Source organism: Camelus bactrianus, chromosome 11, assembly GCF_048773025.1.
Source record: "Camelus bactrianus isolate YW-2024 breed Bactrian camel chromosome 11, ASM4877302v1, whole genome shotgun sequence".
Lineage (NCBI taxonomy): Eukaryota > Metazoa > Chordata > Mammalia > Artiodactyla > Camelidae > Camelus > Camelus bactrianus.
This window is the reverse complement of record NC_133549.1, coordinates 1,860,527-1,932,615: the sequence shown is the minus strand read 5'-3', so window position 1 is coordinate 1,932,615 and position 72,089 is coordinate 1,860,527.

Below are 72,089 nucleotides of genomic sequence, written 5' to 3'. Positions count from 1 at the left end.
TCCTAGTGCCGTTTTGAAGTTCCTGCAATTTTCACTGTAAAACAGTGTTGGAGATCATACCTCCCCATATATATGTATGGAGTGTAGTGTGCAACCTAAAAGGAACTTTGTGTTCCCAAAAATCTAGTTGAAGGACTGCTTTCACACAAACTTACCTCTCAGAACTGAGCATTTGGAGAGACGTTCATTAATCTAACACAAAGGAAACGGGTGCAGGAGAAACTTTTACTCTGTTTTCTCAGTCTGTTTCCTAGGATCGGTTTGAAGTTCCTGCAGATTTCACAGTAAAACCGAGTGAGGAGCTAGTATTTCCCCATATATATGTATGGAGTGTATTTTGCAAATGGAAAGGAACTATGTGTTCCCAACAAGCTAGGTGAAGGACGGCTTTCACACACACTTATCTCTCAGAACTCAGCATGTGGAGAGACGTTCGTTCATCTAGCACAAATGGAACGGTTTGCAGGAGAAATTTTTACTCGGGTTTCTCAGTCTGTTTCCTAGCGCCGGTTTGAAGTTCCTGCAGTTTTCACAGTAAAAACGAGTGTGGAGCCCGTACCTACCCATATATATATATGGATTGTAGTTTGCAATTGAAAAGGAACTTTGGGTTCCCAGCAAGCTAGGTGAAGTACGGCTTTCACACACACTTATCTCTCAGAACTGAGCATGTGGAGAGACTTTCGTTCATCTAGCACAAATGGAACGGGTTGCAGGAGAATCTTTTACTGTGGTTTCTCAGTCTGTTTCCTAGTGCTGGTATGAAGTTCTTGGAGTTTTCACTGTAAAACAGAGCTGGATCTAGTACCTCCCCATATATATGTATGCAGTGTAGTTTGCCCCTGAAAAGGAATTATGTGTTCCCAACAAGCTAGGTGAAGGACGGCTTTCACACACACTTATCTCTCTGAACTGAGCGTGTGGAAAAACGTTCATTCAACTAGCACAAATGAAGGGGTTGCAGGGGAAACTTTTACTCTGGTTTCTCAGTCTGTTTCCTAGTGCGTGTTTGAATTTCCTGCAGTTTTCACTGTAAAATCGAGTTGGAGCTAGTACCTCCCCATATATATGTATGGAGTGTTGTTTGCAAATGAAATGGTACATTTTTCCCATCAAGCTAGGTGAAGGACGGCTTTCACACACACTTTTCTCTCAGAAATGAGCATGTGGAGAGACTTTCTTTCATCTAGCACAAATGGAACGGGTTGCCGGGGAAGCTTTTACTCTGGTTCTCAGTCTGTTTCCTAGTCCCGGTTTGAAGTTCTTGCAGTTTTCAGTGTAAAACCGAGTTGGAGCTAGTACCTCCCCATATATATGTATGGAGTGTAATTTGCAACTGAAAAGGAACTTTGTTTTCAAAATATGCTAGGTGAAGTTCTGCTTTCACACACACTTATCTCTCTGAACTGAGCGTCTAGGGAAATGTTCGTTCAACTAGCACCAAGGGTACCGGTGGGAGGACAATCTTTTACTCTGGTTTCTCAGTCTGTTTCTTAGTGCCTGTTTGAAGTTCCTGCAGTTTTCACTGTAAAATCGAGTTGGAGCTAGTACCTCCCCCTATATATGTATGGAGTGTAGTGTGCATCTGTAAAGGAAGTATGTGTTCCCAACAAGCTAGGTTAAGGACGGATTCACACACAATTATCTCTCAGAAATTAGCATGTGGATAGACGTTCTTTCATCCAACACAAAGGGAAAGGGTTGCAGGAGAAACTTTTACTCTGGTTTCTCATTCTGTTACCTAGTGCCGGTGTGAAGTTCCTGCAGTTTTCACTGTATATAATATTTGGAACTTGTACCTCCCCATATATATATATGGAGTGTTGTTTGCAAATGAAAAAGAACATTTTTCCCATCAAGCTAGGTGAAGGACGACTTTCACACACACTTTTCTCTCAGAAATGAGCATGTGGAGGGACTTTCTTTCATCTAGCACAAATGGAACTGGTTGCAGGAGAATATTTTACTCTGGTTTCTCAGTATGTTTCCTAGTGCCGGTTTTAAGTTCCTGCAGTTTTCACTTTAAAACAGAGTTGGAGCTAGTACCTCCCCATATACATGTATGGAGTGGAGTTTGCAACTGAAATGGAACTTTGTGTTCCCAACAAGCTAGGTGAAGGACGGTTTCACACACACTTATCTCTCAGAAATGAGCATGTGGAGAGACGTTCTTTCATCCAGCAAAAAGGGAACGGTTTGCAGGAGAAACTTTTACTCTGGTTTCTCACTTTTTTCCTTGTGCAGGTTTGAATTTCCTGCAGTTTTCACTGTAAAACCGAGTTGGTACTAGTACCTACTGATATATATGTATGGAGTGTAGTTTGCAACTGAAAAGGAATTTTGTGTTCCCAACAAGCTAGGTTAAGGACGGCTTTCATACACACTTATCTCTCAGAACTGAGCATGTGGAGAGACGTTCGTTCATCTAGCACAAATGTAACGGTTTTCAGGATAAACTATTACTGTGTTTTCTCAGTCTGTTTCCTAGTTCCGGTATGAATTTCCTGCTGTTTTCACTGTAAAACCGAGTTGGAACTAGTACCTCCTCATATATATGAATGGAGTGTAGTTTGCAACTGAAAAGGAACTTTGTGTTCCCAACAAGCTAGGTGAAGGTCGGCTTTCACACACAATTATGTCTCTGAACTGAGCGTGTGGAGAGACGTTCATTCAACTAGCACAAATGAAGGGGTTGCAGGGGAAACTTTTACTCTGGTTTCTCAGTCTGTTTCCTAGTGCCGTTGAGATGTTCCTGCAGTTTTCACTGTAAAACCGATTTGGAGCTAGTACCTACCCATATATATGTATGGAGTGTAGTTTGCAACTGAAAGGAAATTTGTGTTCCCAACAAGCTAGTTGAACGACGTTTTACACATACACATATCTCTCAGAACTGAGCATGTGGAAAGACTTTCGTTCATCTAGCACAAAGGGAAAGGGTTGCAGAAGAAAGTTTTACTGTGGTTTCTAAGTCTGTTTCTTATGCAGGTATGAATATCCTGCACTTTTAATTTTAAAACCGAGTTGGAGCTAGTACCAACCATTTATATGTATGGAGTGTAGTTAGCAACTGAAAAGGAACTTTGTGTTCCCAACAATCTAGGTGAAGGACGGCTTTCACACACACTTATCTCTCAGAACTGAGCATGTGGTGAGACTTTCGTTCATCTAGCAAAAATGGAACGGGTTGCAGGAGAAACTTTTACTCAGGTTTCTCAGTCTGTTTCCTAGGTGCTGTTTGATGTTCCTGCAGTTTTCACTGTAAAACCGAGTTGGAGCTTGTATCTCTCCATATATATTTATGGAGTGTAGTTTGCAACTGAAAAGGATAATTGTGTTCCCAAAAGCTAGGTGAAGGACGGTTTCTCACACAATTATCTCTCTGATCTGAGCGTGTGGAGAGACATTCGTTCATCTAGCACAAAGGGAACGGGTTGCAGGATAAACTATTACTCTGGTTTCTCAGTCTGTTTCCTAGGTACTGTTTGAAGTTCCTGCAGTTTTCACTGTAAAACCGAGTTGGAGCTAGTACCTCCCCATATATATTTATGGAGTGTAATTTGCACCTGAAAAGGAATTATGTGTTCCCAACAAGCTAGGTGAATGACGGCTTTCACACACACTTATCTCTCAGAAATGAGCATGAGGAGAGACGTTTGTTCATTTGGAAAAACGGAACGGGTTGCAGGAGAAATTTTACTGTGGTTTCTCAGTCTGTATCCTATTGCCATTTAGATGTTCCTGCAGTTTCACTGTAAAACCGATTTGGAGCTTGAACCTGCCCATATATATGTATGGAGTGTAGTTTGCAACTGAAAGGAACTTTGTGTTCCCAACAAGCTAGTTGAACGACGTCTTAAACATACACATATCTCTCAGAACTGAGCATGTGGAAAGACTTTCGTTCATCTAGCTCAAATGGAAAGGGTTGCAGAAGAAACTTTTAATGTGGTTTCTAAGTCCTTTTCTTGTGACGGTATGAAGTTCCTGCAGTTTTCACTCTAAAACCGATTTGGAGCTACTACCTACCCATATATATATAATTAGAGTAGTTTGCAACTGAAAAAGAACTTGGTGTTCGCAACAAGATAGTTGAATGACGGCTTTCACACACACTTATCTCTCAGAACTGAGCATGTGGAGAGACGTTCTTTCATCTAGAACAATGGGAACGGGTTGCAGGGGAATCTTTTACTCTGGTTTCCCAGTCTGTTTCCTAGTGCCTGTTTGAAGTTCGTGCAGTTTTCACTGTAAAACCGAGTTGGAGTTGTACTTCCCCATATATATGTAAGTAGTGTAGATGGCAACTGAAAAGGAACTTTGTGTTCCCAACAAGCTAGGTGAAGGACGGTTTCTCACACATTTATCTCTCTGATCTGAGCGTGTGGAGAGACATTCGTTCATCTAGCACAATGGGAACGGGTTGCAGTATAAACTATTACTCTGGTTTCTCAGTCTGTTTCCTAGGTGCTGTTAGAAGTTCTTGAAGTTTTCACTGTAAACCCGAGTTGGAGTTAGTACCACCCCATATATATTTATTTAGTGTAGTTGGCACCTGAAAAGGAATTATGTGTTCCAAACAAGCTAGGTGAAGGACGGCTTTCACATACACTTATCTCTCAGAACTGAGAATGAAGAGAGACGTTCGTTCATTTGGAAAAACGGAACGGGTTTCAGGAGAAACTTTTACTCTGGTTTCTCAGTCTGTTTCCATTTGAATTTAGATGTTCCTGCAGTTTTCACTGTAAAACCGAGTTGGAGCTAGTACCTCCCCATATATATGTATGGAGTGTAGTTTGCAACTGAAAAGGAATTTTGTGTTCCCAACAAGAGAGGTGAAGGACGGCTTTCACACACACTTATCTCTCAGAACTGAGCATTTGGAGAGACTTTCGTTCATCTAGCACAAAGTGAACGGGTTGCAGGAGAAACTTTTACTCGGGTTTCTCAGTCTTTTTCCTAGTGCCGGTTAGAAGTTCCTGCAGTTTTCACTGTAAAACCGATTTGGAGCTACTACCTACCCATATATATATAAGGAAAGTAGTTTGCAACTGAAAAGGAACTTTGTGTTCCCAACAAGCTAGTTGAACTACGGCTTTCACACACACTTATCTCTCAGAACTGAGCATTTGGAGAGACTTTCGTTCATCTAGCACAAAGTGAACGGGTTGCAGGAGAAACTTTTACTCGGGTTTCTCAGTCTTTTTCCTAGTGCCGGTTAGAAGTTCCTGCAGTTTTCACTGTAAAACCGATTTGGAGCTACTACCTACCCATATATATATAAGGAAAGTAGTTTGCAACTGAAAAGGAACTTTGTGTTCCCAACAAGCTAGTTGAACTACGGCTTTCACACACACTTATCTCTCAGAACTGAGCATGAGGAGAGACGTTCGTTCATCTAGCACAAAGGGAACGGGTTGCAGGAGAAACTTTTACTCCGGTTTCTCAGTCTGTTTCCTAGCCCAGTTTTAAGTTCCTGCAATTTTCACTGTAAAACCGATTTGGAGCTAGTACTTACCCATATATATGTATGGTGTGTAGTTAGCAATTGAAGAGGAACTTTGTGTTCCCAACAAGCTAGGTGAAGGACGGCTTTCACAAACACATATCTCTCAAAACTGAGCATGTGGAGAGAAGTTCGTTCATCTAGCACAAATGGATTGGTTTGCATGAGGAACTTTTACTCTGGTTTCTTAGTCTCTTTCCTAGTGCCGTTTTGAAGTTCCTGCAATTTTCACTGTAAAACAGTGTTGGAGATCATACCTCCCCATATATATGTATGGAGTGTAGTGTGCAACCTAAAAGGAACTTTGTGTTCCCAAAAATCTAGTTGAAGGACTGCTTTCACACAAACTTACCTCTCAGAACTGAGCATTTGGAGAGACGTTCATTAATCTAACACAAAGGAAACGGGTGCAGGAGAAACTTTTACTCTGTTTTCTCAGTCTGTTTCCTAGGATCGGTTTGAAGTTCCTGCAGATTTCACAGTAAAACCGAGTGAGGAGCTAGTATTTCCCCATATATATGTATGGAGTGTATTTTGCAAATGGAAAGGAACTATGTGTTCCCAACAAGCTAGGTGAAGGACGGCTTTCACACACACTTATCTCTCAGAACTCAGCATGTGGAGAGACGTTCGTTCATCTAGCACAAATGGAACGGTTTGCAGGAGAAATTTTTACTCGGGTTTCTCAGTCTGTTTCCTAGCGCCGGTTTGAAGTTCCTGCAGTTTTCACAGTAAAAACGAGTGTGGAGCCCGTACCTACCCATATATATATATGGAGTGTAGTTTGCAATTGAAAAGGAACTTTGGGTTCCCAGCAAGCTAGGTGAAGTACGGCTTTCACACACACTTATCTCTCAGAACTGAGCATGTGGAGAGACTTTCGTTCATCTAGCACAAATGGAACGGGTTGCAGGAGAATCTATTACTGTGGTTTCTCAGTCTGTTTCCTAGTGCTGGTATGAAGTTCTTGGAGTTTTCACTGTAAAACAGAGCTGGATCTAGTACCTCCCCATATATATGTATGCAGTGTAGTTTGCCCCTGAAAAGGAATTATGTGTTCCCAACAAGCTAGGTGAAGGACGGCTTTCACACACACTTATCTCTCTGAACTGAGCATGAGGAGAGACGTTCGTTCATTTGGAAAAAGTAACGGGTTGCAAGTGAAACATTTACTGTGGTTTCTCAGTCTGTTTCCTATTGCCGTTTAGATGTTCCTGCAGTTTTCACTTTAAAACCGATTTGGAGCTTGTACATACCCATATATATGTATGGAGTGTAGTTTGCAACTGAAAGGAACTTTGTGTTCCCAACAAGCTAGTTGAACGACGTCTTTCACATACACATCTCTCTCAGAACTGAGCATGTGGAAAGACTTTCGTTCATATACCACAAAGGGAAAGGGTTGCAGAAGAAACTTTTACTCTGGTTTCTCAGTCTGTTTCTTAGTGCCGGTTTGAAGTTCTGCAATTTTCACTTTAAAAACGAGTTCGAACTAGTACCTCCCCATATAGAGGTATGGAGTGTAGTTTGCAACTAAAAAGGAACTTAGTTTTCCCAACAACCTAGGTGAAATACTGCTTTCACACACACATAACTCTCAGAAATGAGAATGTGGAGAGACATTCTTTCATCTAGCACAAAGGGAATGGGTAGCAGGAGAAATTTTTACTCTCGTTTCTCAGTCTATTTCCTAGTGCCGGTATTGAGTTCCTGCTGTTTTCACTGTTAAAGCGAGTTGGAGCTCGTACATGTCCATATATATGTATGGAGTGTAGTTTGCAAATGAAAAGGAACTTTGTGTTCCCAACAAGATAGGTGAAGGACGGCTTTCACACACACTTATCTCTCAGACCAGAGCATGTGGAGAGACGTTCGTTCATTTAGCACAAATGGATCGGGTTGCAGGGGAAACTTATACTCTGGGTTCTCAGTCTGTTTCCTAGTGCATGTTTGAAGTTCCTGCAATTTTCACTGTAAAACAGAGTTGGAGCTAGTACCTACCCATATAAATGTATGGAGTGTACTTTGCAACTGATAAGGAATTTTGTGTTCCCAACAACCTAGGTGAAGGACGGCATTCACACACACTTATCTCTCAGAACTGAGCATGTGGAGAGAACTTCGTTCATCTAGCACAAAAGGAACGGTTTGCAGGACAATCTTTTACTCTGGTTTCTCAGTCTGTTTCCTAGTGCGTGTTTGAATTTCCTGCAGTTTTCACTGTAAAATCGAGTTGGAGCTAGTACCTCCCCATATATATGTATGGAGTGTTGTTTGCAAATGAAATGGTACATTTTTCCCATCAAGCTAGGTGAAGGACGGCTTTCACACACACTTTTCTCTCAGAAATGAGCATGTGGAGAGACTTTCTTTCATCTAGCACAAATGGAACGGGTTGCCGGAGAAGCTTTTACTCTGGTTCTCAGTCTGTTTCCTAGTCCCGGTTTGAAGTTCTTGCAGTTTTCACTGTAAAACCGAGTTGGAGCTAGTACATCCCCATATATATGTATGGAGTGTAATTTGCAACTGAAAAGGAACTTTGTTTTCAAAATATGCTAGGTGAAGTTCTGCTTTCACACACACTTATCTCTCTGAACTGAGCGTCTAGAGAAACGTTCGTTCAACTAGCACCAAGGGTACCGGTGGGAGGACAATCTTTTACTCTGGTTTCTCAGTCTGTTTCTTAGTGCCTGTTTGAAGTTCCTGCAGTTTTCACTGTAAAATCGAGTTGGAGCTAGTACCTCCCCCTATATATGTATGGAGTGTAGTGTGCATCTGTAAAGGAAGTATGTGTTCCCAACAAGCTAGGTTAAGGACGGATTCACACACAATTATCTCTCAGAAATTAGCATGTGGATAGACGTTCTTTCATCCAACACAAAGGGAAAGGGTTGCAGGAGAAACTTTTACTCTGGTTTCTCATTCTGTTACCTAGTGCCGGTGTGAAGTTCCTGCAGTTTTCACTGTATATAATATTTGGAACTTGTACCTCCCCATATATATATATGGAGTGTTGTTTGCAAATGAAAAACAACATTTTTCCCATCAAGCTAGGTGAAGGACGACTTTCACACACACTTTTCTCTCAGAAATGAGCATGTGGAGGGACTTTCTTTCATCTAGCACAAATGGAACTGGTTGCAGGAGAATCTTTTACTCTGGTTTCTCAGTATGTTTCCTAGTGCCGGTTTGAAGTTCCTGCAGTTTTCACTTTAAAACAGAGTTGGAGCTAGTACCTCCCCATATACATGTATGGAGTGGAGTTTCCAACTGAAATGGAACTTTGTGTTCCCAACAAGCTAGGTGAAGGACGGTTTCACACACAATTTTCTCTCAGAAATGAGCATGTGGAGAGACGGTCTTTCATCCAGCAAAAAGGGAATGGTTTGCAGGAGAAACTTTTACTCTGGTTTCTCACTTTTTTCCTTGTGCCGGTTTGAATTTCCTGCAGTTTTCACTGTAAAACCGAGTTGGTACTAGTACCTACTGATATATATGTATGGAGTGTAGTTTGCAACTGAAAAGGAATTTTGTGTTCCCAACAAGCTAGGTTAAGTACGGCTTTCATACACACTTATCTCTCAGAACTGAGCATGTGGAGAGACGTTCGTTCATCTAGCACAAATGTAACGGTTTTCAGGATAAACTATTACTGTGTTTTCTCAGTCTGTTTCCTAGTTCCGGTATGAATTTCCTGCTGTTTTCACTGTAAAACCGAGTTGGAACTAGTACCTCCTCATATATATGAATGGAGTGTAGTTTGCAACTGAAAAGGAACTTTGTGTTCCCAACAAGCTAGGTGAAGGTCGGCTTTCACACACAATTATGTCTCTGAACTGAGCGTGTGGAGAGACGTTCATTCAACTAGCACAAATGAAGGGGTTGCAGGGGAAACTTTTACTCTGGTTTCTCAGTCTGTTTCCTAGTGCCGTTGAGATGTTCCTGCAGTTTTCACTGTAAAACCGATTTGGAGCTAGTACCTACCCATATATATGTATGGAGTGTAGTCTGCAACTGAAAGGAAATTTGTGTTCCCAACAAGCTAGTTGAACGACGTTTTACACATACACATATCTCTCAGAACTGAGCATGTGGAAAGACTTTCGTTCATCTAGCACAAAGGGAAAGGGTTGCAGAAGAAAGTTTTACTGTGGTTTCTAAGTCTGTTTCTTGTGCAGGTATGAATATCCTGCACTTTTAATTTTAAAACCGAGTTGGAGCTAGTACCAACCATTTATATGTATGGAGTGTAGTTAGCAACTGAAAAGGAACTTTGTGTTCCCAACAATCTAGGTGAAGGACGGCTTTCACACACACATATCTCTCAGAACTGAGCATGTGGTGAGACTTTCGTTCATCTAGCAAAAATGGAACGGGTTGCAGGAGAAACTTTTACTCAGGTTTCTCAGTCTGTTTCCTAGGTGCTGTTTGATGTTCCTGCAGTTTTCACTGTAAAACCGAGTTGGAGCTTGTATCTCTCCATATATATTTATGGAGTGTAGTTTGCAACTGAAAAGGATAATTGTGTTCCCAAAAGCTAGGTGAAGGACGGTTTCTCACACAATTATCTCTCTGATCTGAGCGTGTGGAGAGACATTCGTTCATCTAGCACAAAGGGAACGGGTTGCAGGATAAACTATTACTCTGGTTTCTCAGTCTGTTTCCTAGGTACTGTTTGAAGTTCCTGCAGTTTTCACTGTAAAACCGAGTTGGAGCTAGTACCTCCCCATATATATTTATGGAGTGTAATTTGCACCTGAAAAGGAATTATGTGTTCCCAACAAGCTAGGTGAATGACGGCTTTCACACACACTTATCTCTCAGAACTGAGCATGAGGAGAGACGTTCGTTCATTTGGAAAAAGGGAACGGGTGCAGGAGAAACTTTTACTCTGGTTTCTCAGTCTTTTTCCTATTGCATTTAGATGATCCTGCAGTTTTCACTGTAAAACTGATTTGGAGCTAGTACCTACCCATATATATGTATGGAGTGTAGTTTGCAACTGAAAGGAACTTTCTGTTCCCAACAAGCTAGTTGAACGACGTTTTTCACATACACATATCTCTCAGAACTGAGCATGTGAAAAGACTTTCGTTCATCTAGCACAAAGGGAAAGGGTTGCAGAAGACACTTTTACTGTGGTTTCTAAGTCTGTTTCTTGTGCCGGTATGAAGTTCCTGCAGTTTTATTTTAAAACCGATTTGGAGCTAGTACCAACCATATATATTTATGGAGTGTAGTTCGCAACTGAAAAGGAACTTTATGTTCCCAGCAAGCTAGGTGGAGGACGGCTTTCACACATAATTATCTCTCTGAACTGAGCGTGTGGAGAGACTTTCGTTCATCTTGCACAAAGGGAACAGGCTGTAGGAGAAACTTTTACTCAAGTTTCACAGTCTGTTTCCTAGTGCCGGTTATAAGTTCCTGCAATTTTCACTGTAAAACCGATTTGGAGCTACTACCTACCCATATATATATAAGGAGAGTAGTTTGCAACTGAAAAGGAACTTTGTGTTCCAACAAGCTAGTTGAACGATGGCTTTCACACACACTTATCTCTCAGAACTGAGCATGTGGAGAGACGTTCGTTCATCTAGTACAAAGGGAACGGGTTGCAGGAGAAAATTTACTCTGGTTTCTCAGTCTGTTTCCTAGTGCCGTTTTGAAGTTCTTGCAATTTTCAATGTAAAACCGAGTTGGAGCCCTGTACTTACCCATATATATGTATGGAGTATAGTTTGCAACTGAAGAGGAACTTTCTGTTCCAAACAAGCAAGTTGAACTGCGGCTTTCACACACACATATCTCTCAGAACTGAGCATGTGGAGAGACGTTGGTTCATCTAGCACAAAGGGAAAGTGTTGCAAAAAAATCTTTTACTGTGGTTTCTCAGTCTGTTTCCTAGTGCCGGTTTTAATTTCTGCAGGTTTCACTTTAAAACCGATTTGGATATAGTACCTCCCCATATAAATATATGGAGTGTAGTTTGCAAGTGAAAAGGAAATTAGTGTTCCCAATAAGCTAGTTGAAAGACAGATTTCACACACACTTATCTCTCAGAAATCAGCATGTGGAGAGAAGTTCTTTCATCCAGCACAAAGGGAACGGGTTGCAGGGGCAACTTTTAGTCAGGTTTCTCAGTTTGTTTCCTGGTGCCGGTTTGGATTTCCTGCTGTTTTCACTGTAAAACCGAGTTGGAGCTAGTACCTCTCCATATATATGTATGGAGTGTAGTTTGCCACTGAAAAGGAACTTTGTGTTCCCAAAAGCTAGGTGAAGGACGGCTTTAACACACACATATCTCTCAGAACTGAGCATGTGGTGAGACGTTTGTTTATCTATCACAAAGTGAACGGGTTGCAGGAGAAACTTTTTCTCTGGTTTCTCAGTCTGCTTCCTAGTGCCGGTTTGAAGTTCCTGCATTTTTCACTGTAAAACCGAGTTGGAGCTTGTACCTCCCCATATATATGTATGGAGTGTAGTTTGCAACTGAAAAGGAACTTTGTGTTCCCAACAAGCTAGGTGAAGGACGGTTTCTCACACACTTATCTCTCTGATCTGAGCTTGTGGAGAGACATTCGTTCATCTAGCACAAAGGGAACTGGTTGCAGGATAAACTATTACTCTGGTTTCTCAGTCTGTTTCCTAGTGCCTGTTTGAAGATCCTGCAGTTTTCACTGTAAATCCGATTTGGAGCTACTACATCCCCATATATATTTATGGAGTGTAGTTTACAACTGAAAAGTAATTTTGTGTTCCCAACAAGCTAGGTGAAGGATGGCTTTCACACACACTTATCTCTCAGAACTGAGAATGTGGAGAGACGTTCGTTTATATAGCACAAAGGGAACGGTTTGCAGGAGAAATTTTAATCTGGTCTCTAATTTTGATTCCTAGCGTCGGTTTGAAGTTCCTGCAGTTTTCACAGTAAAACCGAGTGTGAAGCTCATACCTCCCCATATATATATATGGAGTGTAGTTTGAAACTGAAAAGGAACTTTGTGTTCCCAGCAAGTTATGTGAAGGACGGCTTTCACAAAAACTTATCTCTCAGAACTGAGCATGTGGAGAGACGTTCGTTCATCTAGCACAAATGGAAACTTTTGCAAGAGAATCTTTTACTGTGGATTCTCAGTCTGTTTCCTAGTGCCGGTATGAAGTTCCTGGAGTTTTCATTGTAAAACCGAGCTGGAGCTAGTACCTCACCATATATATGTATGCAGTGTATTTTGCAACTGAAAAGGAACTTTCTGTTCCCAACAACCTAGATGAAGGACGGCTTTCACACACACTTATCTCTCAGAACTGAGCATGTGGAGAGACTTTCATTCATCAAGCACAAAGGGATAGATATGCAGGAGAAACTTTTACTCTGGATTCTCAGTCTTTTTACTAGTGCCAGTTTCAAGTTCCTGCTGTTTCCACTGTAAAACCGAGTTGGAGCTAGTACCTACCCATATATATGTATGGAGTGTAGTTGGCAACTTGAAAGTAACTTTGTGTTCCCAACAACCTATGAGAAGGACGTCTTTCACACACAATTATCTCTTAGAAATGGGCATGTGGAGAGACGTTCGTTCATCTAGCACAAAGGAAAATGGTTGCAGTAGAAACTTTTACTCTGGTATTTCAGTCTGTTTCCAGGTGCCGGTTTGAAGTTCCTGCAGTTTTCACTGTAAAACCGATTTGGTCCTAGTGCCTCCCCATATATATGTATGGATTGTATTTGGCAACTTAAAAGGAACTTTTTGTTCCCAACAAGCTAGGTGAAGAACGGCTTTCACACACACTTTTCTCTCAGAAATGAGCACGTGGAGAGACTTTCGTTCATCTAGCAGAAAGGGAACGCGTTGCAGGAGAATCTTTTTCTCTGTTTTCTCAGTCTGTTTCCTAGTGCCGGGTTGATGTTCTTGCAGTTTTCACTGTAAACAGAGTTGGATCTAGGAACTCCCCATATATATTTATGGAGTGTAGTTAACAACTGAAAAGGAACTTTGTTTTCCCAACATGGTAGGATGTAGGGCTTCTTTCACACACACTTATATCTCAGAACTAAACATGTGGAAAGACGTTCTTTCATCTAGCACAAAGGGAACGGTTTGTAGGAGAAACTTTTACTCTGGTTTCTCAGTCTGTTTCCTAGTGTCGGTAGGCAGTTCCTCGAGTTTTCACTGTAAAAACGAGTTGGAGCTAGTACCGCCCCATATATAAGTATGCAGTGTAGTTTGCATCTGAAAAGGAACTTTGTGTTCCCAACAAGCTAGGTGAAGGACGGCTTTCACACACACATATCTCTCAGATCTGAGCATGTGGAGAGATGTTCGTTCATCTAGCACAAATGGAACGGGTTGCAGGAGAAACTTTTACTCTGGATTCTCAGTCTTTTTACTAGTGCTTGTTGGAATTTCCTGCCGTTTTCTCTGTAAAATCGCGTTGGAGCTTGTACCTACCCATATATATGTATGCAGTGTAGATAGCAACTGAAAAGGAACTTTGTGTTCCCAACAAGATATGTGAAGTACGGTTTCACACACACATATCTCTAAAAACTCAACATGTGGAGAAACTTTCGTTCATCTAGCACAAAGGGAACGGGTTGCAGGGGAAACTTTTACTCTGGTATCTCTTTCTGTATGCTTGTGCCGGTGTGAAGTTCCTGCAGTTTTCAAAGAAAAACCGAGTGTGGAGCTAGTACATCCCCATATATATGAATGGAGTGTAGTTTGCAACAGGAAAGGATCTTTGTGTTAACAACAAGCTAGGTTAAGGGCGGCTTTCACACACACTTATCTCTCAGAAATGAGCATGTGTGGAGACGTTAGTTCATCTAGCACAAAGGGAACAGGCTGCAGGAGAAACTTTTACTCTGGTTTCTCAGTCTGTTTCCTAGTGCCGGTTTGAAGTTCCTGCATTTTTCACTGTAAAACCGAGTTGGAGCTTGTACCTCCCCATATATATGTATGGAGTGTAGTTTGCAACTGAAAAGGAACTTTGTGTTCCCAACAAGCTAGGTGAAGTGCGGCTTTCACACACACTTATCTCTGAGAACTGAGCATGTGGAGAGACATTCGTTCATCTAGTACAAAGGGAACGGTTTGCAGGAGAAACTTTTACTCTGGTTTCTCAGTCTGTTTCCTAGTGCCTGTTTGAAGTTCCTGCAGTTTTCACTGTAAAACGAATTTGGGGCTAGTACCACCCCATATATATGTATGGAATGTAGTTTGCAACTGAAAAGGAACTTTGTGTTCCCAACAAGCTAGGTGAAGGACGGCTTTCACACACATTTATCTCTTAGAACTGAGCATGTGGAAACACTCTCGTTCATATAGCACAAAGGAAAGGGTTGCAGGAGAAACTTTTACTCTGGTATTTCACTGTGTTTCCTGGTGCCGGTTTGAAGTTCCTGCAGTTTTCAATGTAAAATCGAGTTGGAGCTAGAACCTCCCCTTATATATGTATGGAGTGTATTTGGCAACTTAAAAGGAACTTTGTATTCCCAACAAAGTAGGTGAATGGCTTCTTTCACACACACTTATATCTCAGAACTTAGCATGTGGAAAGACGTTCGTTCATCTAGCACAATGGGAACTGTTTGTACGAGAAACTTTTACTGTGGTTTCTCAGTCTGTTTCCTAGTGTCGGTATGAAGTTCCACGAGATTTCACTGTAAAAGCGAGATGGAGCTAGTACCGCCCCATATATATGTATGCAGTGTAGTTGCAAACTGTAAAGGAACTTTATGTTCCCAACAAGCTAGTTGAAGGACTGCTTTAACAAACACATATCTCTCAAAACGGAGCATGTGGAGAGAAGTTCGTTCATCTAGCACAAATGGAAAGGTTTGCATGAGAAATCATTACTCTGGTTTCTCAGTCTCATTCCTAAGGCCGTTTTGAAGTTCCTGCAATTTTCACTGTAAAACAGCGTTGAAGATCGTACCTCCCCATATATATGTATGGATTGTAGTTTGCAACCTAAATGGAACTTTGTGTTCCCAAAAAGCTAGTTGAAGGAAGGCTTTCACACACAATTATCTCTCAGAACTGAGCATTTGGAGAGACGTTCATTCATCTAACACAAAGGAAACGGGTGCAGGAGAAACTTTTACTCTGGTTTCTCAGTCTGTTTCCTAGGGCCGGTTTGAAGTTCCTGCAGTTTTCACAGTAAAACCGTGTGGAGCCCGTACCTCACCATAAATATATATGGAGCGTAGTTTGCAATTGAAAAGGAACTTTGTGTTCCCAGCAAGCTAGGTTAAGGACGGCTTTCACACACACTTATCTCTCAGAACTGAGCATGTGGAGAGACATTCGTTCATCTAGCACAAATGGAACGGGTTGCAGGAGAATCTTTACTGTGGTTTCTCAGTCTGTTTCCTAGTGCCAGTTCGAAGTTCCTGCAGTTTTCACAGTAAAACAGAGTTGGAGTTAGTACCTCCCCAAATATATGTATGCAGTGTATTTTGCAACTGAAAAGGAACTTTGTGTTCCCAAGAAGCTAGATGAAGAACGGCTTTCACACACACTTATCTCTTAGAACTTAGCATGTGGAGAGAAATTCGTTCATCTAGTACAAAGGGAACGGTTTGCAGGGGAACTTTTACTCTGGTATATCAGTCTGTTTCCTGGTGCCGGTTTGAAGTTCCTGCAGTTTTCACTGTAAAACCGAGTTGGAGCTAGTACCTCCCCATATATATGTATTGAGTGTATTTGGAACTTAAAAGGAATTTTGTGTTCCCAACAAGTTAGGTGAAGAACGGCTTTCACACACAATTTTCTCTCAGAAATGAGCACATTGAGAGACTTTAGTTCATCTAGCAGAAAGGGAACGCGTTGCAGGAGAAAATATTCTTCTGTTTTCTCAGACTGTTTCCTAGTGCCAGGTTGATGTACTTGCAGTTTTCACTGTAAATCAGAGTTGGATCTAGGACCTCCCCATATATATTTATGGAATGTAGTTTACAACTGAAAAGGAACTTTGCGTTCCCAACAAGGTAGGTGAATGGCTTCGTTCACACACACTTATATCTCAGAACTAAGCATGTGGAAAGACGTTCGTTCATCTAGCACAATGGGAAAGGTTTGTAGGAGAAACTATTACTCTGGTTTCTCAGTCTGATTCCTAGTGTCGGTATGAAGTTCCTCGAGATTTCACTGTAAAACCGAGATGGAGTTGGTACCGCCCCATATATATGTATGCAGTGTAGTTGCAAACTGAAAAGGAACTATGTGTTCCCAACAAGCTAGTTGAAGGACGGCTTTCACAAACACATATCTCTCAAAACTGAGCATGTGGAGAGAAGTTCGTTCATCTAGCACAAATGGATTGGTTTGCATGAGGAACTTTTACTCTGGTTTCTTAGTCTCTTTCCTAGTGCCGTTTTGAAGTTCCTGCAATTTTCACTGTAAAACAGTGTTGGAGATCATACCTCCCCATATATATGTATGGAGTGTAGTGTGCATCTGTAAAGGAAGTATGTGTTCCCAACAAGCTAGGTTAAGGACGGATTCACACACAATTATCTCTCAGAAATGAGCATGTGGATAGACGTTCTTTCATCCAACACAAAGGGAAAGGGTTGCAGGAGAAACTTTTACTCTGGTTTCTCATTCTGTTACCTAGTGCCGGTGTGAAGTTCCTGCAGTTTTCACTGTATATAATATTTGGAACTTGTACCTCCCCATATATATATATGGAGTGTTGTTTGCAAATGAAAAAGAACATTTTTCCCATCAAGCTAGGTGAAGGACGACTTTCACACACACTTTTCTCTCAGAAATGAGCATGTGGAGGGACATTCTTTCATCTAGCACAAATGGAACTGGTTGCAGGAGAATATTTTACTCTGGTTTCTCAGTATGTTTCCTAGTGCCGGTTTTAAGTTCCTGCAGTTTTCACTTTAAAACAGAGTTGGAGCTAGTACCTCCCCATATACATGTATGGAGTGGAGTTTGCAACTGAAATGGAACTTTGTGTTCCCAACAAGCTAGGTGAAGGACGGTTTCACACACAATTATCTCTCAGAAATGAGCATGTGGAGAGACGTTCTTTCATCCAGCAAAAAGGGAAAGGTTTGCAGGAGAAACTTTTACTCTGGTTTCTCACTTTTTTCCTTGTGCCGGTTTGAATTTCCTGCAGTTTTCACTGTAAAACCGAGTTGGTTCTAGTACGAACTGATATATATGTATGGAGTGTAGTTTGCAACTGAAAAGGAATTTTGTGTTCCCAACAAGCTAGGTTAAGGACGGCTTTCATACACACTTATCTCTCAGAACTGAGCATGTGGAGAGACGTTCGTTCATCTAGCACAAATGTAACGGTTTTCAGGATAAACTATTACGGTGTTTTCTCAGTCTGTTTCCTAGTTCCGGTATGAATTTCCTGCTGTTTTCACTGTAAAACCGAGTTGGAACTAGTACCTCCTCATATATATGAATGGAGTGTAGTTTGCAACTGAAAAGGAACTTTGTGTTCCCAACAAGCTAGGTGAAGTTCGGCTTTCACACACAATTATGTCTCTGAACTGAGCGTGTGGAGAGACGTTCATTCAACTAGCACAAATGAAGGGGTTGCAGGGGAAACTTTTACTCTGGTTTCTCAGTCTGTTTCCTAGTGCCGTTGAGATGTTCCTGCAGTTTTCACTGTAAAACCGATTTGGAGCTAGTACCTACCCATATATATGTATGGAGTGTAGTTTGCAACTGAAAGGAAATTTGTGTTCCCAACAAGCTAGTTGAACGACGTTTTACACATACACATATCTCTCAGAACTGAGCATGTGGAAAGACTTTCGTTCATCTAGCACAAAGGGAAAGGGTTGCAGAAGAAAGTTTTACTGTGGTTTCTAAGTCTGTTTCTTGTGCAGGTATGAATATCCTGCACTTTTAATTTTAAAACCGAGTTGGAGCTAGTACCAACCATTTATATGTATGGAGTGTAGTTAGCAACTGAAAAGGAACTTTGTGTTCCCAACAATCTAGGTGAAGGACGGCTTTCACACACACTTATCTCTCAGAACTGAGCATGTGGTGAGACTTTCGTTCATCTAGCAAAAATGGAACGGGTTGCAGGAGAAACTTTTACTCAGGTTTCTCAGTCTGTTTCCTAGGTGCTGTTTGATGTTCCTGCAGTTTTCACTGTAAAACCGAGTTGGAGCTTGTATCTCTCCATATATATGTATGGAGTGTAGTTTGCAACTGAAAAGGATAATTGTGTTCCCAAAAGCTAGGTGAAGGACGGTTTCTCACACAATTATCTCTCTGATCTGAGCGTGTGGAGAGACATTCGTTCATCTAGCACAAAGGGAACGGGTTGCAGGATAAACTATTACTCTGGTTTCTCAGTCTGTTTCCTAGGTACTGTTTGAAGTTCCTGCAGTTTTCACTGTAAAACCGAGTTGGAGCTAGTACCTCCCCATATATATTTATGGAGTGTAATTTGCACCTGAAAAGGAATTATGTGTTCCCAACAAGCTAGGTGAATGACGGCTTTCACACACACTTATCTCTCAGAAATGAGCATTTGGAGAGACTTTCGTTCATCTAGCACAAAGTGAACGGGTTGCAGGAGAAACTTTTACTCGGGTTTCTCAGTCTTTTTCCTAGTGCCGGTTAGAACTTCCTGCAGTTTTCACTGTAAAACCGATTTGGAGCTACTACCTACCCAAATATATATAAGGAAAGTAGTTTGCAACTGAAAAGGAACTTTGTGTTCCCAACAAGCTAGTTGAACTACGGCTTTCACACACACTTATCTCTCAGAACTGAGCATGAGGAGAGACGTTCGTTCATCTAGCACAAAGGGAACGGGTTGCAGGAGAAACTTTTACTCCGGTTTCTCAGTCTGTTTCCTAGCCCAGTTTTAAGTTCCTGCAATTTTCACTGTAAAACCGATTTGGAGCTAGTACTTACCCATATATATGTATGGTGTGTAGTTAGCAATTGAAGAGGAACTTTGTGTTCCCAACAAGCTAGGTGAAGGACGGCTTTCACAAACACATATCTCTCAAAACTGAGCATGTGGAGAGAAGTTCGTTCATCTAGCACAAATGGATTGGTTTGCATGAGGAACTTTTACTCTGGTTTCTTAGTCTCTTTCCTAGTGCCGTTTTGAAGTTCCTGCAATTTTCACTGTAAAACAGTGTTGGAGATCATACCTCCCCATATATATGTATGGAGTGTAGTGTGCAACCTAAAAGGAACTTTGTGTTCCCAAAAATCTAGTTGAAGGACTGCTTTCACACAAACTTACCTCTCAGAACTGAGCATTTGGAGAGACGTTCATTAATCTAACACAAAGGAAACGGGTGCAGGAGAAACTTTTACTCTGTTTTCTCAGTCTGTTTCCTAGGATCGGTTTGAAGTTCCTGCAGATTTCACAGTAAAACCGAGTGAGGAGCTAGTATTTCCCCATATATATGTATGGAGTGTATTTTGCAAATGGAAAGGAACTATGTGTTCCCAACAAGCTAGGTGAAGGACGGCTTTCACACACACTTATCTCTCAGAACTCAGCATGTGGAGAGACGTTCGTTCATCTAGCACAAATGGAACGGTTTGCAGGAGAAATTTTTACTCGGGTTTCTCAGTCTGTTTCCTAGCGCCGGTTTGAAGTTCCTGCAGTTTTCACAGTAAAAACGAGTGTGGAGCCCGTACCTACCCATATATATATATGGAGTGTAGTTTGCAATTGAAAAGGAACTTTGGGTTCCCAGCAAGCTAGGTGAAGTACGGCTTTCACACACACTTATCTCTCAGAACTGAGCATGTGGAGAGACTTTCGTTCATCTAGCACAAATGGAACGGGTTGCAGGAGAATCTATTACTGTGGTTTCTCAGTCTGTTTCCTAGTGCTGGTATGAAGTTCTTGGAGTTTTCACTGTAAAACAGAGCTGGATCTAGTACCTCCCCATATATATGTATGCAGTGTAGTTTGCCCCTGAAAAGGAATTATGTGTTCCCAACAAGCTAGGTGAAGGACGGCTTTCACACACACTTATCTCTCTGAACTGAGCATGAGGAGAGACGTTCGTTCATTTGGAAAAAGTAACGGGTTGCAGGTGAAACATTTACTGTGGTTTCTCAGTCTGTTTCCTATTGCCGTTTAGATGTTCCTGCAGTTTTCACTTTAAAACCGATTTGGAGCTTGTACATACCCATATATATGTATGGAGTGTAGTTTGCAACTGAAAGGAACTTTGTGTTCCCAACAAGCTAGTTGAACGACGTCTTTCACATACACATCTCTCTCAGAACTGAGCATGTGGAAAGACTTTCGTTCATATACCACAAAGGGAAAGGGTTGCAGAAGAAACTTTTACTCTGGTTTCTCAGTCTGTTTCCTAGTGCCGGTTTGAAGTTCTGCAATTTTCACTTTAAAAACGAGTTGGAGCTAGTACCTCCCCATATAGAGGTATGGAGTGTAGTTTGCAACTAAAAAGGAACTTAGTTTTCCCAACAACCTAGGTGAAATACTGCTTTCACACACACATAACTCTCAGAAATGAGAATGTGGAGAGACATTCTTTCATCTAGCACAAAGGGAATGGGTAGCAGGAGAAATTTTTACTCTCGTTTCTCAGTCTATTTCCTAGTGCCGGTATTGAGTTCCTGCTGTTTTCACTGTTAAAGCAAGTTGGAGCTCGTACATGTCCATATATATGTATGGAGTGTAGTTTGCAACTGAAAAGGAACTTTGTGTTCCCAACAAGATAGGTGAAGGACGGCTTTCACACACACTTATCTCTCAGACCAGAGCATGTGGAGAGACGTTCGTTCATTTAGCACAAATGGATCGGGTTGCAGGGGAAACTTATACTCTGGGTTCTCAGTCTGTTTCCTAGTGCATGTTTGAAGTTCCTGCAATTTTCACTGTAAAACAGAGTTAGAGCTAGTACCTACCCATATAAATGTATGGAGTGTACTTTGCAACTGATAAGGAATTTTGTGTTCCCAACAACCTAGGTGAAGGACGGCATTCACACACACTTATCTCTCAGAACTGAGCATGTGGAGAGAACTTCGTTCATCTAGCACAAAAGGAACGGTTTGCAGGACAATCTTTTACTCTGGTTTCTCAGTCTGTTTCCTAGTGCGTGTTTGAATTTCCTGCAGTTTTCACTGTAAAATCGAGTTGGAGCTAGTACCTCCCCATATATATGTATGGAGTGTTGTTTGCAAATGAAATGGTACATTTTTCCCATCAAGCTAGGTGAAGGACGGCTTTCACACACACTTTTCTCTCAGAAATGAGCATGTGGAGAGACTTTCTTTCATCTAGCACAAATGGAACGGGTTGCCGGAGAAGCTTTTACTCTGGTTCTCAGTCTGTTTCCTAGTCCCGGTTTGAAGTTCTTGCAGTTTTCACTGTAAAACCGAGTTGGAGCTAGTACATCCCCATATATATGTATGGAGTGTAATTTGCAACTGAAAAGGAACTTTGTTTTCAAAATATGCTAGGTGAAGTTCTGCTTTCACACACACTTATCTCTCTGAACTGAGCGTCTAGAGAAACGTTCGTTCAACTAGCACCAAGGGTACCGGTGGGAGGACAATCTTTTACTCTGGTTTCTCAGTCTGTTTCTTAGTGCCTGTTTGAAGTTCCTGCAGTTTTCACTGTAAAATCGAGTTGGAGCTAGTACCTCCCCCTATATATGTATGGAGTGTAGTGTGCATCTGTAAAGGAAGTATGTGTTCCCAACAAGCTAGGTTAAGGACGGATTCACACACAATTATCTCTCAGAAATTAGCATGTGGATAGACGTTCTTTCATCCAACACAAAGGGAAAGGGTTGCAGGAGAAACTTTTACTCTGGTTTCTCATTCTGTTACCTAGTGCCGGTGTGAAGTTCCTGCAGTTTTCACTGTATATAATATTTGGAACTTGTACCTCCCCATATATATATATGGAGTGTTGTTTGCAAATGAAAAACAACATTTTTCCCATCAAGCTAGGTGAAGGACGACTTTCACACACACTTTCCTCTCAGAAATGAGCATGTGGAGGGACTTTCTTTCATCTAGCACAAATGGAACTGGTTGCAGGAGAATCTTTTACTCTGGTTTCTCAGTATGTTTCCTAGTGCCGGTTTGAAGTTCCTGCAGTTTTCACTTTAAAACAGAGTTGGAGCTAGTACCTCCCCATATACATGTATGGAGTGGAGTTTCCAACTGAAATGGAACTTTGTGTTCCCAACAAGCTAGGTGAAGGACGGTTTCACACACAATTTTCTCTCAGAAATGAGCATGTGGAGAGACGGTCTTTCATCCAGCAAAAAGGGAATGGTTTGCAGGAGAAACTTTTACTCTGGTTTCTCACTTTTTTCCTTGGGCCGGTTTGAATTTCCTGCAGTTTTCACTGTAAAACCGAGTTGGTACTAGTACCTACTGATATATATGTATGGAGTGTAGTTTGCAACTGAAAAGGAATTTTGTGTTCCCAACAAGCTAGGTTAAGTACGGCTTTCATACACACTTATCTCTCAGAACTGAGCATGTGGAGAGACGTTCGTTCATCTAGCACAAATGTAACGGTTTTCAGGATAAACTATTACTGTGTTTTCTCAGTCTGTTTCCTAGTTCCGGTATGAATTTCCTGCTGTTTTCACTGTAAAACCGAGTTGGAACTAGTACCTCCTCATATATATGAATGGAGTGTAGTTTGCAACTGAAAAGGAACTTTGTGTTCCCAACAAGCTAGGTGAAGGTCGGCTTTCACACACAATTATCTCTCTGAACTGAGCGTGTGGAGAGACGTTCATTCAACTAGCACAAATGAAGGGGTTGCAGGGGAAACTTTTACTCTGGTTTCTCAGTCTGTTTCCTAGTGCCGTTGAGATGTTCCTGCAGTTTTCACTGTAAAACCGATTTGGAGCTAGTACCTACCCATATATATGTATGGAGTGTAGTTTGCAACTGAAAGGTAATTTGTGTTCCCAACAAGCTAGTTGAACGACGTTTTACACATACACATATCTCTCAGAACTGAGCATGTGGAAAGACTTTCGTTCATCTAGCACAAAGGGAAAGGGTTGCAGAAGAAAGTTTTACTGTGGTTTCTAAGTCTGTTTCTTGTGCAGGTATGAATATCCTGCACTTTTAATTTTAAAACCGAGTTGGATCTAGTACCAACCATTTATATGTATGGAGTGTAGTTAGCAACTGAAAAGGAACTTTGTGTTCCCAACAATCTAGGTGAAGGACGGCTTTCACACACACATATCTCTCAGAACTGAGCATGTGGTGAGACTTTCGTTCATCTAGCAAAAATGGAACGGGTTGCAGGAGAAACTTTTACTCAGGTTTCTCAGTCTGTTTCCTAGGTGCTGTTTGATGTTCCTGCAGTTTTCACTGTAAAACCGAGTTGGAGCTTGTATCTCTCCATATATATTTATGGAGTGTAGTTTGCAACTGAAAAGGATAATTGTGTTCCCAAAAGCTAGGTGAAGGACGGTTTCTCACACAATTATCTCTCTGATCTGAGCGTGTGGAGAGACATTCGTTCATCTAGCACAAAGGGAACGGGTTGCAGGATAAACTATTACTCTGGTTTCTCAGTCTGTTTCCTAGGTACTGTTTGAAGTTCCTGCAGTTTTCACTGTAAAACCGAGTTGGAGCTAGTACCTCCCCATATATATTTATGGAGTGTAATTTGCACCTGAAAAGGAATTATGTGTTCCCAACAAGCTAGGTGAATGACGGCTTTCACACACACTTATCTCTCAGAAATGAGCATGAGGAGAGACGTTTGTTCATTTGGAAAAACGGAACGGGTTGCAGGAGAAATTTTACTGTGGTTTCTCAGTCTGTATCCTATTGCCATTTAGATGTTCCTGCAGTTTCACTGTAAAACCGATTTAGAGCTTGAACCTGCCCATATATATGTATGGAGTGTAGTTTGCAACTGAAAGGAACTTTGTGTTCCCAACAAGCTAGTTGAACGACGTCTTAAACATACACATATCTCTCAGAGCTGAGCATGTGGAAAGACTTTCGTTCATCTAGCACAAAAGGAAAGGGTTGCAGAAGAAACTTTTAATGTGGTTTCTAAGTCCTTTTCTTGTGACTGTATGAAGTTCCTGCAGTTTTCACTGTAAAACCGATTTGGAGCTACTACCTACCCATATATATATAATTAGAGTAGTTTGCAACTGAAAAAGAACTTGGTGTTCGCAACAAGCTAGTTGAATGACGGCTTTCACACACACTTATCTCTCAGAACTGAGCATGTGGAGAGACGTTCTTTCATCTAGAACAATGGGAACGGGTTGCAGGGGAATCTTTTACTCTGGTTTCCCAGTCTGTTTCCTAGTGCCTGTTTGAAGTTCGTGCAGTTTTCACTGTAAAACCGAGTTGGAGTTGTACTTCCCCATATATATGTAAGTAGTGTAGATGGCAACTGAAAAGGAACTTTGTGTTCCCAACAAGCTAGGTGAAGGACGGTTTCTCACACATGTATCTCTCTGATCTGAGCGTGTGGAGAGACATTCGTTCATCTAGCACAATGGGAACGGGTTGCAGTATAAACTATTACTCTGGTTTCTCAGTCTGTTTCCTAGGTGCTGTTAGAAGTTCTTGAAGTTTTCACTGTAAACCCGAGTTGGAGCTAGTACCATCCCATATATATTTATTTAGTGTAGTTGGCACCTGAAAAGGAATTATGTGTTCCAAACAAGCTAGGTGAAGGACGGCTTTCACATACACTTATCTCTCAGAACTGAGAATGAAGAGAGACGTTCGTTCATTTGGAAAAACGGAACGGGTTTCAGGAGAAACTTTTACTCTGGTTTCTCAGTCTGTTTCCATTTGAATTTAGATATTCCTGCAGTTTTCACTGTAAAACCGAGTTGGAGCTAGTACCTCCCCATATATATGTATGGAGTGTAGTTTGCAACTGAAAAGGAATTTTGTGTTCCCAACAAGATAGGTGAAGGACGGCTTTCACACACACTTATCTCTCAGAACTGAGCATTTGGAGAGACTTTCGTTCATCTAGCACAAAGTGAACGGGTTGCAGGAGAAACTTTTACTCGGGTTTCTCAGTCTTTTTCCTAGTGCCGGTTAGAAGTTCCTGCAGTTTTCACTGTAAAACCGATTTGGAGCTACTACCTACCCATATATATATAAGGAAAGTAGTTTGCAACTGAAAAGGAACTTTGTGTTCCCAACAAGCTAGTTGAACTACGGCTTTCACACACACTTATCTCTCAGAACTGAGCATGAGGAGAGACGTTCGTTCATCTAGCACAAAGGGAACGGGTTGCAGGAGAAACTTTTACTCCGGTTTCTCAGTCTGTTTCCTAGCCCAGTTTTAAGTTCCTGCAATTTTCACTGTAAAACCGATTTGGAGCTAGTACTTACCCATATATATGTATGGTGTGTAGTTAGCAATTGAAGAGGAACTTTGTGTTCCCAACAAGCTAGGTGAAGGACGGCTTTCACAAACACATATCTCTCAAAACTGAGCATGTGGAGAGAAGTTCGTTCATCTAGCACAAATGGATTGGTTTGCATGAGGAACTTTTACTCTGGTTTCTTAGTCTCTTTCCTAGTGCCGTTTTGAAGTTCCTGCAATTTTCACTGTAAAACAGTGTTGGAGATCATACCTCCCCATATATATGTATGGAGTGTAGTGTGCAACCTAAAAGGAACTTTGTGTTCCCAAAAATCTAGTTGAAGGACTGCTTTCACACAAACTTACCTCTCAGAACTGAGCATTTGGAGAGACGTTCATTAATCTAACACAAAGGAAACGGGTGCAGGAGAAACTTTTACTCTGTTTTCTCAGTCTGTTTCCTAGGATCGGTTTGAAGTTCCTGCAGATTTCACAGTAAAACCGAGTGAGGAGCTAGTATTTCCCCATATATATGTATGGAGTGTATTTTGCAAATGGAAAGGAACTATGTGTTCCCAACAAGCTAGGTGAAGGACGGCTTTCACACACACTTATCTCTCAGAACTCAGCATGTGGAGAGACGTTCGTTCATCTAGCACAAATGGAACGGTTTGCAGGAGAAATTTTTACTCGGGTTTCTCAGTCTGTTTCCTAGCGCCGGTTTGAAGTTCCTGCAGTTTTCACAGTAAAAACGAGTGTGGAGCCCGTACCTACCCATATATATATATGGATTGTAGTTTGCAATTGAAAAGGAACTTTGGGTTCCCAGCAAGCTAGGTGAAGTACGGCTTTCACACACACTTATCTCTCAGAACTGAGCATGTGGAGAGACTTTCGTTCATCTAGCACAAATGGAACGGGTTGCAGGAGAATCTTTTACTGTGGTTTCTCAGTCTGTTTCCTAGTGCTGGTATGAAGTTCTTGGAGTTTTCACTGTAAAACAGAGCTGGATCTAGTACCTCCCCATATATATGTATGCAGTGTAGTTTGCCCCTGAAAAGGAATTATGTGTTCCCAACAAGCTAGGTGAAGGACGGCTTTCACACACACTTATCTCTCTGAACTGAGCGTGTGGAAAAACGTTCATTCAACTAGCACAAATGAAGGGGTTGCAGGGGAAACTTTTACTCTGGTTTCTCAGTCTGTTTCCTAGTGCGTGTTTGAATTTCCTGCAGTTTTCACTGTAAAATCGAGTTGGAGCTAGTACCTCCCCATATATATGTATGGAGTGTTGTTTGCAAATGAAATGGTACATTTTTCCCATCAAGCTAGGTGAAGGACGGCTTTCACACACACTTTTCTCTCAGAAATGAGCATGTGGAGAGACTTTCTTTCATCTAGCACAAATGGAACGGGTTGCCGGGGAAGCTTTTACTCTGGTTCTCAGTCTGTTTCCTAGTCCCGGTTTGAAGTTCTTGCAGTTTTCAGTGTAAAACCGAGTTGGAGCTAGTACCTCCCCATATATATGTATGGAGTGTAATTTGCAACTGAAAAGGAACTTTGTTTTCAAAATATGCTAGGTGAAGTTCTGCTTTCACACACACTTATCTCTCTGAACTGAGCGTCTAGGGAAATGTTCGTTCAACTAGCACCAAGGGTACCGGTGGGAGGACAATCTTTTACTCTGGTTTCTCAGTCTGTTTCTTAGTGCCTGTTTGAAGTTCCTGCAGTTTTCACTGTAAAATCGAGTTGGAGCTAGTACCTCCCCCTATATATGTATGGAGTGTAGTGTGCATCTGTAAAGGAAGTATGTGTTCCCAACAAGCTAGGTTAAGGACGGATTCACACACAATTATCTCTCAGAAATTAGCATGTGGATAGACGTTCTTTCATCCAACACAAAGGGAAAGGGTTGCAGGAGAAACTTTTACTCTGGTTTCTCATTCTGTTACCTAGTGCCGGTGTGAAGTTCCTGCAGTTTTCACTGTATATAATATTTGGAACTTGTACCTCCCCATATATATATATGGAGTGTTGTTTGCAAATGAAAAAGAACATTTTTCCCATCAAGCTAGGTGAAGGACGACTTTCACACACACTTTTCTCTCAGAAATGAGCATGTGGAGGGACTTTCTTTCATCTAGCACAAATGGAACTGGTTGCAGGAGAATATTTTACTCTGGTTTCTCAGTATGTTTCCTAGTGCCGGTTTTAAGTTCCTGCAGTTTTCACTTTAAAACAGAGTTGGAGCTAGTACCTCCCCATATACATGTATGGAGTGGAGTTTGCAACTGAAATGGAACTTTGTGTTCCCAACAAGCTAGGTGAAGGACGGTTTCACACACACTTATCTCTCAGAAATGAGCATGTGGAGAGACGTTCTTTCATCCAGCAAAAAGGGAACGGTTTGCAGGAGAAACTTTTACTCTGGTTTCTCACTTTTTTCCTTGTGCAGGTTTGAATTTCCTGCAGTTTTCACTGTAAAACCGAGTTGGTACTAGTACCTACTGATATATATGTATGGAGTGTAGTTTGCAACTGAAAAGGAATTTTGTGTTCCCAACAAGCTAGGTTAAGGACGGCTTTCATACACACTTATCTCTCAGAACTGAGCATGTGGAGAGACGTTCGTTCATCTAGCACAAATGTAACGGTTTTCAGGATAAACTATTACTGTGTTTTCTCAGTCTGTTTCCTAGTTCCGGTATGAATTTCCTGCTGTTTTCACTGTAAAACCGAGTTGGAACTAGTACCTCCTCATATATATGAATGGAGTGTAGTTTGCAACTGAAAAGGAACTTTGTGTTCCCAACAAGCTAGGTGAAGGTCGGCTTTCACACACAATTATGTCTCTGAACTGAGCGTGTGGAGAGACGTTCATTCAACTAGCACAAATGAAGGGGTTGCAGGGGAAACTTTTACTCTGGTTTCTCAGTCTGTTTCCTAGTGCCGTTGAGATGTTCCTGCAGTTTTCACTGTAAAACCGATTTGGAGCTAGTACCTACCCATATATATGTATGGAGTGTAGTTTGCAACTGAAAGGAAATTTGTGTTCCCAACAAGCTAGTTGAACGACGTTTTACACATACACATATCTCTCAGAACTGAGCATGTGGAAAGACTTTCGTTCATCTAGCACAAAGGGAAAGGGTTGCAGAAGAAAGTTTTACTGTGGTTTCTAAGTCTGTTTCTTATGCAGGTATGAATATCCTGCACTTTTAATTTTAAAACCGAGTTGGAGCTAGTACCAACCATTTATATGTATGGAGTGTAGTTAGCAACTGAAAAGGAACTTTGTGTTCCCAACAATCTAGGTGAAGGACGGCTTTCACACACACTTATCTCTCAGAACTGAGCATGTGGTGAGACTTTCGTTCATCTAGCAAAAATGGAACGGGTTGCAGGAGAAACTTTTACTCAGGTTTCTCAGTCTGTTTCCTAGGTGCTGTTTGATGTTCCTGCAGTTTTCACTGTAAAACCGAGTTGGAGCTTGTATCTCTCCATATATATTTATGGAGTGTAGTTTGCAACTGAAAAGGATAATTGTGTTCCCAAAAGCTAGGTGAAGGACGGTTTCTCACACAATTATCTCTCTGATCTGAGCGTGTGGAGAGACATTCGTTCATCTAGCACAAAGGGAACGGGTTGCAGGATAAACTATTACTCTGGTTTCTCAGTCTGTTTCCTAGGTACTGTTTGAAGTTCCTGCAGTTTTCACTGTAAAACCGAGTTGGAGCTAGTACCTCCCCATATATATTTATGGAGTGTAATTTGCACCTGAAAAGGAATTATGTGTTCCCAACAAGCTAGGTGAATGACGGCTTTCACACACACTTATCTCTCAGAAATGAGCATGAGGAGAGACGTTTGTTCATTTGGAAAAACGGAACGGGTTGCAGGAGAAATTTTACTGTGGTTTCTCAGTCTGTATCCTATTGCCATTTAGATGTTCCTGCAGTTTCACTGTAAAACCGATTTGGAGCTTGAACCTGCCCATATATATGTATGGAGTGTAGTTTGCAACTGAAAGGAACTTTGTGTTCCCAACAAGCTAGTTGAACGACGTCTTAAACATACACATATCTCTCAGAACTGAGCATGTGGAAAGACTTTCGTTCATCTAGCTCAAATGGAAAGGGTTGCAGAAGAAACTTTTAATGTGGTTTCTAAGTCCTTTTCTTGTGACGGTATGAAGTTCCTGCAGTTTTCACTCTAAAACCGATTTGGAGCTACTACCTACCCATATATATATAATTAGAGTAGTTTGCAACTGAAAAAGAACTTGGTGTTCGCAACAAGATAGTTGAATGACGGCTTTCACACACACTTATCTCTCAGAACTGAGCATGTGGAGAGACGTTCTTTCATCTAGAACAATGGGAACGGGTTGCAGGGGAATCTTTTACTCTGGTTTCCCAGTCTGTTTCCTAGTGCCTGTTTGAAGTTCGTGCAGTTTTCACTGTAAAACCGAGTTGGAGTTGTACTTCCCCATATATATGTAAGTAGTGTAGATGGCAACTGAAAAGGAACTTTGTGTTCCCAACAAGCTAGGTGAAGGACGGTTTCTCACACATTTATCTCTCTGATCTGAGCGTGTGGAGAGACATTCGTTCATCTAGCACAATGGGAACGGGTTGCAGTATAAACTATTACTCTGGTTTCTCAGTCTGTTTCCTAGGTGCTGTTAGAAGTTCTTGAAGTTTTCACTGTAAACCCGAGTTGGAGTTAGTACCACCCCATATATATTTATTTAGTGTAGTTGGCACCTGAAAAGGAATTATGTGTTCCAAACAAGCTAGGTGAAGGACGGCTTTCACATACACTTATCTCTCAGAACTGAGAATGAAGAGAGACGTTCGTTCATTTGGAAAAACGGAACGGGTTTCAGGAGAAACTTTTACTCTGGTTTCTCAGTCTGTTTCCATTTGAATTTAGATGTTCCTGCAGTTTTCACTGTAAAACCGAGTTGGAGCTAGTACCTCCCCATATATATGTATGGAGTGTAGTTTGCAACTGAAAAGGAATTTTGTGTTCCCAACAAGAGAGGTGAAGGACGGCTTTCACACACACTTATCTCTCAGAACTGAGCATTTGGAGAGACTTTCGTTCATCTAGCACAAAGTGAACGGGTTGCAGGAGAAACTTTTACTCGGGTTTCTCAGTCTTTTTCCTAGTGCCGGTTAGAAGTTCCTGCAGTTTTCACTGTAAAACCGATTTGGAGCTACTACCTACCCATATATATATAAGGAAAGTAGTTTGCAACTGAAAAGGAACTTTGTGTTCCCAACAAGCTAGTTGAACTACGGCTTTCACACACACTTATCTCTCAGAACTGAGCATTTGGAGAGACTTTCGTTCATCTAGCACAAAGTGAACGGGTTGCAGGAGAAACTTTTACTCGGGTTTCTCAGTCTTTTTCCTAGTGCCGGTTAGAAGTTCCTGCAGTTTTCACTGTAAAACCGATTTGGAGCTACTACCTACCCATATATATATAAGGAAAGTAGTTTGCAACTGAAAAGGAACTTTGTGTTCCCAACAAGCTAGTTGAACTACGGCTTTCACACACACTTATCTCTCAGAACTGAGCATGAGGAGAGACGTTCGTTCATCTAGCACAAAGGGAACGGGTTGCAGGAGAAACTTTTACTCCGGTTTCTCAGTCTGTTTCCTAGCCCAGTTTTAAGTTCCTGCAATTTTCACTGTAAAACCGATTTGGAGCTAGTACTTACCCATATATATGTATGGTGTGTAGTTAGCAATTGAAGAGGAACTTTGTGTTCCCAACAAGCTAGGTGAAGGACGGCTTTCACAAACACATATCTCTCAAAACTGAGCATGTGGAGAGAAGTTCGTTCATCTAGCACAAATGGATTGGTTTGCATGAGGAACTTTTACTCTGGTTTCTTAGTCTCTTTCCTAGTGCCGTTTTGAAGTTCCTGCAATTTTCACTGTAAAACAGTGTTGGAGATCATACCTCCCCATATATATGTATGGAGTGTATTGTGCAACCTAAAAGGAACTTTGTGTTCCCAAAAATCTAGTTGAAGGACTGCTTTCACACAAACTTACCTCTCAGAACTGAGCATTTGGAGAGACGTTCATTAATCTAACACAAAGGAAACGGGTGCAGGAGAAACTTTTACTCTGTTTTCTCAGTCTGTTTCCTAGGATCGGTTTGAAGTTCCTGCAGATTTCACAGTAAAACCGAGTGAGGAGCTAGTATTTCCCCATATATATGTATGGAGTGTATTTTGCAAATGGAAAGGAACTATGTGTTCCCAACAAGCTAGGTGAAGGACGGCTTTCACACACACTTATCTCTCAGAACTCAGCATGTGGAGAGACGTTCGTTCATCTAGCACAAATGGAACGGTTTGCAGGAGAAATTTTTACTCGGGTTTCTCAGTCTGTTTCCTAGCGCCGGTTTGAAGTTCCTGCAGTTTTCACAGTAAAAACGAGTGTGGAGCCCGTACCTACCCATATATATATATGGAGTGTAGTTTGCAATTGAAAAGGAACTTTGGGTTCCCAGCAAGCTAGGTGAAGTACGGCTTTCACACACACTTATCTCTCAGAACTGAGCATGTGGAGAGACTTTCGTTCATCTAGCACAAATGGAACGGGTTGCAGGAGAATCTATTACTGTGGTTTCTCAGTCTGTTTCCTAGTGCTGGTATGAAGTTCTTGGAGTTTTCACTGTAAAACAGAGCTGGATCTAGTACCTCCCCATATATATGTATGCAGTGTAGTTTGCCCCTGAAAAGGAATTATGTGTTCCCAACAAGCTAGGTGAAGGACGGCTTTCACACACACTTATCTCTCTGAACTGAGCATGAGGAGAGACGTTCGTTCATTTGGAAAAAGTAACGGGTTGCAAGTGAAACATTTACTGTGGTTTCTCAGTCTGTTTCCTATTGCCGTTTAGATGTTCCTGCAGTTTTCACTTTAAAACCGATTTGGAGCTTGTACATACCCATATATATGTATGGAGTGTAGTTTGCAACTGAAAGGAACTTTGTGTTCCCAACAAGCTAGTTGAACGACGTCTTTCACATACACATCTCTCTCAGAACTGAGCATGTGGAAAGACTTTCGTTCATATACCACAAAGGGAAAGGGTTGCAGAAGAAACTTTTACTCTGGTTTCTCAGTCTGTTTCTTAGTGCCGGTTTGAAGTTCTGCAATTTTCACTTTAAAAACGAGTTCGAACTAGTACCTCCCCATATAGAGGTATGGAGTGTAGTTTGCAACTAAAAAGGAACTTAGTTTTCCCAACAACCTAGGTGAAATACTGCTTTCACACACACATAACTCTCAGAAATGAGAATGTGGAGAGACATTCTTTCATCTAGCACAAAGGGAATGGGTAGCAGGAGAAATTTTTACTCTCGTTTCTCAGTCTATTTCCTAGTGCCGGTATTGAGTTCCTGCTGTTTTCACTGTTAAAGCGAGTTGGAGCTCGTACATGTCCATATATATGTATGGAGTGTAGTTTGCAAATGAAAAGGAACTTTGTGTTCCCAACAAGATAGGTGAAGGACGGCTTTCACACACACTTATCTCTCAGACCAGAGCATGTGGAGAGACGTTCGTTCATTTAGCACAAATGGATCGGGTTGCAGGGGAAACTTATACTCTGGGTTCTCAGTCTGTTTCCTAGTGCATGTTTGAAGTTCCTGCAATTTTCACTGTAAAACAGAGTTGGAGCTAGTACCTACCCATATAAATGTATGGAGTGTACTTTGCAACTGATAAGGAATTTTGTGTTCCCAACAACCTAGGTGAAGGACGGCATTCACACACACTTATCTCTCAGAACTGAGCATGTGGAGAGAACTTCGTTCATCTAGCACAAAAGGAACGGTTTGCAGGACAATCTTTTACTCTGGTTTCTCAGTCTGTTTCCTAGTGCGTGTTTGAATTTCCTGCAGTTTTCACTGTAAAATCGAGTTGGAGCTAGTACCTCCCCATATATATGTATGGAGTGTTGTTTGCAAATGAAATGGTACATTTTTCCCATCAAGCTAGGTGAAGGACGGCTTTCACACACACTTTTCTCTCAGAAATGAGCATGTGGAGAGACTTTCTTTCATCTAGCACAAATGGAACGGGTTGCCGGAGAAGCTTTTACTCTGGTTCTCAGTCTGTTTCCTAGTCCCGGTTTGAAGTTCTTGCAGTTTTCACTGTAAAACCGAGTTGGAGCTAGTACATCCCCATATATATGTATGGAGTGTAATTTGCAACTGAAAAGGAACTTTGTTTTCAAAATATGCTAGGTGAAGTTCTGCTTTCACACACACTTATCTCTCTGAACTGAGCGTCTAGAGAAACGTTCGTTCAACTAGCACCAAGGGTACCGGTGGGAGGACAATCTTTTACTCTGGTTTCTCAGTCTGTTTCTTAGTGCCTGTTTGAAGTTCCTGCAGTTTTCACTGTAAAATCGAGTTGGAGCTAGTACCTCCCCCTATATATGTATGGAGTGTAGTGTGCATCTGTAAAGGAAGTATGTGTTCCCAACAAGCTAGGTTAAGGACGGATTCACACACAATTATCTCTCAGAAATTAGCATGTGGATAGACGTTCTTTCATCCAACACAAAGGGAAAGGGTTGCAGGAGAAACTTTTACTCTGGTTTCTCATTCTGTTACCTAGTGCCGGTGTGAAGTTCCTGCAGTTTTCACTGTATATAATATTTGGAACTTGTACCTCCCCATATATATATATGGAGTGTTGTTTGCAAATGAAAAACAACATTTTTCCCATCAAGCTAGGTGAAGGACGACTTTCACACACACTTTTCTCTCAGAAATGAGCATGTGGAGGGACTTTCTTTCATCTAGCACAAATGGAACTGGTTGCAGGAGAATCTTTTACTCTGGTTTCTCAGTATGTTTCCTAGTGCCGGTTTGAAGTTCCTGCAGTTTTCACTTTAAAACAGAGTTGGAGCTAGTACCTCCCCATATACATGTATGGAGTGGAGTTTCCAACTGAAATGGAACTTTGTGTTCCCAACAAGCTAGGTGAAGGACGGTTTCACACACAATTTTCTCTCAGAAATGAGCATGTGGAGAGACGGTCTTTCATCCAGCAAAAAGGGAATGGTTTGCAGGAGAAACTTTTACTCTGGTTTCTCACTTTTTTCCTTGTGCCGGTTTGAATTTCCTGCAGTTTTCACTGTAAAACCGAGTTGGTACTAGTACCTACTGATATATATGTATGGAGTGTAGTTTGCAACTGAAAAGGAATTTTGTGTTCCCAACAAGCTAGGTTAAGTACGGCTTTCATACACACTTATCTCTCAGAACTGAGCATGTGGAGAGACGTTCGTTCATCTAGCACAAATGTAACGGTTTTCAGGATAAACTATTACTGTGTTTTCTCAGTCTGTTTCCTAGTTCCGGTATGAATTTCCTGCTGTTTTCACTGTAAAACCGAGTTGGAACTAGTACCTCCTCATATATATGAATGGAGTGTAGTTTGCAACTGAAAAGGAACTTTGTGTTCCCAACAAGCTAGGTGAAGGTCGGCTTTCACACACAATTATGTCTCTGAACTGAGCGTGTGGAGAGACGTTCATTCAACTAGCACAAATGAAGGGGTTGCAGGGGAAACTTTTACTCTGGTTTCTCAGTCTGTTTCCTAGTGCCGTTGAGATGTTCCTGCAGTTTTCACTGTAAAACCGATTTGGAGCTAGTACCTACCCATATATATGTATGGAGTGTAGTCTGCAACTGAAAGGAAATTTGTGTTCCCAACAAGCTAGTTGAACGACGTTTTACACATACACATATCTCTCAGAACTGAGCATGTGGAAAGACTTTCGTTCATCTAGCACAAAGGGAAAGGGTTGCAGAAGAAAGTTTTACTGTGGTTTCTAAGTCTGTTTCTTGTGCAGGTATGAATATCCTGCACTTTTAATTTTAAAACCGAGTTGGAGCTAGTACCAACCATTTATATGTATGGAGTGTAGTTAGCAACTGAAAAGGAACTTTGTGTTCCCAACAATCTAGGTGAAGGACGGCTTTCACACACACATATCTCTCAGAACTGAGCATGTGGTGAGACTTTCGTTCATCTAGCAAAAATGGAACGGGTTGCAGGAGAAACTTTTACTCAGGTTTCTCAGTCTGTTTCCTAGGTGCTGTTTGATGTTCCTGCAGTTTTCACTGTAAAACCGAGTTGGAGCTTGTATCTCTCCATATATATTTATGGAGTGTAGTTTGCAACTGAAAAGGATAATTGTGTTCCCAAAAGCTAGGTGAAGGACGGTTTCTCACACAATTATCTCTCTGATCTGAGCGTGTGGAGAGACATTCGTTCATCTAGCACAAAGGGAACGGGTTGCAGGATAAACTATTACTCTGGTTTCTCAGTCTGTTTCCTAGGTACTGTTTGAAGTTCCTGCAGTTTTCACTGTAAAACCGAGTTGGAGCTAGTACCTCCCCATATATATTTATGGAGTGTAATTTGCACCTGAAAAGGAATTATGTGTTCCCAACAAGCTAGGTGAATGACGGCTTTCACACACACTTATCTCTCAGAAATGAGCATGAGGAGAGACTTTCGTTCATTTGGAAAAACGGAACGGGTTGCAGGAGAAATTTTACTGTGGTTTCTCTGTCTGTACCCTATTGCCATTTAGATGTTCCTGCAGTTTCACTGTAAAACCGATTTGGAGCTTGAACCTGCCCATATATATGTATGGAGTGTAGTTTGCAACTGAAAGGAACTTTGTTTTCCCAACAAGCTAGTTGAACGACGTCTTAAACATACACATATCTCTCAGAACTGAGCATGTGGAAAGACTTTCGTTCATCTAGCACAAAAGGAAAGGGTTGCAGAAGAAACTTTTCATGTGGTTTCTAAGTCCTTTTCTTGTGCCGGTATGAAGTTCCTGCAGTTTTCACTGTAAAACCGATTTGGAACTACTACCTACCCATATATATATAAGGAGAGTAGTTTGCAACTGAAAAAGAACTTGGTGTTCCCAACAAGATAGTTGAAGGACGGCTTTCACACACACTTATCTCTCAGAACTGAGCATGTGGAGAGACGTTCTTTCATCTAGAACAAAGGGAACGGGTTGCAGGGGAATCTTTTACTCTGGTTTCCCAGTCTGTTTCCTAGTGCCGGTTTGAAGTTCCTGCACTTTTCACTTTAAAACCGAGTTGGAGTTGTACTTCCCCATATATATGTAAGTAGTGTAGATGGCAACTGAAAAGGAACTTTGTGTTCCCAACAAGCTAGGTGAAGGACGGTTTCTCACACACTTATCTCTCTGATCTGAGTGTGTGGAGAGACATTCGTTCATCTAGCACAAAGGGAACGGGTTGCAGTATAAACTAATACTCTGGTTTCTCAGTCTGTTTCCTAGGTGCTGTTAGAAGTTCCTGAAGTTTTCACTGTAAACCCGAGTTGGAGCTAGTACCACCCCATATATATTTATTTAGTGTAGTTGGCACCTGAAAAGGAATTATGTGTTCCAAACAAGCTAGGTGAAGGACGGCTTTCACATACACTTATCTCTCAGAACTGAGAATGAAGAGAGACGTTCGTTCATTTGGAAAAACGGAACGGGTTTCAGGAGAAACTTTTACTCTGGTTTCTCAGTCTGTTACCTTTTGAATTTAGATGTTCCTGCAGTTTTCACTGTAAAACCGAGTTGGAGCTAGTACCTCCCCATATATATGTATGGAGTGTAGTTTGCAACTGAAAAGGAACTTTGTGTTCCCAACAATCTAGTTGAAGGACGGCTTTCACACACACTTATCTCTCAGAACTGAGCATGTGGAGAGACGTTCCTTCATCTAGCACAAAGGGAACGGGTTGCAGGAGAAACTTTTACTCTAGTTTTTCAGTGTGTTTCCTAGTGCCGGTTTGATGTTCCTGCAGTTTTCACTGTAAAACAGAGTTGGATCTAGGACCTCCCCATATATATTTATGGAATGTAGTTTACAACTGGAAAGGAACTTTGCGTTCCCAATAATGTAGGTGAATGGCTTCTTTCACACACACTTATATCTCAGAACTAAGCATGTGGAAAGACGTTCGTTCATCTAGCACAATGGGAAAGGTTTGTAGGAGAAACTATTACTCTGGTTTCTCAGTCTGATTCCTAGTGTCGGTATGAAGTTCCTCGAGATTTCACTGTAAAACCGAGATTAAGTTGGTACCGCCCCATATATATGTATGCAGTGTAGTTGCAAACTGAAAAGGAACTTTGTGTTCCCAACAAGCTAGTTGAAGGACGGCTTTCACAAACACATATATCTCAAAACTGAGCATGTGGAGAGAAGTTCGTTCATCTAGCACAGATGGATTGGTTTGCATGAGGAACTTTTACTCTGGTTTCTTAGTCTCTTTCCTAGTGCCGTTTTGAAGTTCCTGCAATTTTCACTGTAAAAGAGTGTTGGAGATCATACCTCCCCATATATATGTATGGAGTGTAGTTTGCAACCTAAAAGGAACTTTGTGTTCCCAAAAATCTAGTTGAAGGACGGCTTTCACACAAACTTACCTCTCAGAACTGAGCATTTGGAGAGACGTTCATTAATCTAACACAAAGGAAACGGGTGCAGGAGAAACTTTTACTCTGGTTTCTCAGTCTGTTTCCTAGGACCGGTTTGAAGTTCCTGCAGATTTCACAGTAAAACCGAGTGAGGAGCTAGTACTTCCCCATATATATATATGGAGTGTATTTTGCTAATGGAAAGGAACTTTGTGTTCCCAACAAGCTAGGTGAAGGACGGCTTTCACACACACTTATCTCCCAGAACTCAGCATGTGGAGAAACTTTCTTTTATCTAGCACAAATGGAACGGTTTGCAGGAGAAATTTTTACTCTGGTTTCTCAGTCTGTTTCCTAGCGCCGGTTAGAAGTTCCTGCAGTTTTCACAGTAAAAACGAGTGTGGAGCCCGTACCTACCCATATATATATATGGAATGTAGTTTGCAATTGAAAAGGAACTTTGTGTTCCAAGCAAGCTAGGTGAAGTACGGCTTTCACACACACTTATCTCTCAGAACTGAGCATGTGGAGAGACTTTCGTTCATCTAGCACAAATGGAACGGTTTGCAGGACAATCTTTTACTCTGGTTTCTCAGTCTGTTTCCTAGTGCGTGTTTGAATTTCCTGCAGTTTTCACTGTAAAATCGAGTTGGAGCTAGTACCTCCCCATATATATGTATGGAGTGTTGTTTGCAAATGAAATGGTACATTTTTCCCATCAAGCTAGGTGAAGGACGGCTTTCACACACACTTTTCTCTCAGAAATGAGCATGTGGAGAGACTTTCTTTCATCTAGCACAAATGGAACGGGTTGCCGGAGAAGCTTTTACTCTGGTTCTCAGTCTGTTTCCTAGTCCCGGTTTGAAGTTCTTGCAGTTTTCACTGTAAAACCGAGTTGGAGCTAGTACATCCCCATATATATGTATGGAGTGTAATTTGCAACTGAAAAGGAACTTTGTTTTCAAAATATGCTAGGTGAAGTTCTGCTTTCACACACACTTATCTCTCTGAACTGAGCGTCTAGAGAAACGTTCGTTCAACTAGCACCAAGGGTACCGGTGGGAGGACAATCTTTTACTCTGGTTTCTCAGTCTGTTTCTTAGTGCCTGTTTGAAGTTCCTGCAGTTTTCACTGTAAAATCGAGTTGGAGCTAGTACCTCCCCCTATATATGTATGGAGTGTAGTGTGCATCTGTAAAGGAAGTATGTGTTCCCAACAAGCTAGGTTAAGGACGGATTCACACACAATTATCTCTCAGAAATTAGCATGTGGATAGACGTTCTTTCATCCAACACAAAGGGAAAGGGTTGCAGGAGAAACTTTTACTCTGGTTTCTCATTCTGTTACCTAGTGCCGGTGTGAAGTTCCTGCAGTTTTCACTGTATATAATATTTGGAACTTGTACCTCCCCATATATATATATGGAGTGTTGTTTGCAAATGAAAAACAACATTTTTCCCATCAAGCTAGGTGAAGGACGACTTTCACACACACTTTTCTCTCAGAAATGAGCATGTGGAGGGACTTTCTTTCATCTAGCACAAATGGAACTGGTTGCAGGAGAATCTTTTACTCTGGTTTCTCAGTATGTTTCCTAGTGCCGGTTTGAAGTTCCTGCAGTTTTCACTTTAAAACAGAGTTGGAGCTAGTACCTCCCCATATACATGTATGGAGTGGAGTTTCCAACTGAAATGGAACTTTGTGTTCCCAACAAGCTAGGTGAAGGACGGTTTCACACACAATTTTCTCTCAGAAATGAGCATGTGGAGAGACGGTCTTTCATCCAGCAAAAAGGGAATGGTTTGCAGGAGAAACTTTTACTCTGGTTTCTCACTTTTTTCCTTGTGCCGGTTTGAATTTCCTGCAGTTTTCACTGTAAAACCGAGTTGGTACTAGTACCTACTGATATATATGTATGGAGTGTAGTTTGCAACTGAAAAGGAATTTTGTGTTCCCAACAAGCTAGGTTAAGTACGGCTTTCATACACACTTATCTCTCAGAACTGAGCATGTGGAGAGACGTTCGTTCATCTAGCACAAATGTAACGGTTTTCAGGATAAACTATTACTGTGTTTTCTCAGTCTGTTTCCTAGTTCCGGTATGAATTTCCTGCTGTTTTCACTGTAAAACCGAGTTGGAACTAGTACCTCCTCATATATATGAATGGAGTGTAGTTTGCAACTGAAAAGGAACTTTGTGTTCCCAACAAGCTAGGTGAAGGTCGGCTTTCACACACAATTATGTCTCTGAACTGAGCGTGTGGAGAGACGTTCATTCAACTAGCACAAATGAAGGGGTTGCAGGGGAAACTTTTACTCTGGTTTCTCAGTCTGTTTCCTAGTGCCGTTGAGATGTTCCTGCAGTTTTCACTGTAAAACCGATTTGGAGCTAGTACCTACCCATATATATGTATGGAGTGTAGTCTGCAACTGAAAGGAAATTTGTGTTCCCAACAAGCTAGTTGAACGACGTTTTACACATACACATATCTCTCAGAACTGAGCATGTGGAAAGACTTTCGTTCATCTAGCACAAAGGGAAAGGGTTGCAGAAGAAAGTTTTACTGTGGTTTCTAAGTCTGTTTCTTGTGCAGGTATGAATATCCTGCACTTTTAATTTTAAAACCGAGTTGGAGCTAGTACCAACCATTTATATGTATGGAGTGTAGTTAGCAACTGAAAAGGAACTTTGTGTTCCCAACAATCTAGGTGAAGGACGGCTTTCACACACACATATCTCTCAGAACTGAGCATGTGGTGAGACTTTCGTTCATCTAGCAAAAATGGAACGGGTTGCAGGAGAAACTTTTACTCAGGTTTCTCAGTCTGTTTCCTAGGTGCTGTTTGATGTTCCTGCAGTTTTCACTGTAAAACCGAGTTGGAGCTTGTATCTCTCCATATATATTTATGGAGTGTAGTTTGCAACTGAAAAGGATAATTGTGTTCCCAAAAGCTAGGTGAAGGACGGTTTCTCACACAATTATCTCTCTGATCTGAGCGTGTGGAGAGACATTCGTTCATCTAGCACAAAGGGAACGGGTTGCAGGATAAACTATTACTCTGGTTTCTCAGTCTGTTTCCTAGGTACTGTTTGAAGTTCCTGCAGTTTTCACTGTAAAACCGAGTTGGAGCTAGTACCTCCCCATATATATTTATGGAGTGTAATTTGCACCTGAAAAGGAATTATGTGTTCCCAACAAGCTAGGTGAATGACGGCTTTCACACACACTTATCTCTCAGAAATGAGCATGAGGAGAGACTTTCGTTCATTTGGAAAAACGGAACGGGTTGCAGGAGAAATTTTACTGTGGTTTCTCTGTCTGTACCCTATTGCCATTTAGATGTTCCTGCAGTTTCACTGTAAAACCGATTTGGAGCTTGAACCTGCCCATATATATGTATGGAGTGTAGTTTGCAACTGAAAGGAACTTTGTTTTCCCAACAAGCTAGTTGAACGACGTCTTAAACATACACATATCTCTCAGAACTGAGCATGTGGAAAGACTTTCGTTCATCTAGCACAAAAGGAAAGGGTTGCAGAAGAAACTTTTCATGTGGTTTCTAAGTCCTTTTCTTGTGCCGGTATGAAGTTCCTGCAGTTTTCACTGTAAAACCGATTTGGAACTACTACCTACCCATATATATATAAGGAGAGTAGTTTGCAACTGAAAAAGAACTTGGTGTTCCCAACAAGATAGTTGAAGGACGGCTTTCACACACACTTATCTCTCAGAACTGAGCATGTGGAGAGACGTTCTTTCATCTAGAACAAAGGGAACGGGTTGCAGGGGAATCTTTTACTCTGGTTTCCCAGTCTGTTTCCTAGTGCCGGTTTGAAGTTCCTGCACTTTTCACTTTAAAACCGAGTTGGAGTTGTACTTCCCCATATATATGTAAGTAGTGTAGATGGCAACTGAAAAGGAACTTTGTGTTCCCAACAAGCTAGGTGAAGGACGGTTTCTCACACACTTATCTCTCTGATCTGAGTGTGTGGAGAGACATTCGTTCATCTAGCACAAAGGGAACGGGTTGCAGTATAAACTAATACTCTGGTTTCTCAGTCTGTTTCCTAGGTGCTGTTAGAAGTTCCTGAAGTTTTCACTGTAAACCCGAGTTGGAGCTAGTACCACCCCATATATATTTATTTAGTGTAGTTGGCACCTGAAAAGGAATTATGTGTTCCAAACAAGCTAGGTGAAGGACGGCTTTCACATACACTTATCTCTCAGAACTGAGAATGAAGAGAGACGTTCGTTCATTTGGAAAAACGGAACGGGTTTCAGGAGAAACTTTTACTCTGGTTTCTCAGTCTGTTACCTTTTGAATTTAGATGTTCCTGCAGTTTTCACTGTAAAACCGAGTTGGAGCTAGTACCTCCCCATATATATGTATGGAGTGTAGTTTGCAACTGAAAAGGAACTTTGTGTTCCCAACAATCTAGTTGAAGGACGGCTTTCACACACACTTATCTCTCAGAACTGAGCATGTGGAGAGACGTTCCTTCATCTAGCACAAAGGGAACGGGTTGCAGGAGAAACTTTTACTCTAGTTTTTCAGTGTGTTTCCTAGTGCCGGTTTGATGTTCCTGCAGTTTTCACTGTAAAACAGAGTTGGATCTAGGACCTCCCCATATATATTTATGGAATGTAGTTTACAACTGGAAAGGAACTTTGCGTTCCCAATAATGTAGGTGAATGGCTTCTTTCACACACACTTATATCTCAGAACTAAGCATGTGGAAAGACGTTCGTTCATCTAGCACAATGGGAAAGGTTTGTAGGAGAAACTATTACTCTGGTTTCTCAGTCTGATTCCTAGTGTCGGTATGAAGTTCCTCGAGATTTCACTGTAAAACCGAGATTAAGTTGGTACCGCCCCATATATATGTATGCAGTGTAGTTGCAAACTGAAAAGGAACTTTGTGTTCCCAACAAGCTAGTTGAAGGACGGCTTTCACAAACACATATATCTCAAAACTGAGCATGTGGAGAGAAGTTCGTTCATCTAGCACAGATGGATTGGTTTGCATGAGGAACTTTTACTCTGGTTTCTTAGTCTCTTTCCTAGTGCCGTTTTGAAGTTCCTGCAATTTTCACTGTAAAAGAGTGTTGGAGATCATACCTCCCCATATATATGTATGGAGTGTAGTTTGCAACCTAAAAGGAACTTTGTGTTCCCAAAAATCTAGTTGAAGGACGGCTTTCACACAAACTTACCTCTCAGAACTGAGCATTTGGAGAGACGTTCATTAATCTAACACAAAGGAAACGGGTGCAGGAGAAACTTTTACTCTGGTTTCTCAGTCTGTTTCCTAGGACCGGTTTGAAGTTCCTGCAGATTTCACAGTAAAACCGAGTGAGGAGCTAGTACTTCCCCATATATATATATGGAGTGTATTTTGCTAATGGAAAGGAACTTTGTGTTCCCAACAAGCTAGGTGAAGGACGGCTTTCACACACACTTATCTCCCAGAACTCAGCATGTGGAGAAACTTTCTTTTATCTAGCACAAATGGAACGGTTTGCAGGAGAAATTTTTACTCTGGTTTCTCAGTCTGTTTCCTAGCGCCGGTTAGAAGTTCCTGCAGTTTTCACAGTAAAAACGAGTGTGGAGCCCGTACCTACCCATATATATATATGGAATGTAGTTTGCAATTGAAAAGGAACTTTGTGTTCCAAGCAAGCTAGGTGAAGTACGGCTTTCACACACACTTATCTCTCAGAACTGAGCATGTGGAGAGACTTTCGTTCATCTAGCACAAATGGAACGGTTTGCAGGAGAATCTTTTACTGTGGTTTCTCAGTCTGTTTCCTAGTGCTGGTATGAAGTTCTTGGAGTTTTCACTGTAAAACAGAGCTGGATCTAGTACCTCCCCATATATATGTATGCAGTGTATTTTGCAACTGAAAAGGAACTTTGTGTTCCCAAGAAGCTAGATGAAGGACATCTTTCACACACACTTATCTCTTAGAACTGAGCATGTGGAGAGAAATTCGTTCATCTAGCACAAATGGAACGGGTTGCAGGAGAAACTTTTACTCTGGTATCTCAGTCTGTATGCTTGTACTGGTGTGAATTTCATGCAGTTTTCACGGTAAAACAGATTTGGAGCTAGAGCCTCCCAATATAAATGTATGGAAGGTAGTTTGCTATTGAAAAGGAACTTTGTGTTTCCAAAAAGGTAGGTGAAGTATGGCTTTCACACACACTTATCTCTCAGAACTGAGCATGTGGAGAGACTTTCGTTCATCTAGCAAAAAGGGAACGGTTTGCTTTGAAATTTTACTCTGGTTTCTCAGTCTGTTTCCTAGCGCCGGTTTGATGTTCCTGCCGTTTTCACAGTAAAACCGAGTGTGAAGCTCGTACTTCCCCATATATATATATGGAGTGTAGTTTGGAACTGAATAGGAACTTTCTTTTCCCAGCAAGCTAGGTGAAGGACGGCTTTCACACACACATATCTCTGAGAACTGAGCATGTGGAGAGACGTTTGTTCATCTAGTACAAAGTGAACGGTTTGCAGGAGAAATTTTACTCTGTTTTCTCAGTCTTTTTCTTAGTGCATGTTAGAAGTTCCTGCATTTTTCACTGCAAAACCATGTTGGAGGTAGTACCACCCCATATATATATATGGAATGTAGTTTGCAACTGAAAAGGAATTTCGTGTTCCCAACAAGATAGGTGAAGGACGGCTTTCAGACACACTTATCTCTCAGAACTTAGCATGTGAAGAGACGTTCGTTCATCTAGTACAAGTGGAACGGTTTGCAGGAGAACCTTTTACTGTGGTTTCTCCGTCTGTTTCCTAGTGCTGATATGAATTTCCTGGAGTTTTCACTGTAAAACCGAACTGGAGCTAGTACTTCCCCATATATATGTATTCACTTTATTTTGCAACTGAAAAGGAACTTTGTGTTCCCAACAATCTAGGTGAAGGACGGCTTTCACACACACTTATCTCTCAGAACTGAGCATGTGGAGAGACGTTAGTTCATCTAGCACAATGGGAACGGGTTGCAGGAGAAACTTTTACTGTGGTTTCTCAGTCTGTTTCCTAGTACCGGTATGAAGTTCCTCGAGTTTTTACTGTAAAACAGAGTTGGAGCTTGTACCGCCCCATATATATGTATGGAGTGTATTTTGCAACTGAAAAGGAACTTTGTGTTCCCAACAAGCTAGATGAAGGACGGCTGTCACTCAAACTTATCTCTCAGAACTGAGCATGTGGAGAGACGTTCATTCATCTAGCAAAAACGGAACGTTTTGCAGGAGAAACTTTTACTCTGGATTCTCAGTCTGTTTCCTACAGCCGGTATGAATTCCTGGAGTTTTCAGTGTAAAACCGAGCTGGAGCTAATACCTCCACATATATATGTATGGATTGTAGTTTGCAACTGAAAAGGATCTTTGTGTTCCCAACAAGCTAGTTGAAGGACGGCTTTAACGCACACTTTTCTCTGAGATATGAGCATGTGGAGAGAAGTTCGTTCATCTAACACAAATGGAACGGGTTGCAGGAGAAACTTTTAGTCTGGTATCTCCGTTTTTATGAATGTGCCGGTGTGAAGTTCCTGCTGTTTCCACTGTAAAACCGAGTTGGAGCTAGTACCACCTCATATATAAGAATGAAGTGTAGTTTGCAACAGGAAAGGAACTTTGTGTTCCCAAAAAACTAGGTGAAGGATGGCTTTCACACACACATATCTCTCAGAAAGGAGCATGTGGAGATACGATCGTTCATCTAACACAAAGGGAACGGGTGGCAGGAGAAAATTTTACTCTGATTTCTCAGTCTGTTTCTTAGTGCATGTTAGAAGTTCCTGCATTTTTCACTGTAAAACCATGTTGGGGCTAGTACCACCCCATATATATATATGGAATGTTGTTTGCATCTGAAAAGAAAATTTGTGTTCCCAACAAGCTATGTGAAGGACGGCTTTCACACACAATTATCTCTCAGAACTGAGCATGTGGAGAGACGTTCGTTCATCTAGTACAAAGTGAACGGTTTGCAGGAGAAATTTTACTCTGTTTTCTCAGTCTGTTTCTTAGTGCATGTTAGAAGTTCCTGCATTTTTCACTGTAAAACCATGTTGGGGCTAGTACCACCCCATATATATATATGGAATGTAGTTTGCAACTGAAAAGGAATTTCGTGTTCCCAACAAGATAGGTGAAGGACGGCTTTCAGACACACTAATCTCTCAGAAGTTAGCATGTGGAGAGACATTCGTTCATCTAGCACAAATGGAACGGTTTGCAGGAGAAACTTTTACTGTGGTTTCTCCGTCTGTTTCCTAGTGCCGATATGAATTTCCTGGAGTATTCACTGTAAAACCGAACTGGAGCTAGTACCTCCCCATATATATGTATTCACTTTATTTTGCAACTGAAAAGGAACTTTGTGTTCCCAACAATCTAGGTGAAGGACGGCTTTCACACACACTTATCTCTCAGAACTGAGCATGTGGAGAGACGTTAGTTCATCTAGCACAAAGGGAACGGGTTGCAGGAGAAACTTTTACTGTGGTTTCTCAGTCTGTTTCCTAGTGCCGGTATGAAGTTCCTCGAGTTTTTACTGTAAAACAGAGTTGGAGCTAGTACCGCCCCATATATATATATGCAGTGTAGATTGCAACTGAAAAGGAACTTTGTGTTCCCAACAAGGTAGTTGAAGGACGGCTTACACACACTCATATCACTCAGAACTGAGCATTTGGACAGACATTCGTTCAACTAGCACAAAGGGATCGGGTTGCAGGAGAAATTTTACTCTGCTTTCTCAGTCAGTTTCATAGTCCTGGATTGATGATCCTGCATTTTTCACTGTAAAACCGTGTTGGAGCTTGTACCTCCCCATATATATGTATGGAGTGTAGTTTGCAACCTAAAAGGAACTTTGTGTTCCCAACAAGCAAGTTGAAGGACGACATTCACACACACTTATCTCTCAGAACTGAGCAGGTGGAGAGACGTTCTTTCATCTAGCACAAACAGAAAGGGTTGCTGGAGTAATTTTTACTCTGGTTTCTCAGTCTGCTTCCTAGTCCCGGTTTGAATTTACTGTAGGTTTTACTGTAAAACCGAATTGGAGCTTGTACCTCCACATATATATTTATGGAATGTAGTTTGCAACTGAAAAGGAACTTTGTGTTCCCAACAAGCTATGTGAAAGGCGGCTTTCACACAAACTTATAACTTAGAAATGAGCATGTGGACATACGTTCGTTCATCTAGCACAAAGGAACGGTTTGCAGGAGAAACTTTTACTCTGGTTTCTCAGTCTGCTTCCTAGTCCCGGTTTGAATTTCCTGTAGGTTTTACTGTAAAACCGAATTGGAGCTTGTACCTCCACATATATATTTATGGAATGTAGTTTGCAACTGAAAAGGAACTTTGTGTTCCCAACAATCTAGGTGAAGACCGGCTTCCACACACACATCTCTCTAAAAACTGAGCATGTGGAGAGACTTTCGTTCATCTAACACAAAGGGAAATGTTTGCAGGAGAAACTTTTACTCTGGTATCTCAGTCTGTATGCTTGTGCCGGTGTGAAGTTCCTGCAGGTTTCAATGTAAAACCGAGTTGGAGCTAGTACTTCCCCATATATATATATGGAGTGTATTTTGCAACAGGAATGGAACTTTGTGTTCCCAACAATCTAGTTGAAGCACGGCTTTCACACACACTTATCTGTCAGAACTGAGTATGTAGAGAGACGTTCGTTCATCTAGCACAAAGGGAACGGATTGCAGGTGATGCTTTTACGCTGGGTTCTCAGTATGCTTCCTAAGGCTGTTTTGAAGTTCCTGCAGATTTCACAGTAAAACCGACTGTGGAGCTCCTACCTCCCCATATATATATATGGACTGTAGTTGGCAACTGAAAAGTAAATTTGTGTTCCCAACAAGCTAAGTGAAGGACGGCTTTCACACACACTTAACTCTCAGAAATGAGCATGTGTTGAGAAGATCGTTCATCTAGCACAAATGGAACGTGTTGCAGGAGAAACTTTTACTCTGGTTTCTCAGTCTGTTTCCTAGTGCCGGTATGAAGTTCCTGGAGTTTTCACTGTAAAACCGAGCTGGAGATAATAATTCCCCATATATATGTATGGAGTGTAGTATGTAACATAAAGGAAATTTGTGTTCCCAAGAAGCTAGGTGAAGAACGGCTTTTACACACACTTATCTCTCAGAACTGAGCATGTGGTGAGACATTCGTTCATCTAGCACAAAGGAAACGGGTTGCATGAGAAACTTTTACTCTGGTTTCTCAGTCCGTTTCCTAGTGCCGGTTTGAAGTTCCTGCAGTTTTCACTGTAAAACTAAGTTGGAGCTAGTTGTTCCCCATATATATGTATGGAGTGTAGTTTGCAACCGGAAAGGAACTTTGTGTTCCCAACAAGCTATGTGAAGGACGGCTTTCACACACAATTATCTCTCAGAAATGAGCATGTGGAGATACGTTCGTTCATCTAACACAAAGGGAACGGTTTGCAGGTGAAACTTTTACTCTGGTTTCTCAGTATGTTTCCTAGAGCCGGTTTGAAGTTCCTGCACTTTTCACTGTAAAACCGAGTTGGAGCTAGTACCTCCCCATATATATGTATGGAGTGTAGTTTGCAACTGAAAAGGAACTTTGTGTTCCCAACAATCTAGTTGAAGGACGGCTTTCACACACACTTATCTCTCAGAACTGAGCATGTGGAGAGACGTTCTTTCATCTAGCACAATGGGAACGGGTTGCAGGAGAATCATTTACTCTGGTTTCTAAGGCTGTTTCCTATTGCCGGTTTGAAGTTCCTTGAGTTGTCACTGTAAAACCGAGCTGGATCTAGTACCTACCCATATATATGTATGGAGTGTATTTTGCAACTGAAAAGGAACTTTGTGTTCCCAAAAAGCTAGGTGAAGGACAGCTTTCACACACATTTATCTCTCAGAAATGAGCATGTGTAGGGAAGTTCGTTCATCTAACAAAAAGGAACGGGTTGCAGGAGAAACTTTTACTCTGGTATCTCCATTTGTATGCTTGTGCCGGTGTAAAGTTCATGTAGTTTCCTCTGTAAAATTGATTTGGGGCTAGTACCACCCCATATATATGAATTTAGTGTACTTTGCAACTGAAAAGGAACTTTGTGTTCCCAACAAGCTATGTGAATGGCGGTTTTCACACACACATATATCTCAGAACTTAGCATGTGGAGAGACGTTCATTCAACTGGCACAAATGGAACGGGTTGCAGAATAAATTTTTACTCTGGTTTCTCAGTCTGTTTCTTAGTGCCGGTATCAAGTTCATGCAGTTTTCACTGTAAAACCGATTTGGAGCTACTACCTCCCCATATATATGTATAGAGTGTAGATTGCAGCTGAGAAGGAACTTTGTGTTCCCAACAATCTAGGTGAAGTACGGCTTTCACACACACATATCTCTAAAATCTGAGCATGTGGAGAGACTTTCGTTCATCTAACGAAATGGGTATGGGTTGCAGGAGAAACATTTATTCTGGTATCTCAATTGTATGCTAGTGCCTGTGTGAAGTTCCTGCAGTTTCCACTTTAAAACTGAGTTGAAGCTAGTACCATCCCATATATATGAATGGAGCGTAGTTTGCAACAGGAAAGGAAATTTGTTTTCCGAACAAGCTAGGTGAAGGGTGGCTTTCACACACACTTATCTCTCACAGCTGAGCATGTGGAGAGACGTTCGTTCATCTAACACAAAGGGAACCTGTTGCAGGATAAACTTTTACTCTGGTGTCTCAGTCTGTTTCCTAGTTCTTGTATGTAGTTCCTACAGTTTTCACTGTAAAAATTAGTTGGAGCTAGTACCACCCCATATATATGTATGGAATGTAGTTTGCAACTGAAAAGGAACTTTGTGTTCCCAACAAGATATGTGAAGGACGGCTTTCTCACACAATTATCTCTCAGAACTGAGCATGAGGAGAGACGTTCTTTCATCTAGCACAAACGGAAAGGGTTGCAGGAGAAACTTTTACTCTTTTTTTTCAGTCTGTTTCCTATAGCCTGTATGAAGTTCCTGCAGTTTTCACCGTAAAAACGATTTGGAGCTGGTACCACCACATATATATGTATGGAGTGTAGTTTGCATGTAAAAAGGAACTTTGTGTTCCCAACAAGCTAGGTGAAGGACGGCTTTCACACACAATTATCTCTCAGAACTGAGCATGTGGAGAGACGTTCGTTCATCTAGGACAAATGGTACGGTTTGCAGGAGAAACTATTACTCTGGTTTCTCAGTGTGTTTCCTATGGCCGGTATGAAGTTCCTGCATTTTTCACAGTAAAACCGAGTGTGGAGCTAGTACTTCCCCATATATATGTATGGATTGTAGTTTGCATATTGAAAGGAACTTTGTGTTCCCAACAAGCTAGTTGAAGTATGGCTTTCACACAAACTTATCTCTCAGAACTGAGCATGTGGAGAGACATTCGTTCATCTAGCACAAAGGGAAATGGTTGCTGGAGAAACTTTTACTCTGGTTTCTCAGTCTGTTTCCTAGTGCCGGTTTGAATTTCCTGCAGTTTTCACTGTAAAACCGAGTTGGAGCTAGTACCTACCCATATATATGTTTGGATTGTAGTTTGCTACTGAAAAGGATGTTTGTGTTCCCAACAAGCTAGTTGAATGACGGCTTTAACACACACTTATCTCTGAGAAATGAGAATGTGGAGAGAAGTTCGTTCATCTAACACAAAGGGAACGGGTTGCAGGAGAATCTTTTAGTCTGTTATCTCCGTTTTTATGATTGTGCCGGTGTGAAGTTCCTGCTGTTTCCACTGTAAAACCGAGTTGGAGCTAGGACCACCTCATATATAAGAATGGAGTGTAGTTTGCAACAGGAAAGGAACTTTGTGTTCCCAACAAGCTAGGTGAAGGACGGCTTTAACACACACTTATCTCTCAGAACTTAGCATGTGGAAAGATGTTCGTTCATATTGCACAAAGGCATCGGGTTGCAGGACAAACTTTACTGTGGTTTCTAAGTCTGATTCCTACTTCCGTTAAGAAATTCCTCGTGTTTTCAATGTAAAACCGATTTGGAACTTGTACCTACCCATATATATGTATGCAGTGTAGTTTGCAACTGAAAAATAACTTGTTGTTCCCAACAATCTAGGTGAAGGACGGCTTTAACACACACTTATCTCTCAGAACTGAGCATGTGGTGAGACATTCGTTCATCTAGCACAAAGGGAACGGGTTGCAGGGGAAACTTTTACTCTGGTTTCTCAGTCTGTTTCCTAGTGCCGCTTTGATGTACTTGCAGTTTTCACTGTAAAACTGAGTTGGAGTTACTTGTTCCCCATATATATGTATGGAGTGTAGTTTGCAACTGGAAAGGAACTTTGTGTTCCCAACAAGCTAGGTGAAGGATGGCTTTCACACACACATCTCTCTAAAAACTGAGCATGTGGAGAGACTTTCGTTCATCTAACACAAAGGGAAAGGGTTGCAGGAGAAACTTTTACTCTGGTATCTCAGTCTGTATGCTTGTGCCGGTGTGAAGTTCCTGCAGGTTTCAATGTAAAACCGAGTTGGAGCTAGTACTTCCCCATATAAATGTATGGAGTGTATTTTGCAACAGGAATGGAACTTTGTGTTCCCAACAATCTAGTTGAAGGACGGCTTTCACACACACTTATCTCTCAGAACTGAGTATGTAGAGAGACGTTCGTTCATCTAGCACAAAGGGAACGGATTGCAGGAGATGCTTTTACGCTGGGTTCTCAGTATGCTTCCTAGGGCCGTTTTGAAGTTCCTGCAGATTTCACAGTAAAACCGAGTGTGGAGCTCCTAACTCCCCATATATATATATGGACTGTAGTTGGCAACTGCAAAGGAAATTTGTGTTCCCAACAAGCTAAGTGAAGGACGGCTTTCACACACACTTAACTGTCAGAAATGAGCATGTGTTGAGAAGATCGTTCATCTAGCACAAATGGAACGAGTTGCAGGAGAAACTTTTACTCTGGTTTCTCAGTCTGTTTCCTAGTGCCGGTATGAAGTTCCTGGAGTTTTCACTGTAAAACCGAGCTGGAGATAATAATTCCCCATATATATGTATGGAGTGTAGTATGTAACATAAAGGAAATTTGTGTTCCCAAGAAGCTAGGTGAAGAACGGCTTTCACACACACTTATCTCTCAGAACTGAGCATGTGGAGAGACGTTCTTTCATTTAGCACAATGGGAACGGTTTGCAGGAGAAACATTTACTCTGGTTTCTCAGTCTGTTTCCTAGAGCCGGTTTGAAGTTCCTGCAGTTTTCACAGTAAAACCGAGTGTGGAGCTCGTAACTCCCCATATATATATATGGAGTGTTTTTTGCAACTGAAAAGGAACTTTGTGTTCCCAACAAGCTAGGTGAAGGACGGCTTTCACACACACTTATCTTTCAGAACTGAGCATGTGGAGAGACGTTCTTTCATTTAGCACAATGGGAACGGGTTGCAGGAGAATCATTTACTCTGGTTTCTAAGGCTGTTTCCTATTGCCGGTTTGAAGTTCCTGGAGTTGTCACTGTAAAACCGAGCTGGAGCTAGTACCTCCCCATATATATGTATGGAGTGTATTTTGCAACTGAAAAGGAACTTTGTGTTCCCAACAAGCTAGATGAAGGACGGCTGTCACTCAAACTTATCTCTCAGAACTGAGCATGTGGAGAGACGTTCATTCATCTAGCAAAAAGGGAACGGTTTGCAGGAGAAACTTTTACCCTGGATTCTCAGTCTGTTTCCTAGTGCCGGTATGAAGTTCCTGGAGTTTTCACTGTAAAACCGAGCTGGAGATAATGCTTCCCCATATATATGTATGGAGTGTAGAATGTAACATAAAGGAAATTTGTGTTCCCAAGAAGCTAGGTGAAGAACGGCTTTCACGCACACTTATGTCTCAGAACTGAGCAGGTGGGGAGACGTTCGTTCATCTAACACAACGGGAACGGTTTGTAGGAGAAACTATTACTCTGGTTTCTCAGTGTGTTTCCTAGGGCCTGTTTGAAGTTCCTGCATTTTTCACAGCAAAACCGAGTGTGGAGCTAGTACCTACCCATATATATGTATGGAGTGCAGTTGGCAAATTGAAAGGAACTTTGTGTTCCCAACAAGCTAGGTGAAGGACGGCTTTCACACACACTTTTCTCTGAGATATGTGCATGTGGAGAGAAGTTCGTTCATCTAACACAAATGGAACGGTTTGCAGGAGAAACTTTTATTCTGGTATCTCCGTTTTTATGATTGTGCCGGTGTGAAGTTCCTGTTGTTTCCACTGTAAAACCGAGTTGGAGCTAGTACCACCTCTTATATAAGAATGGAGTGTAGTTTGCAACAGGAAAGGAACTTTGTGTTCCCAAAAAGCTAGGTGAAGGATGGCTTTCACACACACATATCTCTCAGAAAGGAGCATGTGGAGATACGATCGTTCATCTAACACAAAGGGAACGGGGGGCAGGAGAAACTTTTACTCTGATTTCTAAGTCTGTTTCCTAGTTCCCGTATGTAGTTCCTTCATTTTTCACTGTAAAACCAAGTTGGAGCTAGTACCCCCCCATATATATATATGGAATGTTGTTTGCATCTGAAAAGGATCTTTGTGTTCCCAACAAGCTATGTGAAGGACGGCTTTCACACACAATTATCTCTCAGAACGGAGCATGTGCAGAGACGTTCGTTCATCTAGTACAAAGTGAACGGTTTGCAGGAGAAATTTTACTCTGTTTTCTCAGTCTGTTTCTTAGTGCATGTTAGAAGTTCCTGCATTTTTCACTGTAAAACCATGTTGGGGCTAGTACCACCCCATATATATATATGGAATGTAGTTTGCAACTGAAAAGTAATTTCGTGTTCCCAACAAGATAGGTGAAGGACGGCTTTCAGACACACTTATCTCTCAGAACTTAGCATGTGGAGAGACGTTCGTTCATCTAGCACAAATGGAACGGTTTGCAGGAGAAAGTTTTACTGTGGTTTCTCCGTCTGTTTCCTAGTGCCGGTATGAATTTCCTGGAGTTTTCACTGTAAAACCGAACTGGAGTTAGTACCTCCCCATATATATGTATTCACTTTATTTTGCAACTGAAAAGGAACTTTGTGTTCCCAACAATCTAGGTGAAGGACGGCTTTCACACACACTTATCTCTCAGAACTGAGCATGTGGAGAGACGTTAGTTCATCTAGCACAAAGGTAACGGGTTGCAGGAGAAACTTTTACTGTTGTTTCTCAGTCTGTTTCCTAGTGCCGGTATGAAGTTCCTCGAGTTTTTACTGTAAAACAGAGTTGGAGCTAGTACCGCCCCATATATATATATGCAGTGTAGATTGCAACTGAAAAGGAACTTTGTGTTCCCAACAAGGTAGTTGAAGGACGGCTTTCACACACACATATCACTCAGAACTGAGCATTTGGAGAGACATTCGTTCAACTAGCACAAAGGGATCGGGTTGCAGGAGAAATTTTACTCTGGTTTCTCAGTCAGTTTCATAGTCCCGGATTGATGATCCTGCATTTTTCACTGTAAAACCGTGTTGGAGCTTGTACCTCCCCATATATATGTATGGAGTGTAGTTTGCAACCTAAAAGGAACTTTGTGTTCCCAGCAAGCAAGTTGAAAGACGACATTCACACACACTTATCTCTCAGAAATGACCAGGTGGAGAGACGTTCTTTCATCTAGCACAAACAGAAAGGGTTGCTGGAGAAATTTTTACTCTGGTTTCTCAGTCTGCTTCCTAGTCCCGGTTTGAATTTCCTGTAGGTTTTACTGTAAAACAGTATTGGAGCTTGTACCTCCCCATATAAATTTATGGAATGTAGTTTGCAACTGAAAAGAAACTTTGTGTTCCCAACAAGCTATGTGAAAGGCGGCTTTCACACAAACTTATAACTCAGAAATGAGCATGTGGACATACGTTCGTTCATCTAGCACAAAGGAAAGGTTTGCAGGAGAAACTTTTACTCTGGTTTCTCAGTCTGATTCCTAGAGCCGTTATGAATTTCCTCGTGTTTTCACTGTAAAATCGATTTGGAGCTAGTACTTCCCCATATATATGTATGTTTTGTAGTTTGCAACTGAAAAGGAACTTTGTGTTCCCAACAAGCTAGGTGAAGACCGGCTTCCACACACACTTATCACTCAGAACTGAGCATGTGGAGAGACGTTCATTCATCTAGCACAAATGGAACGGGTTGCAGAAGAAACTTTTACTCTGGTTTCTCAGTCTGTTTCCAAGTGCCGGGTTCAACTTCTTGCAGTTTTCACTGTAAAACCGATTTGGAGCTACTACCTCCGCAAATATATGTATAGAGTGTAGATTGCAACTGAGAAGGAACTTTGTGTTCCCAGCAATCTAGGTGAAGTACGGTTTCACACACAAATATCTCTAAAAACTGAGCATGTGGAGAGACATTCGTTCATCTAACAAAATTGGTACGGGTTGCAGGAGAAACTTTTATTCTGGTATCTCCATTTGTATGCTTGTGCCGGTGTGAAGTTCCTGCAGTTTCCACTGTAAAATTAAGTTGGAGCTAGTACCACCCCATATATATGACTGGAGTGTGGTTTGCAACAGGAAAGGAACTTTGTGTTCCGAACAAGCTAGGTGAAAAATGGCTTTAACACACACTTATCTCTCAGAACGGAGCATGTGGAGAGAAGTTCGTTCATCTAACACAAAAGGAACATGTTGCAGGAGAAACTTTTACTCTGGTTTCTCAGTCTGTTTCTTAGTTCCTGTATGTAGTTCCAACAGTTTTCACTGTAAAAATTAGTTGGACCTAGTACCACCCCATATATATGTATGGAATGTAGTTTGCAACTGAAAAGGAACTTTGTGTTCCCAACAAGCTATGTGAAGGACGGCTTTCACACACAATTATCTCTCAGAACTGAGCATGTGGAGAGACGTTCTTTCATCTAGCACAAACGGAAAGGGTCGCAGGAGAAACTTTTACTCTTGTTTTTCAGTCTGTTTCCTATTGCCTGTATGAAGTTCCTGCAGTTTTCACAGTAAAAACGAGTTGGAGCTAGTACCATCCCATATATATGTATGGAGTGTAGTTTGCATGTACAAAGGAAATTCCTGTTCCCAACAAGCTAGGTGAAGGACGGCTTTCACACACACTTAACTCTCAGAACTGAGCATGTGGAGAGACGTTCGTTCATCTAGGACAAATGGTACGGTTTGCAGGAGAAACTTTTACTCTGGTTTCTCAGTCTGTTTCCTAGTGTCGATTTCAAGTTCCTGCACTTTTCAATGTAAAACCGAGTTGGAGCTAGTACCTCCCCATATATATGTATGGATTGTAGATTGCAACTTAAAAGGAACTTTGTGTTCCCAACAAGCTAGGTGAAGGACGGCTTTCACACACATATATCTCTAAAAACTGAGCGCTTGGAGAGACATTCGTTCATCTAGCACAAAGGGAATGGTTTGTAGGAGAAATTTTTACTCTCGATTCTCAGTCTGTTTCCTAGTGCCTGTTTGAGGTTCCTGCAGTTTTCACTGTAAAAATGATTTGGAGCTAGTACCAACCCATATATATATATGAAATGTAGTTTGCAACTGAAAAGGAACTTTGTGTTCAAACAATCTAGTTGAAGGGCGGCTTTCACACACACTTTTCTCTCTGAACTGAGCATGTGGAAAGACGTTCTTCAAATTGCACAAAGGGAACGGGTTGCAGGAGAAAATTTTACTGTGGTTTCTCAGTCTGTTCCTAGTGCCGGTATGAAGTTCCTCGAGTTTTTACTGTAAAACCGATTTGGAGCTTGTACCGCACCATATATATGTATGCAGTGTATATTTCAACTGAAAAGAAACGTTATGTTCCAAACAAGCAAGTTGAAGGACGTCTTTCACACACACATATCACTCAGAACTGAGCATGTGGAGAGTCTTTCATTCAACTAGCACAAAAGGATCGGTTTGCAGGAGAAATATTTACTCTGGTTTCTCAGTCTGTTTCATAGTCCCGGTTTGATGATCCTGCAATTTTCACTGTAAAACGGTGTTGGAGCTAGTACCTCCCCATATATTTGTATGGAGTGTAGTTTGCAACTGAAAAGGATCTTTGTGTTCCCAACAAGCAAGTTGAAGGACGACATTCACACACACTTATCTCTCAGAACTGAGCATGTGGAGAGACGTTCGTTCATCTAGGACAAATGGTACGGTTTGCAGGAGAAACTATTACTCTGGTTTCTCAGTATGTTTCCTAGGGCCGGTATGAAGTTCCTGCATTTTTCACAGTAAAACCGAGTGTGGAGCTAGTACCTCCCCATATATATGTATGGATTGTAGTTTGCATATTGAAAGGAACTTTGTGTTCCCAACAAGCTAGTTGAAGGACGGCTTTCACACACACTTATCTCTCAGAACTGAGCATGTGGAGAGACATTCGTTCATCTAGCACAAAGGGAAATGGTTGCTGGAAAAACTTTTACTCGGGTTTCTCAGTCTGTTTCCTAGTGCCGGTTTGAATTTCCTGCAGTTTTCACTGTAAAACCGAGTTGGAGCTAGTACCTACCCATATATATGTATGGATTGTAGTTTGCTACTGAAAAGGATGTTTGTGTTCCCAACAAGCTAGTTGAAGGACGGCTTTAACACACACTTATCTCTGAGAAATGAGCATGTGGAGAGAAGTTCTTTCATCTAACACAAAGGGAACGGGTTACAGGAGAATCTTTTAGTCTGGTATCTCAGTTTTTATGATTGTGCCGGTGTGAAGTTCCTGCTGTTTCCACTGTAAAACCGAGTTGGAGCTAGGACCACCTCATATATAAGAATGGAGTGTAGTTTGCAACAGGAAAGGAACTTTGTGTTCCCAACAAGCTAGGTGAAGGACGGCTTTAACACACACTTATCTCTCAGAACTTAGCATGTGGAAAGATGTTCGTTCATATTGCACAAAGGGATCGGGTTGCAGGACAAACTTTACTGTGGTTTCTAAGTCTGATTCCTAGTTCCGTTAAGAAGTTCCTCATGTTTTCAATGTAAAACCGATTTGGAACTTGTACCTACCCATATATATGTATGCAGTGTAGTTTGCAACTGAAAAAGAACTTGTTGTTCCCAACAATCTATGTGAAGGACGGCTTTAACACACACTTATCTCTCAGAACTGAGCATGTGGTGAGACATTCTTTCATCTAGCACAAAGGGAACGGGTTGCAGGAGAAACTTTTACTCTGGTTTCACAGTCTGTTTCCTAGTGCCGCTTTGATGTACTTGCAGTTTTCACTGTAAAACTGAGTTGGAGTTACTTGTTCCCCATATATATGTATGGAGTGTAGTTTGCAACTGGAAAGGAACTTTGTGTTCCCAACAAGCTAGGTGAAGGACGGCATTCACACACACATCTCTCTAAAAACTGAGCATGTGGAGAGACATTCGTTCATCTAACACAAAGGGAAAGGGTTGCAGGAGAAACTTTTACTCTGGTATCTCAGTCTGTATGCTTGTGCCGGTGTGAAGTTCCTGCAGGTTTCAATGTAAAACCGAGTTGGAGCTAGTACTTCCCCATATATATGTATGGAGTGTATTTTTCAACAGGAATGGAACTTTGTGTTCCCAACAATCTAGTTGAAGGACGGCTTTCACACACACTTATCTCTCAGAACTGAGTATGTAGAGAGACGTTCGTTCATCTAGCACAAAGGGAACGGATTGCAGGAGATGCTTTTACGCTGGGTTCTCAGTATGCTTCCTAGGGCCGTTTTGAAGTTCCTGCAGATTTCACAGTAAAACCGTGTGTGGAGCTCCTACCTCCCCATATATATATATGGACTGTAGTTGGCAACTGCAAAGGAAATTTGTGTTCCCAACAAGCTAAGTGAAGGACGGCTTTCACACACACTTAACTGTCAGAAATGAGCATGTGTTGAGAAGATCGTTCATCTAGCACAAATGGAACGAGTTGCAGGAGAAACTTTTACTCTGGTTTCTCAGTCTGTTTCCTAGTGCCGGTATGAAGTTCCTGGAGTTTTCACTGTAAAACCGAGCTGGAGATAATACTTCCCCATATATATGTATGGAGTGTAGTATGTAACATAAAGGAAATTTGTGTTCCCAAGAAGCTAGGTGAAGAATGGCTTTCACACACACTTATCTCTCAGAACTGGGTATGTGGTGAGACATTCGTTCATCTAGCACAAAGGAAACGGTTTGCAGGAGAAACTTTTACTCTGGTTTCTCAGTCTGTTTCCTAGAGCCGGTTTGAAGTTCCTGCAGTTTTCACTGTAAAACCGAGTGTGGAGCTCGTAACTCCCCATATATATATATGGAGTGATTTTTGCAACTGAAAAGGAACTTTGTGTTCCCAACAAGCTAGGTGAAGGACGGCTTTCACACACACTTATCTCTCAGAACTGAGCATGTGGAGAGACGTTCTTTCATCTAGCACAATGGGAACGGGTTGCAGGAGAATCATTTACTCTGGTTTCTAAGGCTGTTTCCTATTGCCGGTTTGAAGTTCCTGGAGTTGTCACTTTAAAACCGAGCTGGAGCTAGTACCTCCCCATATATATGTATGGAGTGTATTTTGCAACTGAAAAGGAACTTTGTGTTCCCAACTAGCTAGATGAAGGACGGCTGTCACTCAAACTTATCTCTCAGAACTGAGCATGTGGAGAGACGTTCATTCATCTAGCAAAAAGGGAACGGTTTGCAGGAGAAACATTTACTCTGGATTCTCAGTCTGTTTCCTAGTGCCGGTATGAAGTTCCTGGAGTTTTCACTGTAAAACCGAGCTGGAGATAATACTTCCCCATATATATGTATGGAGTGTAGTATGTAACATAAAGGAAATTTGTGTTCCAAAGAAGCTAGTTGAAGAACGGCTTTCACACACACTTATCTCTCAGAACTGAGCAGGTGGGGAGACGTTCGTTCATCTAACACAACTGGAACGGTTTGTAGGAGAAACTATTACTCTGGTTTCTCAGTGTGTTTCCTAGGGCCTGTTTGAAGTTCCTGCATTTTTCACAGTAAAACCGAGTGTGGAGCTAGTACCTCCCCATATATATGTATGGAGTGTAGTTGGCAAATTGAAAGGAACTTTGTGTTCCCAACAAGCTAGGTGAAGGACGGCTTTCACACACACTTATCTCTCAGAACTGAGCATGTGGAGAGACATTCGTTCATCTAGCACTACGGGATATGTTTGCTGGAGAAACTTTTACTCTGGTTTCTCAGTCTGTTTCCTAGTGCCTGTTTGAATTTCCTGCAGTTTTCACTGTAAAATTAAGTTGGAGCTAGTTCCACCCCATATATATGACTGGAGTGTGGTTTGCAACAGGAAAGAAAATTTGTGTTCCGAACAAGGTGGGTGAAAAATGGCTTTCACACACACATATCTCTCAGAAAGGAGCATGTGGAGAGACGTTCGTTCATCTAGCACAAAGGGAAAGGGTTGTTGGGGAAACTTTTACTCTGGTTTCTCAGTCTGTTTACTAGTTCCCGTATGTAGTTCCTTAAGTTTTCACTGTAAAACCAAGTTGGAGTTAGTACCACCCCATATATATGTATGGAATGTAGTTTTCAACTGAAAAGGAACTTTGTGTTCCCAACAAGCTAGGTGAAGGACGGCTTTAACACACAATTATCTCTCAGAACTTAGCATGTGGAAAAATGTTCGTTCATATTGTACAAAGGGATCGTGTTGCAGGACAAACTTTACTGCGGTTTCTAAGTCTGATTCCTAGTTCCGTTAAAAAGTTCCTCGTGTTTTCAATGTAAAACCGATTTGGAACTTGTACCTACCCATATATATGTATGCAGTGTAGTTTGCAACTGAAAAAGAACTTGTTGTTCCCAACAATCTAGGTGAAGGACGGCTTTAACACACACATCTCTCTAAAAACTGAGCATGTGGAGAGACATTCGTTCATCTAACACAAAGGGAAAGGGTTGCAGGAGAAACTTTGACTCTGGTATCTCAGTCTGTATGCTTGTGCCGGTGTGAAGTTCCTGCAGGTTTCAATGTAAAACCGAGTTGGAGCTGGTACTTCCCCATATATATGTATGGAGTGTATTTTGCAACAGGAATGGAACTTTGTGTTCCCAACAATCTAGTTGTAGGACGGCTTTCACACACACTTATCTTTGAGAACTGAGTATGTAGAGAGACGATCGTTCATCTAGCACAAAGGGAACGGATTGCAGGAGATGATTTTACGCTGGGTTCTCAGTATGTTTCCTAGGGCCGTTTAGAAGTTCCTGCAGATTTCACAGTAAAACCGAGTGTGGAGCTCCTACCTCCCCATATATATATATGGACTGTAGTTGGCAAATGAAAAGGAAATTTGTGTTCCCAACAAGCTAGGTGAAGGACGGCTTTCACACACACTTAACTCTCAGAAATGAGCATGTGTTGAGAAGATCGTTCATCTAGCACAAATGGAACGTGTTGCAGGAGAAACTTTTACTCTGGTTTCTCAGTCTGTTTCCTAGTGCCGGTATGAAGTTCCTGGAGTTTTCACTGTAAAACCGAGCTGGAGATAATATCTCCCCATATATATGTATGGAGTTTAGTATGTAACATAAAGGAAATTTGTGTTCCCAAGAAGCTAGGTGAAGAACGGCTTTCACACACACTTATCTCTCAGAAATGAGCATGTGGAGATACGTTCGTTCATCTAAAACAAAGGGAACGGTTTGCAGGAGAAACTTTTATTCTGGATTCTCAGTCTGTTTCCTAGGGCCAGTTTGAAGTTCCTGCAGTTTTCACAGTAAAACCGAGTGTGGAGCTCGTAACTCCCCATATATATATATAGAGTGTTTTTTGCAACTGAAAAGGAACTTTGTGTTCCCAAAAAGCTAGGTGAAGGACGGCTTTCACACACACTTATCTCTCAAAACTGAGCATGTGGAGAGACGTTCTTTTATCTAGCACAATGGGAACGGGTTGCAGGAGAATCAATTACTCTGGTTTATAAGGCTGTTTCCTATTGCCGGTTTGAAGTTCCTGGAGTTGTCACTGTAAAACCGAGTTGGAGCTATTACCTCCCCATATATATGTATGCAGTGTATTTAACAAATGAAAAGGAACTTTGTGTTCCCAACAATCTAGATGAAGGACGGCTGTCACACTCACTTATCTCTCAGAACTGAGCATGTGGAGAGACGTTCATTCATCTAGCAAAAGGGGAACGGTTTGCAGGAGAAATTTTACTCTGGATTCTCAGTCTGTTTCCTACTGCCGGTATGAATTCCTGGAATTTTCACTGTAAAACCGAGCTGGAGCTAGTACTTTCCTATATATATGTATGGAGTGTAGTTTGCAACTGAAAAGGAACATTGTGTTCCCAACAAGCTAGGTGAAGGACGGATTTCACACACACTTATCTCTCAGAACTGAGCATGTGGAGAGACGTTCATTCATCTAGCAAAAGGGGAACGGTTTGCAGGAGAAATTTTACTCTGGATTCTCAGTCTGTTTCCTACTGCCGGTATGAATTCCTGGAATTTTCACTGTAAAACCGAGCTGGATCTAGTACTTTCCTATATATATGTATGGAGTGTAGTTTGCAACTGAAAAGGAACATTGTGTTCCCAACAAGCTAGGTGAAGGACGGATTTCACACACACTTATCTCTCAGACCTGAGCATGTGGAGACGTTCATTCATCTAGCACAAAAGGAACGGTTTGCAGGAGAAACTTTTTCTCTGGTTTCTCAGTCTGTTTCCTAATGCCGGTTACAAGTTCCTGCAATTTTCACTGAAAAACTGAGTTGGAGCTGGTACCACCCCATATATATGTATGGAATGTTGTTTGCAACTGAAAAGGAACTTTGTGTTCCCAACAAACCATGTGAAGGACGGCTTTCACACACAATTATCACTCAGAACATAGCATATGGAGAGACGTTCATTCATCTAGCTCAAAGTTAACGGCTTGCAGAGGAAACTTTTCCTCTGGGTTCTCAGTATGTTTCCTAAGGCTGGTTTGAAGTTCCTGCAGATTTCACAGTAAAACCGAGTGTGGAAATCCAACCTCCCCTTATATATATATGGACTGCAGTTGGCAACTGAAAAGGAACTTTGTGTTCCCAACAAGCTTGGTGAAGGACGGCTTTCACACACACTTATTTCTCAGAAATGAGCATGTGTTGAGACGATCTTTCATCTAGCACAAAGGGAACGTGTTGCAGGAGAAAGATTTTCTGTGGTTTCTCAGTTTGTTTCCTAGTGCCGGTATGAAGTTCCTGGAGTTTTCACTGTAAAACCGAGCTGGAGCTAGTACCTCCCCATATATATGTATGGATTGTAGTTTGTAACATAAAGGAAATTTGTGTTCCCAAGAATCTAGTTGAAGGACGGGTTTCACACACACTTATCTCTCAGAACTGAGCATGTGGTGAGACATTCGTTCATCTAGCACAAAGGGAACGGGTTGCAGGATAAACTTTTACTCTGATTTCTCTGTCTGTTTCCTAGTGCCGGTTTCATGTTCTTGCAGTTTTCACTGTAAACATGAGTTGGAGCTAGTACTTCCCCATACATATGTATGGAGTGTTGTTTGCAAACGGAAAGGAACATTTTGTTCCCAACAAGCTAGGTGAATGACGGTTTTCACACACACTTATCTCTCAGAACAGAGCATGTGGAGAGACGTTCGTTCATCTAACACAAAGGGAACGGTTTGCAGGAGATACTTTTACTCTGGGTTCTCAGTATGTTTCCTAGGGCCGTTTTGAAGTTCCTGCAGTTTTCACAGTAAAACCGAGTTTGGAGCTCGTAAATCCTCATATATATATATGGACTGTAGTTTACAACTGAAAAGGAAATTTGTGTTTCAAACAAGCTACGTGAAAGACGGCTTTCAAACACACTTATCTCTCAGAACTGAGCATGTGGAGAGACTATCGTTCATCTAGAAAAAATGGAACGTGTTGCAGGAGAAACTTTTACTCTGGTTTCTCAGTCTGTTTCCTAGTGCCGGTATGAAGTTCCTGGATTTTTCACTGTAAAACCGAGCTGGAGCTAGTACCTTCCCATATATATGTATGGATTGTAGTTTGCAACAGGAAAGGAACTTTGTGTTCCCAAATAGCTATGTGAAGGACGACTTTCACACACACTTATCTCTCAGAACTGAGCATGTGGAGAGACGTTCGTTCATCTAGCACAAAGGAAACGGTTTGCAGGATAAACTTTTATTCTGGTTTCTCAGTCTGTTTCCTAGTGCCGGTTTGAAGTTCCTGCAGTTTTCACAGTAAAACCGAGTGTGGAGCTCGTACCACCCCATATATATATATGGAGTGTAGTTTGCAACTGAAAAGGAACTTTGTGTTTCCAACAAGGTAGATGAAGGACGGCTTTCACACACACTTATCTCTCAGAACTGAGCATGTGGAGAGACGTTCGTTCATCTAGCAAAATGGGAACTGGTTGCAGGAGAATCATTTACTCTGGTTTCTCTGGCTGTTTCCTATTGCCGGTATGAAGTTCCTGGAGTTTTCACTGTAAAACCCAGCTGGAGGTAGTACCTCCCCATTTATATGTATGCAGTGTAGTTTGCAACTGAAAAGGAACTTTCTGTTCCCAACAAGCTAGATGAAGGCGGCTTTCACACACACTTATCTCTCAGAACAGAGCATGTGGAGAGACGTTCGTTCATCTAGCACAAAGGGAACGGTTTGCAGGAGAAATTTTACTCTGGTTTCTCAGTCTGTTTCCTAGTGCCGGTTTAAAGTTCCTGCAGTTTTCACTGTAAAACAGAGTTGGAGCTTGTACCACCCCATATATATGTATGGAATGTAGTTTGCAACTGAAAAAGAACTTTGTGTTCCCAACAAACCAGGTGAAGTACGGCTTTCACACACAATTATCTCTCAGAAATGAGCATGTGGGAGACGTTCATTCATCTAGCACAAAATTAACAGGTTGCAGGAGAAACTTTACTCTGGTTTCTCAGTCTGTTTCCTAGTGCCGTTTTCAAGTTCCTGCAGTTTTCCCTGTAAAACCGAGTTGGAGCTAGAACCTCCTCATATATATATATGGAGTTTAGTTTGCAACTGAAAAGGAACTTTGAGTTCACAACACTCTAGTTGAAGGACGGCTTTCACACACACATATCTCTCAGAACAGAGCATGTGGAGAGACGTTCGTTCTTCTAGCACAAATGCAACGTGTTGCAGGAGAAACTTTTAATCTGGTTTCTCAGTCTTTTTCCTAGTGCCGGATTGAAGTTCCTGCAGATTTCACTGTAAAGTCGAGTTGGAGCTTGTACCTACCCATATATATGTATGCATTGTATTTTGCCACTGAAAAGGAACTTTGTTTTCCCAACAAGCTAGGTGAAGGACGGCTTTCAAACACACTTATCTCTCAGAACTGAGCATGAGGATAGACGTTCGTTCATCTAGCAAAAATGGAACGCTTTGCCGGAGATACATTTAGTCTGGATTCTTAGTCTGGTTCTTACTGCCTAATTGAAGTTCCTGCAGTTTTCACTGTAAAACCGATTTCCAGCTAATACCTCACCATATATATGTATGGAGTGTAGTTTGTAACATAAGGGAAATTTCTGTTCCCAAGAAGCTAGGTGGAGGAAGGATTTCACACACAATTATCTCTCAGAAATGAGCATGGGGTGAGACATTCGTTCTTCAAGCACAAAGGGAACGGGTTGCAAGAGAAAATTTTACTATGATTTCTCAGTCTGTTTCCTAGTGCCGGTTTAATGTTCTTGCAATTTTCTCTGTAAAACAGAGTTGAGCGAGTACTTCCCCATATATATGTATGGAGTGTAGTTTGCAACTGAAAAGGAACTTTGTGTTCCCAACAAGCTATGTGAAGTACGGCTTTCACACACACTTATCACTCAGAAATGAGCATGTGGAAATACGTTCGTTCATCTAACACAAAGTTATCGGTTTGCAGGAGAAACATTTACTCTTGTTTCTCAGTATGTTTCCTAGGGCCGGTTTGAAGTTCCTGCAGTTTCCACAGTAAAACAGAGTGTGGAGCTCGTACCACCCCATATATATATATGGAGTGTACTTTGCAACTGAAAAGGAACTTTGTGTTCCCAACAAGCTAGGTGAAGGACGCCTTTCACACACACTTAGCTCTCAGAACTGAGCATGTGGAGAGACGTTCGTTCATCTAGCAAAATGGGAACGGGTTGCAGGACAATCATTTACTCTGGTTTCTCTGGCTGTTTCCTAATGCCGGTATGAAGTTCCTAGATTTTTCAGTGTAAAACCGAGCTGGAGCTAGTACCTCCCCATATATATTTATGCAGTGTAGTTTGCAAATAAAAAGGAACTTTCTGTTCCCAACAAGCTAGATGAAGGACGGCTTTCACACACAATTATCTCTCAGAACTGAGCATGTGGAGACACGTTCATTCATCTAGCAAAAAGGGAACGGTTTGCAGGAGAAACTTTTACTCTGGACTCTCAGTCTGTTTCCTACTGCCGGTATGTAGTTCCTGGAGTTTTCACTGTAAAACCGAGCTGGAGCTAGTACCTCCCCATATATAAGTATGGAGTGTAGTTTGCAACTAAAAAGGAACTTTGTGTTCCCAACAAGCTAGGTGAAGGACGGCTTTCACACACACTTTTCTCTCAGAACTGAGCTGGTGGAGAGACGTTCGTTCATGTAGCACAAAGGAAACGCTTTGCAGGGGAAATTTTTCCTCTGGTTTCTCAGTCTGTTTCCTAGTGCCGGCTTCAAGTTCCTGCAGTTTTCACTGTAAAACCGAGTTGGAGCAAGTACCACCCCATATATATGTATGGAGTTTAGTTTGTAACTGAAAAGGAACTTTGTGTTCCCAACAAACCAGGTGAAGTACGGCTTTAACACACAATTATCTCTCAGAACTGAGCATGTGGAGAGACGTTCATTCATCTAGCACAATGTTAACGGGTTGCAGGAGAAACTTTTACCTGGTTTCTCAGTCTGTTTCCTAGTGCCGTTTTCAAGTTCCTGCAGTTTTCCCTGTAAAATCGAGTTGGAGCTAGTACCTCCTCATATATATATATGGAGTTTAATTTGCAACTGAAAAGGAACTTTGAGTTCCCAACAATCTAGGTGAAGGACGGTTTTCACACACACATATCTCTCAGAACAGAGCATGTGGGGAGATGTTCGTTCATCTAACAGAAAGGGAACGGTTTGCAGGAGATAGTTTTACTCTGGGATCTCAGTAAGTTCCTAGGGCCGGTTTGAAGTTCCTGCAGTTTTCACAGTAAAACAGAGTGTGGAGCTCGTAACTCCTCATATATATATATGGACTGTAGTTTACAACTGAAAAGGAAATTTGTGTTCCAAAGAAGCTAGGTGAAGGACGGCTTTAAACACAATTATCTCTCAAAACTGAGCATGTGGAGAGACGATCGTTCATCTAGAAAAAATGGAACGTGTTGCAGGAGAAAAGTTTACTCAGGTTTCTCAGTCTGTTTCCTAGTGCCAGTATGAAGTTCCTGGAGTTTTCACTGTAAAACCGAGCTGGAGCTTGTACCTCCCCATATATATGTATGGATTGTAGTTTGCAAAAGGAAAGGAACTTTGTGTTCCCAAAGAGCTATGTGAAGGACGGCTTTCACACACACTTATCTCTCAGACCTGAGCATGTGGAGAGACGTTCGTTCATCTAGCACAAAGGAAACGGTTTGCAGGAGAAACTTTTATTCTGGTTTCTCAGTCTGTTTCCTAGTGCCGGTTTAAACTTCCTGCAGTTTTCACAGTAAATCCGAGTGTGGAGTTCGTACCTCCCCATATATATATATGGAGTGTAGTTTGCAACTGAAAAGGAACTTTGTGTTCCCAACAAGCTAGGTGAAGGACGGCTTTCACACACACTTATCTCTCAGAAATGAGCATGTGGAAATACGTTCGTTCATCTAACACAAAGGGAACGTTTTGCAGATGAAACTTTACTCTTGTTTCTCAGTCTGTTTCCAAGGGCCGGTTTGAAGTTCCTGCAGTTTTCATAGTAAAACCGAGTGTGGAGCTCCTACAACCCCATATATATATATGGAGTGTAGTTTGCAACTGAAAAGGAACTTTGTGTTCCCAACAAGCTAAGTGAAGGACGGATTTCACACACACTTATCTCTCAGAACTGAGCATGTGGAGAGACGTTCGTTCATCTAGCAAAATGGGAACGGGTTGCAGGACAATCATTTACTCTGGTTTCTCTGGCTTTTTCCTATTGCCGGTATGAAGTTCCTGGAGTTTTCACTGTAAAACCGAGCTGGAGCTAGTACCTCCCCATATATATGTATGCAGTGTAGTTTGCAACTGAAAAGAAACTTTCTGTTCCCAACAAGCTAGATGAAGGGCGGCTTTCACACACACTTATCTCTCAGAACTGAGCATGTGGAGAGACGTTCATTCATCTAGCAAAAATGGAACGGTTTGCAGGAGAAACTTTTACTCTGGATTCTCAGTCTGTTTCCTACTGCCGGTGTGAAGTTCCTCGAGTTTTCACTGTAAAACCTAGCTGGAGCTTGTACCTCCCCATATATAAGTATGGAGTGTAGTTTGCAACTGAAAAGGAAATTTGTGTTCCCAACAAGCTAGGTGAAGGACGGCTTTCACACACACTTTTCTCTCAGAACTGAGCTGGTGGAGAGACGTTCGTTCATCTAGCACAAAGGGAACGGTAAGCAGGAGAAACTTTTACTCTGGTTTCTCAGTCTGTTTCATAGTGCCGGCTTCAAGTTCCTGCAGTTTTCACTGTAAAACCGAGTTGGAGCTAGTACCACCCCATATATATGTATGGAATTTAGTTTGCAACTGAAAAGGAACTTTGTGTTCCCAACAATCTAGGTGAAGGACGGCATTCACACACAATTATCTCTCAGAACTGAGCATGTGGAGAGACGTTCATTCATCTAGCACAAATTTAACGGCTTGCAGGAGAAACTTTTACTCTGGTTTCTCAGTCTGTTTCCTAGGGCCGGTTTGAAGTTCCTGCAATTTTCACAGTAAAACCGAGTGTGGAGCTTGTACCACCCCATATATATATATAGAGTGTAGTTTGCAACTGAAAAGGAACTTTGTGTTCCCAACAAGCTAGGTGAAGGGCGGCTTTCACACACACTTATCTCTCAGAACTGAGCATGTGGAGTGACGTTCATTCATCTAGCAAAAATGGAACGGTTTGCAGGAGAAACTTTTACTCTGGATTCTCAGTCTGTTTCCTACTGCCGGTGTGAAGTTCCTCGAGTTTTCACTGTAAAACCGAGCTAGAGCTAGTACCTCCCCATACATATGTATGCATTGTAGTTTGCAAATGAAAAGGAACTTTCTGTTCCCAACAAGCTAGATGAAGGGCGGCTTTCACACACACTTTTCTCTCAGAACTGAGCTGGTGGAGATACGTTCGTTCATCTAGCACAAAGTTAACGGTTTGCAGGAGGAACTTTTACTCTGGTTTCTCAGTCTGTTTCCTAGTGCCGGTTTCAAGTTTCTTCAGTTTTCACTGTAAAACCGAGTTGGAGCTAGTACCACACAATATATATGTATGGAATGTAGTTTGCAACTGAAAAGGAAATTTGTGTTCCCAACAAAAAAGCTGAAGGACGGCTTTCACACACAATTACCTCTCAGAACTGAGCATGTGGACAGACGTTCATTCATCTAGCACAAAGTTAACGGTTTGCAGGAGGAACTTTTACTCTGGTTTCTCAGTCTGTTTCCTAGTGCCGGTTTCAAGTTTCTTCAGTTTTCACTGTAAAACCGAGTTGGAGCTAGTACCACACAATATATATGTATGGAATGTAGTTTGCAACTGAAAAGGAAATTTGTGTTCCCAACAAATCAGGTGAAGGACGGCTTTCACACACAATTATCTCTCAGAACTGAGCATGTGGAGAGACGTTCATTCATCTAGCACAAATTTAACGGATTTCAGGAGAAACTTTTACTCTGGTTTCTCAGTTTGTTTCCTATTGCCGGTTTCAAGTTCCTGCATTTTTCCCTGTAAAACCGAGTTGGAGCTAGTTCCTCCTCATATATATGTATGGAGAGTAGTTTGCAACTGAAAAGAAACATTGTGTTCCCAATAAGCTAGGTGAAGGACGGCTTTCACACACACTTATCTCTCAGAACTGAGCATGTGGAGAGACGTTCATTCATCTAGCACAATTGGAACGGTTTGCAGGAGAAACTTTTACTCTGGTTTCTCAGTCTGTTTCCAAGTGCCGGTTTCAAGTTCCTGCAATTTTCACTGTAAAACCGGTTTGGAGCTTGTACCACCCCATATATATGTATGGAATGAAGTTTGCGACTGAAAAGGAACTTTGTGTTCCCAACAATCTACGTGAAGGACGGCTTTCACACACACTTATCACTCAGAACTGAGCATGTGGAGAGACGTTCATTCATCTAGCACAAAGTTAACGGGTTGCAGGAGAAACTTTTACTGTGGTTTCCCAGTCTTTTTCCTAGTTCCGGATTGAAGTTCCTGCAGTTTTCACTGTAAAACCGATTTGGAGATTGTACGTACCCATATATATGTATGCAGTGTAGTTTGCCACTGAAAAGGAACTTTGTTTTCCCAACAAGCTAGGTGAAGTACGGCTTTCACACACTTATCTCTCAGAACTGAGCATGAGGAGAGACGTTCGTTCATCTAGCATAAATGGAACGCGTTGCAGGAGATACATTTAGTCTGGATTCTCAGTCTGTTTTTTACTGCGTATTTGAAGTTACTGCAGTTTTCACAGTAAAACCGAGTTAGAAATAATACCTCCATATATATATGTATGGAGTGTAGTTTGTAACATAAAGGAAATTTGTGTTCCCAAGAAGCTATGTGAAGGACGGCTTTCACACACACTTATCTCTGAGAACTGAGCATGTGGTGAGACATTCGTTCATCTAGCACAAAGGGAACGGGTTGCAGGGGAAAATTTTACTCTGATTTCTCAGTCTGTTTCCTAGTGCCGGTTTAATGTTCTTGCAGTTTTCATTGTAAAACTGAGTGGAGCGAGTACTTCCCCATATATATGTATGGAGTGTAGTTTGCAACTGTAAAGGAACTTTGTGTTCCCAACAAGCTAGTTGAAGGACGGCTTTCACACACATTTATCTCTCAGAATTGAGCATGTTGAGATACGTTCTTTCATCTAACACAAAGGGAAATGATTGCAGGAGAAACTTTTACTCTGGTTTCTCAGTCTTTTTCCTAGTGCCGGTTTGAAGTTCCTGCGATTTTCACTTTAAACCGAGTTGGAGCTAGTACCAACCCATATATATGTATGGAATGTAGTTTGCAACTGAGAAGGAACTTTGTGTTCCCAACAAAAAAGTTGAAATACGGCTTTCACACACAATTATTTCTCAGAACTGAGCATGTGGAGAGACGTTCATTCATCTAGCACAAATTTAACGGGTTGCAGCGGAAACTTTTACTCTGGTTTCACAGTCTGTTTCCTAGTGCCGGTTTCAAGTTCCTGCAGTTTTCAATGTAAAACCGAGTTGGAGCTAGTACCACCCCATATATATGTATGGAATGTAGTTTGCAACTGAAAAGGAACTTTGTGTTCCCAACAAACCAGGTGAAGGACGGCTATCACACACAATTATCCCTCAAAACTGAGCATGTGGAGAGACGTTCATTCATCTAGCACAAATTTAACGGGTTCAGGAGAAACTTTTACTCTGGTTCTCAGTCTGTTTCCTAGTGTCGGTTTCAAGTTCCTGCATTTTTCCCTGTAATACCGAGTTGGAGCAAGTACCTACTCATATATATGT